Raw genomic sequence first — 72,089 nt, forward strand, 5'->3', positions numbered from 1 at the left:
TCACCTGTGTCTTGGATTATCTCAACTTAAATTTCACCATATAAAATTAATTCCTAAAGAAGAAACAACTAGAACCCGATGGATTATAATTTTTTATATCTTGGAATCCCTAATGACTAGTCTAGTACTCATACTTAGGAAAAACTCAATTTGTTAAATGAATAAATGAACCTAACTCCTTGTTTTCTCTACTTTTATTCCTGGAATGCTGGGAAAAACATCATATGTCTCTACTTACTGACTGAATATAAATTTATAATTTCTGTCTTCAACTGGGCCCTTAATTTGTAATTAGGCTTTTTTTCTTGTTCCTAGTTGGATAGTGTCTCTGCCTAGTTTTCCTAGAAACTAGCGATTGAGGCACGTATTAGGGGCTATGCTTCAGTATGAGTGCAGCTCAAGGAATGCAAAAGTGAGGGGAAAGGTGAGTCAGGCTGGGAAGGATGGACTAAAAATACAAGGGACTTGTTACGGAGCTGGTCGCAGCCATCTCACACAGAATATCATCCGAGAATCCACGAGAGGGTACTGCCCCTGCAAACAGTCCATCCAAAGAGTAGAAAGCACCAGAACTTACCTGCTAGTAACTGTCTTCCGTTGGTCAAATTTCACCCCATGGAGCATCCTCTCCCTCACGATGCTGGGTTCCAGGTAGACGGATGTTGAGAGCGTCCTGTGGCATCTCGCACTTTAGCGTCAACCAAACACCCTGACAAGGGAGAGAAGAGGTGCATGGCATAGGTATCAGGTGGGTGCCATCACGTGTAGTTCATGGTTGATGTGAGGCGTGTGGTGCAGCCACCACAGGGGGCGCCTGCATCTTGTGTTGGCAGCAGCAACAGGCTCTAGAATCAAGGCACCAGCACAATCTCTTGCCAGGGCTTCTCTGGACAGAATACAAGCCAAATGCATATGCCTGGGCTCGCACATAAATTAGTCACTTTTCTTCTCCGTGGACGTTTTCACAAGTTATTACTTTTATCAGGTAAGAGAGAAGTATAGTGCATGGTATGAGTGGCACATTCATAATGGTTTGATATTGAGATTTTTTATTATTTTCAAGGACAGAATATCTTATATTTATATTTTACATTGTACTTTTATGTGAATGTGAGCAAAACTCAATGAGTAGGTTTGGGTAGTGTTGTAACATTAATTTTAATAATGACAAAGAGACTCAGAAAAGCTGAAAGTCTTGTCCAAGGTCACAGAGCTACAGTATTTTGGTAAAAAGCACTTTGAACTGGGAATCAAAAGACTTGAATTTTAATTCTAGCTCCATATCTTACTTTTATCTTATCATCATTTTTTAACCATGGATCACCAATATCCAGACCAACCTGGAGAAATGGTCTCAGCAATCCTCTGATCTTGCAGTGGGCTCATATTAAACATCTCACTAACATTTTATGGAAGTCTGTATTTCTGCACAGATAAGATTAGGAGAGAAAGGGAATGAGAACTATGTGGATTACTTGGTTTATGACCTCTGTGCATTAGAATTAAGGGCAAGCCAGTTTTCTCTATTTATTTTGAAAATGTCTTTTGGTTGGAATTAAAGAGAAATCTGGTTCCCACTAAAACAAAACATAAAGAGAAAAGTTCATTTTCTCTCTCATTTTCTTTCTTTTGACAGTGAATAATATTGGTTTTTATGTTGTAATATTTCATAGTATTAAAGTTATTATTTTATAAACATAAATCATAGTGATCGCTTTGAGGTTGAAATGTGTAAATTAAGGTTAAGGATCAGGGTTTTTTCCTGCCAACAATATGGTCTTACATCAAATTTCACAACTAAATAGGCTTTCAGAAAATAACAACGAACTGTAATCAAAGGTAACAGAATCCACTAAACCTAGTCCGCCATCACAAACAATTCTGGTCTTAATGCTGTACAAGTAAAAAGAAATAAATGAATGGAACATCATGAAAATGTTGGCGTCTTTCTGCCACCAGGAAATGATGTAGTTTTATGTCTTAAAAAGGTATAGCTTACTTCTTCCTGGTGCAAATAGTCATTTAATAGCAGAGTTATCTCTGCATGTCCAAAGTGGATTGAATTAGTCCTCATTGCTCAAGTTGGATATTGTAAACCATCCATCCTGTTTGTCCTTTGGCTTCCTCACCATTTCTCTGCATTTACATCAGTATTATAGCGTAACTGGTGGTGACCTTCCACACTCAATTATATATATTAGTTATTTTACACATTTCTTAATAATAATTTTCCAGAATACTTTTATTTCCTAGTCAAAAAATGAAGTAGCACAAAATAGCTCAGGCTACTTGCCAGCATCAAATATTGGTGTAAATTAAACTGTGTCGTTGGAAGCTAATCCAATATTTTTTTCTTGATCAAGAAAAGATAATTAGCACATCTACAAAAAGCAAGTCATTTTTATTATCTGTGAAGACTTTGCCACAATGAATACATCATTACCTGTACAAATAAGAAAGTAGAATGCTACAGTTCATATTCTGAGCTGCTATGAGTGGGGAAGAAAAACAATTCAACCTTATCTTTTTCTTTATAATTAGTGTTGCTGAAACAACTCTAAAGGCAGAACCAAAGCTGATAAAAATGTAGACTGGTAACAAGTCAGGAAGAGTTTATTATAAAACAGAACTGTAATTATTTAAGGAATATACTAACTAGGAAGACCAGTGCTTTGAAAGTGTAGAACGTTGAGCAACAGAAACCTACTGATTCTTTAATAAGAAGAAAGAGAAGGAATATAAAGCAAGGAATTGGGCTCTTTTAGAAAAACTGAGCTGCCAGGGAAGGAATATATTAGCGGCTTGACAATGAAATATGCAAAACGTACCTTTAAATTGCTGATAAAGTTCATAAGGCCAAGCTCCATAAAGAGGAGGAATCAGGACCTTTGGGATATAATCTTTGATCTTGTGCTGTTGTTTATATTCATAAAGAATCTTGGTTTTGTCATATGTAAAATTATTATAAAGTCCATGGCATTCTCTAATTTGCCAGTGGGCTATGCTCCAGGACTGTTTGGATCCTAAAGCCTAATTAGAAGGAATTGTATAGAATTTCTCTGGTTGTGTTCTGACTTGGGGGGCCAGGAACACAGAAGCACCCCTTCCTAGGTATCCAATGACCCCCATGGCCAGGAACAGGAGCAGCTCAAGTGTTCCCCAGGTGAGTAGAGATGGAGACCCCTACCAGGTAGGGATTGAAGATCATGGGCAGATAGGATTTTCCTCTAATTAAAAACTCTCAGGGCTATTTCTCAGTCTTGTGTCAGCTCCCTGTTTTCATCCCACGCCTCCATTTTTTCTAATAAAATAGACATGGAACTAGTTTGCCTGCTCTTCTTTCTACCACTGCTACTGCAGCTTCCAGCAATGCACTCTTTACTCCTTGACCCACTGGAGGAAAGGATGCAGTGAGTCACCTGTCCTTCTGTTTCTGAAGAAGCCTAAGGCTCTTTTGAGATTTTATAGCATTTATTCTTTGAATGGACTTTTTTTTTTTTTTTGGCGGTACGCGGGCCTCTCACTGTTGCGGCCTCTCCCGTTGTGGAGCACAGGCTCCGGACGCGCAGGCTCTGTGGCTATGGCTCACGGGCCCAGCCGCTCCGCGGCATGTGGGATCTTCCTGGACCGGGGCACAAACCCGTGTCCCCTGCATCAGCAGACGGACTCTCAACCACTGCGCCACCAGGGAAGCCCTCATATTATCTTTTAAGACCTCATTCACAGGTCACCTTGTCAAGTCCTTGAGACACCCAAGTATTTTGTTTGGTGATAGGGATTTCTTCTACATTTTAAAAGAATAATCACTAGGTATCGCTCATATTTGTTGCAAGATAATTTATTTTAAAATATCTTAGGATTTTATATCTCTCCCGTGTGTGTGTGTGTGTGTGTGTGTGTGTGTGTGTGTGTGTTAAATTCATTCCATATTCTAGTGATTGTTAGTTTGTATTTGAAGGACTTTAGTAAGAATTTCACACTCTAGAGGTGTCGATGGCAAGTAGTTCAAGTATTGTCTAACTCCACAGCAGAGAGTTTGTTAATTAGCATAGAGAGTACTAGAAATAGGGTTTTTTTTCCTTGTTGAAATTAACAGTTCCCAAGATAAATAGTTAGCTAGAAAAAAATGTATGGACTTTGCTGCCACTGTGTAAATGAAGTACTGGAATCTGGCAAATACACCAGGGTCATACCTTTAGTGTTGAGTCCGAGTTTTCAGTGCCCATTTGGTCTTTTCACCCCAGTCCTGCCAGGACTGTTCTGTCTAATCTAACTCAAAGGTTAGCGGATCTTGCCATTAGAATGTAACTGTGTTCCTCTTAGAGAAACCTTTCACATCAAGTGCTTGTCAGAGTGGTTAGGACAGATTGCAGGGCATCACTGAGTATTTTTTTTAAGTGCATGACTATTTTGAAGCACCTTTGCTTTTATTATTTATTTGTTTATTTATTTATTTTTTGCAGAATGCTTAGAAATGATTTATCAGTGAAAGACTTTTTCTAAATACTTATTCCATCATTCTTTTTATTTCACATCTTTATTGGAATATAATTGCTTTACAATGTTGTGTTAGTTTCTGTTGCATAACAAAGTGAATCAGCTATATGTGTACATATATCCTCACATCCCCTCCCTCTTGCGTCTCCTTCCCACCCTCCCTATCCCTATCCCTAGGTGGTCACAAAGCACCGAGCTGATCTCCCTGTGCTATGTGGCTGCTTCCCACTAGCTAGCTATTTTACATTTGGTAGTGTATATATGTCAATGCCACTCTCTCGCTTTGTCCCAGCTTACCCTTCCCCCTCCCCGTGTCCTCAAGTCCATTCTCTATGTCTACATCTTTATTCCTGCCCTGCAACTAGTTTCATCAGTACCATTTTTTTTTTTTTAGATTTCATATATATATGTTAGCATACGGTATTTGTTTTTCTCTTTCTGACTTAATTCACTCTGTATGACAGACTCTAAGCACCTTTGCTTTTAAATGTTTGAATTTGCATCAGGATTGGTCTGCAACTTGCCTTTAATGTAATTTTTTACCTGGTTAAAAAAATAGTTCCTACCTGCCTCCTATTGCTGGAGAAAACAGATATTTTCAAAAGATAGGGCTTCCCTGGTGACGCAATGGTTGAGAGTCCGCCTGCCGATGCAGGGGACACAGGTTCGTGCCCCAGTCCGGGAAGATCCCACATGCCGCGGAGCGGCTGGGCCCGTGAGCCATGGCTGCTGAGCCTGCACGTCCGGAGCCTGTGCTCTGCAACGGGAGAGGCCACAATAGTGAGAAGCCCGCGTACGGCCAAAAAAAAAAAAAAAAAAAAAAAAAGATGTATAACCCCATAGATGTTAGTGAACAAATTTGCTAGGGTCAGTCTGAAGCGGTATTATAGTGAGTCAATTAAGTGTTGAGGTCAGGTCTTACCACTAGGCTTGTGAGCAGTTTGGATGTACCCATGGCGCCTGCCATATTTGTGAGCTGGCTCAGCAAATGCTTGTTGAGTGAATTAACACAGACATACCACAGAGGTATTTTGGGTTCAGTTCCAGACCACCACAATAAAGCAAATATCTCACAATGAAGCAAGTCACAGGAATTTTTTGGTTTCCCAGTGCATTTAAAAGTTATGTTTACACTATACTGTAGTCTATTAAGTGTGCAATAGCATTATGTCTAAAAAATAATGTACATACCTTAATTTAAAACTACTTTATTGCTAAAAATGTGCATCACCTGAACCTTTAGTGAGTTGTGATTTTTTGATGGTGAAGGATTTGAAATATTTCAAGAATTACCAAAATGTGACACAGAGAGACTAAGCAAATGCTCTTGGAAAAATGGCACCAATAGACTTGCTCAACGCAGAGTTGCCACAAACCTTCAATTTGTAAAAAACACAGTGTCTGCGAAGAGCAATAAAATGAAGTGCAATAAAAGGAGGTATGCCTGTAGATGAATTATTGGACCTTTAACATTAGAAACAGTGAAAGTCAACATAACTTAAAAGATTGAAAGATAACAGAATTGGTAGGGTCACAGGGAGAGCAACCAGCAGGGCTGCCTGGGAATCAGGGGTTTCCAGGATATGAGATATTTGTTGCTAAAACTGGGACAGTCCTGGGAAATACAGTGGGTTGTTCACCCTGATATGCCTTTTTTGTTTTTATTTAAATACTTATTCATATTAAAACATTAAAAAATATGCAAGGTAAAATTAAAGTGGCTAATGATTTCTTAGTGTATATAAATTCTATGTAAAAATCTTGGAATTAAATTAAAACAGCAATTTCTGGATGTTACAAAACATTGTTTAATTCAGGTAGCCACAAATGATTTCTCACATTCTCTTATATCCTCTTGAATTGGAAAGATGTTACAGATGGTTCTCATAATAAGACTACTTTTCTTTTGTAAAGATTTTTATAGTTTTAAAGCATTAAAAAAATGCAATTTCACCTTTACAATAAGCCTTTAAGGCAGGTAATGCAGTTAGTACATGGGAGTTACAGTGAGAATTCATCTAAGAATTTGGAAATACATGAAATGCAATTTCTCTGAAAGAGTTAAACTAATTAAGTCTCTAAGGTATAAAGAGACACAGTTTCTCCTAGGCCCAAGGCATCAGCTTCCTGTTAGATTAGCTATTGATAGAAATATATATTAGGAATGCTTTTACTAAAAACAAACAAAAACCAGAACTTCACCTAAAAGTGGCCTAAAATGGCAATAAAGCCATTTAACAATCTGTCACAACAAGATGTTTAGACTGGGGAATTCCCTGGTGGTCCAGTGGTTAAGACTGCATGCTTCCACTGCAGGGGGCATGGGTTCCATCCCTGGTTCAGGAAGATTCCACAAGCCATGTGTCGTGGCCTAAAAAAAAAAGATGTTTAGACTGACACTTCAGGGTTAGGAGTGCCTTGATGATGCTACTAAAACCCAGCTTTCTTCTAGATTTCTATTCTGCTATCTTAAGTGTTGATTTGACTCCTTGTTTCATAACTGAGTTTGTGATGGTGCAGCCCCAGGTCTCAAGTCTTCAATAAAGACAGGAAGAAGGGGAAAGGATGTCCCCTACTTTGCTTGCCCCTGGTATCAAGAATGCAAACATTGCCCTAGAAGAGCCCAGCAGTCTTCACCTTATCTGTATTGACCAGAAGTGCCAAAAAGCCATCCCTAGTTCCAAGAGAGGACTTGGAAGCAGGTATTTAGCTTCTTTACTAGGAGCAGGCTAGAGAGAATGGGTTGGGAATTAGGTATTGTCTTAGCCAGTCAGAAACCTAGGTTTTCTGTGTAATATTGAGCAAGCCTCAGCTTCGTGTGTGAAAAAGATCATTATAATTTTATAGGGGACATCTGGTCTATTGCCTGCCCAGCATCTCTTCTTTTCTTTTTACGGATTAAGCCTTTCTCATTTTCAGTCCCTGTGGGTTGGGAGGAGCTGACCTCCACTCTTGACCAAGAGGAATTCTACATGCCCCTGGCCACAGAGATGGGTTGAGGATGGATACATGTCCCTGGCCTGACCACACCTTGAACTCTTGCTGCAGCTCTCAAGGAAGAGGTGTTTTTTTCCACTTCCAAGATAGGTTTATTAAGTGGAGTGCTTGGTAGCCCGCAGTATTGGTGACCATGCTTGCTACCACACAGGGAGAACCTAACTGAGAATAAACACAGTGGAGAGAAAACAGAGTCAAGAGAGAGAGACAGAGAGATAGAGCAACTATATCCTGGTGCTATTATTTAGCCTCTGAAGGCCACCTCTGCCTGAAATTAGAAACTCCCTTTTTTTTTAGCATAATTACATAAATTTCCATTTATTTGAGCTGGATTTTCTTTCATTTGCAATCCAGTCATCTTAGGGCTATTGTTAAAACTGCTATCTACCACAGCATATAATCATGAATGTAAACTATCTTTATAAGCTCTAAAGTGCCATATAAAAGTGAGGGATCATTTCTCTAAAATAGAACATTCCTCCTGCATAAAACTGTAAATCCTACCCCAGATGCATGTGACCCAGTAGAATCACAGAGTGGTAAATCCTAGCCTCACATACAAATGAGTAATTTCTTCTCTCAGTTTTCCTGAAACACCACATAAGAAAACTCCTATTACAATGGCAAACGACAGGTTTCTGCAGTTGTAAAGTTACAATGACTATTTCCTACTTCACCTGCCCTTTGGCCCTAAGAACTGGCTTCACTTTATGGAGCAGCATAGTTTTCCTTGGCCTTAGTGGGCCACTGGGCAAATATCTTGTATTCTGAGATGGGCAGAAATGCCCAGATCTAATATTTTCAGGCTCCTCATATACAGGATTTTATTCCTTGCCTTGTTTCTCATGGCCAGCTTCTATTCTCAGATCATTCACTGGCCTGTGCTCTTTTGCTTGGGGTACCTGGATTCAGACTCCAGTTATTACCAATGTTTTTCCAGGTTTAATGCTAACCTGGGTTCTGAATACAAACTAGTCTGTATTACCTATTTCTGTCCCTTATCACTCACTGTTCACCATAATTACCATATAGAAATATGAACTAACATGAATTGGAAAACCCAGAGCCAGTTTGTATTATCTCAGTGTTTGTAACCCTCCTAGAAACCCAGGGATCTATGGGGAAGCCTTCTATGTTGTATGTTGAGCATACAAGGATGACCTGGAAAGCTCCAATAGGTTGAAGAAGGTCTGTCTTACAAACAGTTCCTCAGAATCTGTTCTCTGCTGCAACTTCTTGTCAGTAAATCTAGTTACCCACCACTTTATCTATCCGTCTATCTATCTATCTATCCATCTATCTATCCATCTATCTATCTATCTGTCTATCTATCTATCTATTCTCTCTATCTGTCTATCATCTATCTGAACTATCTATAACTATTGTCGTATCTGGATTTGGGAGAGTTATGATTTTAAAATCTTAACCTATAACTCAGAGTTCTTGCTGATGCTTTTGGACATGATGACACTTGATTATATTTTAGGGCAGCATATGGGACGTCATTACGGTTTCTTAGCTTCTTAGGCTGAGATGTTTTTATTTAGTCTCTTCCATCATTATTCACCATTTTAAAAAATTGTTAGAAAACTCCACTTCAAAATTGAAGCTTTCAAGCACCTATTTAACTTAGTATGCTTGAAGAGAACTTTTTAGATCAAAATTCAATCAGGAAATTTATCAAGTGTTTAAAAAATAAGGTACCTAAATTAGTTTTGAAAGGAATGAAATACATTGAGATATTTAGCTGTTGGACTATGTTCTTCTTGATGATTACATATTAGGCTTAAAATTTTTATTTTATTATATTTATATTGTAAAGTAAAACATAAAAGCCCTAGGTCTGGGCACCAAATATTATGCATTTAGCAATTGCTAAAGTAAAGCAATTACGTGATAGGCTCTGGCTCGCCTATGAAAAGAGGAACACATGTTTAAAAGTATCCACAAGTATAATTTACACTCCAGGTAGTAACAATGCTCCAGGAATTTAGAGTAAGTATGTCTATTCTAGGTTCTCGTTACCAGAAATAACTGTTTCTGAAACTGCTTAGATTTCCCAAAATAATATCAGGTAAAAAGTTAAAAAGCCAAAGGAAGATTAAACATTTTACTCACAGAAAGCAATAGAAGAAACCCATCCATTTTCAGATTTGAGTGCATAGAATCCTCAGATTGAATTCAGCAAAGGGAGTCCAGGCATGGTGGTTGGCTTCCAGCATTCCATCTCACTGGGATGCGTGTTTTGACTTGACTTCCAGCATTCTGGTGTTTACCTACTTATTCTTTACTGTCTGGTTCCGAGTTGTGTCCTAAAGACTGGAGCCATGGCTTTCATTGATGTCAAAAAAGGCCTTCTAGAATGTCACAGGGTTAATAAAATCTGATGGGGTATTTCTTATTCGAATGGCTATTTACTCTGGGCATATGGTATTTCTCACAACCTGGAAGAAAATCTTCCTTGAGGAAATGGGTTTGTAGTTAGCAGAGACAATCAGTTAATCTGGTTTTCTAATCCCAACACTTGCATTGGATTTCCATACAACTGCAGAAGTGGATTAAATTGTGAGTGCTCAGACTTTAAACATGGGCTAAGTTTAAGGAAATCATTTTTTTTCCCATGCACTTAATTAATGCCTGTCAAGAGGCTGGCGAAGGGTTTGCTACTGAGCATAAGGAATTATTTAGACATAAATCCATATTTTAATTTCTAACTCATTTACCCATGGATAAAAATATGGAAGCTAAGGCCCTGCCTCAAAGAAATGACAAGCCAAATGATCAACTTTATTACTGTAATTGTCATTAATAAACCAATTTATTTTTTAAGTTTGTGGGAGGGGTTTGATTTATATGTAATTATGATTTTAATAATATTTTTACTGATAAAATTATGTCTTTATTTTCAGAATAATAGCTAACATTTGTGTAATACCTCTTATTGCCAGGAGTTGTTCAAGATATATAGATATAGATACAGATATATGACATACATGAAATATACATACATATCTTAAAAACATATATATGTATATACTTATAGTTATACATATATGTATATGTATATCCCAAACCCTCTGAGGTTTATTATTATATTCATTTTACACATAAGAAAATTGAGCCACAGAAATATGTTGCCCAAGGTTACCCACTAAGTAAGTGGAAAGAAGAGTTGGGATTCAAGCCCAGTCAGTCTATTAACAATCTATAAAATCATAATTAAAATAGCCTTAGTTACTTAATAATAATAGAAAACATTAGAGAACAAATGTATGGACACCAAGGGGGGAAAGCAGTGGGGTGGGGCGGTGGTGGTGGGATGAACTGGGAGATGGGGATTGACATATATACACTAATATGTATAACATAGATAACTAATGAGAACCTGCTGTACAAAAAAATAAATAAAGTTCAAAATTTGGAATAAAAATAATAGAAAACACTTATTAAGGGTCACTGTAATAAACACTACACATCATACTTTTCTTTTATTAATTCATTTAGTCCTCAAAGCAAATCTGTAAGATAGGCTTTATTATTATTCCCATTTTATAGGTAAGGAAACTATGGCATGGAGAAAGTAATTTTCCCAAGGTTGCATAGTTAGCAAGTAGTAATCCAGGATTTGAACCCAGGCAGTCTGGGTGCAGAATCTATGATCTTAACTGACATTATACTGCCTTATTGTTAGTATCAATACTAAAGTAGAATTAGTACCATATTTATCAGAATGGTAGCAATTAAATATATTCATCAACTTTTATGTGCTAGGGTCCCAGTTCAGATTTTAGCAAACTTTAGTCCACTTAGTTATTTTTAGAACTTCCAAAGTAGGTGTTTGGAGCCCATTTTAGAGATGAAGAAGAAGAGATTAGAGAGATTAAATATTCCCAAGGTCTCACAGCTAGTAAAGGAAAAACTGGAACTCAATTCTGTTCTTTCGGATTCTAAGGCCTATATTATTTCTCTCCCACCCCACATTGTCTTTCAAGTTTCTGCTTGTAACATGCTCTATTACAGTGATAGCTGTTGTGGGCTTTGTACAAAAACAATGGATTGGGAATATGAAACACTCAGAAAAATGTAGGTCTACAAAGGAGCAAAACTAAATTAGCATTGCTTTTAAGAAGGGAAATTATAGAGCAGTAAAATTTGACATTAGTGAATGACATCAAGGAAAATTAAAATCAACTAGATAACCAAGTTATAAAAAAAGAAACTAAATAATTAACAATTATAAGTGGAACCACTGATTTTATTTTCATTAAGCTATTTTCAAAGTAGGCATGCATGTATGGTTTTGTATCTCATACAAATTTACATACATTTTTGATACACATTCAAAATTTGTCTTTGATAAATGGCTTCTCCAATTAATTTTCACATTAAATAATATTAACCAGAATCATATCTTGCCAGTTTGAAAGCTAACTAGTAAATTACAGGATTAATTATTTTCTGCTTTTTGATTTAATGGATTTTCTTTACTTAATAACACCCAAAGGACATTCTTTTTTTTTTTTTACATACGTTGTTAGTTGCTCACATGTGTACTTGTGACTCTGCATACATATGAGAAAGGTGGTAATGCCATTTATCTCAAGGGATAACATGATATTTACCAGTGACTTAAATGGACCTCACCACTTCATCAATCATCTTTTATTTTTCCAGCTGCCCCATCATGAAAGGTGCTGAATCATATATTCTCAAATGTTATTGTTTTGAACTTGGAGGTCTTTAAAAAAATAACTAAAGCAATTTGTGATATATAATGAATTGAAAACATATAATTTATGAGAACTTGTAGAAAATGAGATCCAAGTTGGGCATCATTTTTTAAAAATATGCATAGTCTCTAGATAAGGATTCAAAAAATAATGTAGATGGGACCATAGTAACTTTCACTATTTTATTTATTAATTCCCAGAGAGCTTGTATATTGTTTTTTTATTAGAACTTGCTGGTCTTTAGACTCCCAGGGTCAGAAGTGGTTAAATCCTCAGGGGGTTTTGTATATATTCTCAGGAATAAAGTATAATTGGCTTATGGGGATTCATAAATATAATCACTTTCAATATGTGGCCTTATATTTATTAATTATTGCCTTTATTTGAAAACATTCAATAAGCTTATATGAGTTACTTTAAATTTAATATGTTTACCTTTTATTTTTTTTTAAGATTTTTTTTTTTTGATGTGGACCATTTTTAAAGTCTTTATTGAATTTGTTACAATATTGCTTCTGTTTTATGTTTTTGGTTTTTGGCCACAAGGCATGTTGGGATCCTAGCTCCCCGACCAGGGATAGAACCCACACCCCGTGCATTGGAAGGTGAAGTCTTAACCACTGGACTGCCAGGGGAGTCCCTGTTTACCTTTTAAATATTTACTTGTTATGTCTATGAATAAATCATTAACTTTTTATTATTACTACTACTTTTGTTGCTGTCATTACTAACCCTTATCCGCCTAGTGTCTTTTATTTTTTTTACAATGACTTTTTTTCTTACTCCTCTTTTTCTTTTTTTCCAATTGAAATATAGTTGATTAACAATGTTGTATTAGTTTTAGGTATACAGCAAAGTGATTCAGTTATAATACATTTTTTTTCAGATTCTTTCCCTTTATAGGTTATTACAAAATATTGAGTATAGTTCCCTGTGCTATACAGTAGGTCCTTGTTGTTTATCTATTTTATATATAGTAGTGTGTATATGTTAATCCCAAACTGCTAATTAATCCCTCCCCACCTTTTCCCTTTGGTAAGTATAATTTTGTTTTCCCCACCCACTGTCTTGAAGGAAATAATAGACCATCCTGAGTACCTTATTTTGCAGTTTGAGCGCTTCTTAGGATGACATTTTCTAAAAGGAATTTCTCCTTTGAAGTCATTTAGTAACGTGATCATTACCATTTAAAAAATAATGATCAGGGCTTCCCTGGTGGCGCAGTGGTTGCGAGTCCGCCTGCCGATGCAGGGGACGCGGGTTCGTGCCCCAGTCTGGGAAGATCCCATATGCCGCGGAGCGCCTGGGCCCGTGAGCCATGGCCGCTGAGCCTGCGCGTCCAGAGCCTGTGCTCCGTAGCGGTAGAGGCCACAACGGTGAGAGGCCCGCGTACCGCCCAAAAAATAATAATAATAATGATCAAATGTACCTGGATAACAGAATGATTGTCATAGTCAAGTAACTGTCAAAACAAAACTTTATTTCCAAATTGCAAAGCATAGTAATCTTGGTTTGGAAAATATTTATGCTGTCCTTATATTTTCATGTTTATGCAAGAAAAAATGCAAGACAGAAAGGAGAACATTTCTCCCTGCAAGCAAAGATTTTATGAGATGACACAACACCCTAAGAAAATTAGATAACAAAGATGCATGGGGAAGCATGCAACTTGATGGCTGGCATGCACCATGGTTTAGTATATTTTACATGAATCAAAACTTTAGCTCTGTGATCCGGTAATAGTTAAGATTTTAGCCTGTTAATAGCTTGAGTTTCAATGACCACCATCCATTGTACTGCTTCTAAGAAGTAGTTTGACAACTCGAAGAGCACAACTTTGATTCTAAGACTTACCAGAAAATGTATGCTCTCTGAAGCATGTGCAGTGCTATAATGTCTGCTGTTATTTCTTCACACGCTGACTTTCAGGATAATTATATTTATATCTCAATGACACAGTGTTGATTATCCAGTCTGTGGATTATCTAGGCATTGCATCAGACTTGGTGCCCTTATTTTGTCTCTTTCACTTTATAGATCCTACGTTGGAAAGCACTGAGGTAGAGAGGCTCAGCAGAGATTGAAAAAGTTACTTTTTTTTGCAATAATTTGCAGTATTTTAAGATTATATATCAAAGGTTTAATTAGGTAGGAATAAAACATTATAATATGTTCTAGTTCTCAATTGCAAACCACCCCAAAACTTTGTGTACCAAAACTACAACAGTCATTTATAGTATTCATGGATTTGCAGTATGGGCAGGGCTGGTAGAGACAGTTTGTCTTTGTTCCAAGTATCATCTGTTGGAACATATTGACTGGGCACTGGGGTATTCATTTCCAGTATGGCACTCACATAGCTGGCAACTTTGGGCTGGCTGGTAGCTGGAAAGTCAGTTAGGGCTATGGGCTGGGGTCTCTATTTCTCTTCACATGTTTTGCCACAGGCCACTTGGACTTTCTCTTATTGCATGGTGGTTCTGAGAGTGAGTTTTCGCAGAAGTAGAAAGTGGAAGCTGTCTGGGTCATCATCAATTGTACACTATTCTGTTAATCAAGCATCGACCCACTTCTTGATAAGAGGTAGATAGGAGGTGTGTCAGAGAACTTAGAACTATGTTTCAATACTGCTATATAAACCAAACTAAAAAAAAAAAAAAACTAGTTTCAGATATCCAATTTATTCATATATCTGATGTCCCTAATTAATTATTAATTATTTCAAGATAACCATACCTGGTATTTTTAAAGTGTAATAAATAATTAGAAACAAAGCAGGTATCTTAGAGTACTGTTAAACATCTGGCATATCATATATATTTTAGTTGCCATATATCAAAAAAGCCCTATGGAAACTACAGTAGGTTAGGAAAGGCCAACAAAAATAATATAAGAAACAGAGTCATACTGTATAATGTAAACTTTAAGGAAAAAAACCTTCGAAATTGTTTTCAGTTTTGACATAATAATAATAATATCCAAAACTAATTGTTTGGTCCGTCTCACTTCTAAGAGCTTGTATGTGTGAACTTGTTTAATCCTTTTGACCACCCTGTGGAGCAGGTACTACTATAATTTCCATTTTACAGAATTAGTCACAAAGCCCCAGTGGGTAAATGACTGTCCATCCTGGTAAATGGCAGAACTGCAATTTGACCTTATCTCTTGGTTCCAGAGACTCCCTCTTAACCAGTGTACCACACAGTTCCCCTGGGCTGAGCTCTCCAATTCTTCCTTCTTCTTTTTCAGTTTTTTGTTGGCATGACTAGTGGGCTAGACAGGGAGAAAAAAGCGGTGAACACTTTCTGAATTGCTGGTTCCTAGTAAAGGTCATTGTACACATGGTAGAAACTTAATAATTTCTGCTAAATATGTGGCAGATAGAGCAGGATAGCACAAAGCATTTTGAGGAATCCAAAAGTGGGAAAATTAGTGGAGGAAGCCTAAACGGGCTTCTGGAAATACGCTTAACCTCTGAGCAGTGAGGTACTTGATGAGACTGGACCAGAGAGAGGGGTTGTGCTGTTGCTATTATGAGCACATCAGGGACCCTGGCAGGGGACAACATTATACAGGTTTTCCCCCGCTATCCGAAAGTAGAGCGTTCCTATGAAAACTTTCTTAAGCAGAAATGTGGTAAAGCAAAGAAGCAACTGCCTTAGGACACATCTTGCTAAGGAATGCGCAAAATAAATCGAGATAAAGCACCAATGCTCACAGACACTTCAAATGGCAGCTTGATGCTAAGATGCTGAGTGTAGTTTCTGGGGAAGGAGCTTGGCAGTGCCACTTTAGATACTGGAGTGCCCACTGCCTCTGAAACAACTTGCTGAAAAGCAAATGCTAAACAGTCTTTCCCTTTTCACAATTTTTTTTTGTAAAAGTGAAAATTCTCTTCAGATTTCTTTCGGTTAGTGAAAATAGGTACTAATGTAGGTCTTTCATAAAAGCAAAGTGGCATAGAGCAAACTTTTGAAAAGCAGGAGATAACTGCATACACCAGGAATTGAAAATTGTACTGAGAAAAGAGTGGGGCACTGATGGAAGTAACTTCTCATTGCTGCACCAAACCTAGATGAGAGCTTTCAGTACAGACACTAAAATTCTTGCTATGATTTTTTTCCTGTTTCGGTTTCCTCACTATTCCCTGAAGGCTACCAAATATTCAAACGATAATGAAAATGCAAAGTAGATTTAAACTTCCCCTTCTTCTGGAAGCTGCATCTGAATGAAATAAACAGGGGTCCATACTGATCTCTGACTAATGAGCCCTCAATTCCTCTTTGACATAAGCTAAGTCCAGAGAAGCAAAGAGCGCTTACCTACATGTACATTGGCAGTTGTCCATCTAGCATCCCTTACTACGTTCTCCTCCCTAAAATAGCTCTAATTTTGTTAAGTAATCCTCCTCTCTCCCACCACATACCTCATGTCTTTTCTCTGGAAGGTCACCCCATCCTCGATTCCAAACATGGATCCTAAAAAACTATTTAAAAAGATCATAAAGATGTTGGATCCCAGCTTTTCTTCTACAAAGGTGAATGTCACATACACATATATAGTTCCTTAAAAGAAATCACAGGGCTGGTGGTGAGAGAACTCAAATAAAGAATCCGTGAACAAGGATGCCTCTGGATAAAAGGCCTGTGATAAGCAATAAAGCCATGTAAATCTACGTAAGTATAGCAAATACAACTAGTGTGATTTCCTCCATAAATTCCACATTTGGCCTTCAGAGGCAGGATAATGAACTTTGTTTTTTGTTTTGTTTTGTTTTTTTGCGGTATGCGGGCCTTTCACTGTTGTGGCTTCTCCCGTTGTGGAACACAGGCTCCGGACGCGGAGGCTCAGCGGCCATGGCGGCTCAGCGGCCATGGCTCACGGGCGTAGCCGCTCCGCGGCATGTGGGATCTTCCCAGACCGGGGCACGAACCCACGTCCCCTGCATCGGCAGGCGGACTCTCAACCACTGTGCCACCAGGGAAGCCCAGGATAATGAACTTTGGAATCAGACTATTTGAATTTGGATCCTAGTTCTGTAGCTCTTTACTATTAGGAGACCTTAAGACAATTATAATTTCTCTGAGAATTGATTTCCTAATTTGTAAAATAGGGCTAATATTACCTAACTCATAGACTTGTAATGAAAATTAAATAATACATAAAAACATTTAGTATAATGACTAGTATATAAAGAGTGCTCAATAAATACCATCTCTAATAATAGTTATGTTTAAGTTAATAGACATTAAATGAAAATACTTGTTTAATTTATATCAGAGACAAGAACATGTATGTTGCCCAGATTACTACTGAAGAAGAGGAGTAGACATATACTCTACTTGGGTCTAATTTTGTAAAAGAGAAATTACATCTATGTTATATATTCATTCATTCAATAACTAATTATTGAGCACCAAATTTGGGCCTGGTACAGACTTAGCACTAAGGATATAGAAATGAATGAAAGAGTAAAAAGAAAGAAAGAAAGAAAGAAAGAAAGTTTTGCCCCTTATAATATGTCATAAAGTAATAAATGCTATGGTGATAAATACAGCAAGGAAGGGCAATAGGGAATGTTGGTGGGATGGATGTTGCAGTTTAAATACAGCAGGCAGGGAAGGCTTGATTTGAGAAGGTGGTATTTGTTGAAAGGTCTGAAGGAAGTGAGAGAGTGATGCGTGTGTAATACCTGAAAGAAAAGCATTCCAAACTGAGGTAACAGTAAGTGCTAGGTACCTGAGACGGGAGTGCCCAGAGGCCAAGAGGGCTGAACAGACTGAGCAAGGGGAAAATTAATTTAGAGAAGTAAGGGCATCCAAAATTATAGACCCTTTTTAGTTATTGTAATGACTTTGTGTTTTATCTAGCACAAAATAGAACCCACTGGACGGTTTTAGGCAGGGTAGAAGCATGCTTTAATATAAATTTTAACCAAGAAAGAAATGACATAATTTAGGTTCTAAATTAGAACTGCCAATTAAAATATGACCTGCCATTTGTTTTATGTCATGTGCAAATTTCAGAGAATTTTAAAATGTGAAAAATGGTATATCTTAGAGATGGAATGCAGTATTCAGGAGGTAGACTTGTTGATGAATGGGATGAGCAGGAAAACAAAATAGAGAAGTCAATGACAGCTACAAGATGACTTGGATTTTGCTTGAGCAACAGAAAAGATGGAATCACTTTTAATTTAGATGGAAACATTTGAGAAGGATCTTTGGGAGGTTATTACGATTAGACCTGGATCCAAGGGCTAAGCCCCAAGGACCTCCAAAGTTTGGAGATAACAACTGGGGCAGATCAGCAAAGGAGGCTGAGAAGTGGCCATTGAATTAGAGGGAAAACCAGGAGCATGTTGTGAACTGGAGGTCAAGGGAATACCTACCCTCCTTCAGAATAAGGGGAGGTGACTCAAGTTTTAGAGGTGTACTGGCTCGTTTAGTCCAATCACATGAGATTCAAATATCAGTGTTTACAGGGAGAAGGGAAGGAGAAAGATTCAGAAGCAACAATGAGGTTAAGGAAGACACATTTTTCAGTTCCAAGAAGGTTGCCTAGGAAGCAGTGTCTTCAGAGCAAAAAGTAAAGGAAGTTACTTCTATAACATATTAAGGATATAGAGAATGAATGAGAGACTGAATGAGTTTCTGGAGTCACAAATTTAAAGAGATGGGAAAGTATAAGTTAAGAATAAGTTAAGGGTATAAATTCCAGGCAGAGAGAGAAGATGTCCAGAAACAGATTAGCGGCTGGGGTACTAGAAGAAAAATAGGAAGGGCTGGGTTTCTTGTCTGTCTGAAATAAATAGGGGTACAGGGCACAATGAGAATTAGTCATGATGGAGCCGAGGCATGCAGTGGTAATGAGATCTTGCCAGGAGTTTGCACAGCTCTGAGTGTCCCATTTCACTTCTACTAATAAAGACCTGGAGGTCAGTGGAAGGATGGTCAATTTACTTTTGACTTGGTTACTCTTCGGCCCCTCTCCGTGGAAGTTGGCAGAAGGATGGTCTTATTCTAAGCATGTTCATATCTTCTTGACCCTGTGACTAGATAACTTATAAACATCATGGTGATGGTGGGGAGGGAACACTGGAGAGAATACACAAAGCATTCACAGAGATTCTCTGAGTAGTAAAATCATAGATGGTGTTTTCTTCTTAGACTTGTCTCTGTGAAAAGGAATCATGTTTATAAATCAACATGAAATGATTATGGTTGACATAAGTAAAATAAACATATTATAGAAGGTATGGATGGAGGGTTGAAAATTCTCCCCCCCCCCATTTTTTAAACCTAATTCTGGATTTCTTAATTGTTAGCTTCTGAAGGGCAAAGTAATTTTCTTTTCAGTTTTGTGTCTCAACCCCTAGCATAAAATAAACACCCAATAAACACTTTGTCAATGAATGAGGTGGGATGGATACCTTGAAGTGTGAGAAACCTTCAAACAGAAAAAGCAGTTTAGGGCTAAGTTAAAAAGATGTATTATTTTTGCATAGTCTAGTTCAGTTATGGAGCTCATTACTCAGGATAAAATATTAATTTATGTAGGAAGGCTATGATAACAGATATCATACCCATATGGAAGGTTGGGAGTGATTGAGGGTGTATCTCCAAACTTTTAAGAAATATATAATGTATGAGACAATTCCACTTATTAAATCACATCCCTTAGTGAAGTTTCTCAGACAGGATGCAGAATTTGAGTGACCACATCCCTGAAGGCATTGCTCTTCACTGAGACTAATCATGTTCTTCAGTTTGGAGGACACTTTATTGTTCATAGAGTATTATATATTATTTATTGTCATCATGGTTTTTACTCATGCATCTTTTCTCTAAGTGTTCAGGCTTTGAAATTCATAATCAGGTCCTCAATTGTCAAATTTGTTTAATATAATGAATTGCTTCTACTACACATTTACATGCTGGATATACGATTTAATTACTAAATTAGAATATTCTGGGACATCTCAAGAAAAAGGCACTAAATGTTAAAGTTTTCTGGACTTCTGAAATCTTTTATGAACTTTATTTCAGTGAAAATGACCATTTAAGCCTTGGACCCAGCACATTTGTATTCTTTGAAAATGTTCCCAAAGTCTATATCGATATATTATGTGTACATTTGAAATGAGGTTCCACACTTCATAAAGCTGTGTTCTGTATTAAACTTCATCTGGGGAAGTCTGTATCAGTTTTCTAGGGTGTAAAGTGATGGAAAAAACGAATCTCATTTGAATTGATGTTAGCTTGCTTATGAAATGGCCTCTTGGGGCATGAAGGAGAGTGGCTGGAAATTTGTGTCTGCAAAGTAGGCTGGAATCTGTAAAAAATTACCTCCAGATAAGAGGAATGAGCTGGGTAATGAAATGATTTCAATAGTATGAAACATTTGTTTTTAATGTAGAAGTCATTGGACATGAGAATTGTCTGCCTGTAGTTTTTTTCTCCCTGACAAGGGATTTCCTGCTCTTAAAATATCCTTTCTAAATTTCTATTGAATTGTTTGCCAATGCAATCCAGAAATCTTGTTAGTCTAAGGTGAGAAAATCAGTATTAACGTTTCTTGTGCTAACATTTCCACTGTTGACCTAGGATTAAAAAGCCAAAGGGGTCAATCCTGGAAAAACTTGAAAATGAGTGACACCTGCATCTAGATGAAGAGATATTTTAGTAAATTTCGAAAGATAAAAATCCAGCTAAATTATGAATACGTGATTTGATTTTTATTGTGAACGTCATAGTTTTGTTTCATATTCTGAATTTAAAACATGTAATATTGTCATTCTACACAAAATACTGGTAACAGTGGTAGCTCACTGTAAATATACTTTTCTTTCCAACTTATGAATTAAGGAAATCACTGATCCCTGAAAGAAACAGATTGATTTTAAGACCCTTAACTTTACCTTCTATGTCTTTCCTATATACTATTTCCTAATGCTTCTCTATAAGTTGGCCTCTATCATGTTTAGAATCTGGTTAAATAGAAAAAAACAATGCTTCTGTCACCAAGAGAATATTTAAAAAATATTTTCTAAGTTTAATTGGCAGCTTCATTTGCAATCAATTTGCATTTTTCTTTAATGAATTCAGAAGTTACATAATAAAAACAATGTTTCATCTTGAATGCTATTTGCATAAAATATTTCCTAACTGTTCATGGTGATTTTACATTGGAAATAAAGCCACTAGCAAAGGAAAAATAGGCAAACTTCCAATACTAGTGTTTGTAAATCCTCCTGTTCATCACGTCTGTTCCTTTCCAGAAGAATCTGAATGGCATGATCTGGAACTGTAGATGCACTGCTCTCACCTATAATCTCACCCAGAAAGAAACCCTTTTATTTGTGCTTTCTTAAGTTGGAGTGCTACAGTCACAAACCCAATTTCAAGCCCACCCTAAAGGATCTTGTCAGAATTGACAACTATCAGCCAATATCTTACCATTAACATGACCTTTCCACAACAATATGGACAATTCCAGTATGATTTTGTTTTCAAGCAAAGAAAGAAAGGGAGAAATAGAAGGAGGAGGAAGTGGAGAAGGAAAAGTAGAAAAGAGAAAGAGGAAGAGGAAGAAGGAGAAGGAGATGAGAAGAGGAAGGGCTGGGGGAAGAAGGAGAAGAAGACCACCACAGGAGAGAAGAAAAAAAGAAGAGAAGAGATGTGGGAAGAAGGGAGAAGGAAGGAAGGAAGAAAATCATATATCTGATTTGCAAAGGATGTAAGAACAACCAGTAATTTGATATAAAAAAAAAGTCCCAGGAGTAAAAGAAATTCTAGAAAAGCCCAAACAAAGGAACACATATTGCAGTTGTTCTTTAGATATCAAATTCTCCAAATCTGGCCTTGGAAATCTTTCCTTTGCCAGTGTGGATCTCTGGAACAGGGCAGATTTTTAAGCTGTTTCTTGCCAACTTTCTTGGCATTCTGAACCCTCAAAGCAAAATATGAAATAGGGTGTCACATTGGTCACTCAGCTTGTATTGCTCCTTAGTGTTCATTTAGGTATGAGGCCTCTAATTTTTAAACGATAGTTTTTTTTTTAAGGATCTATGCTTTTAAAATTTCCAAATGAGATGGAGTATTTGAGTGACTTTGAAGGTCTCGTGACCTTTTTTCTTCTTTGACTTCCAGTGTTCATAAAATGACATTGATGCCAAAGATGCATCAATATTTGATTAGTTGTGCCTTTTATTTCATAACCTGTTCAAACTCTTGTACTCTCAACTCCACCTTCTTCAATTAGTTCTAGTTTCTTTTCTTCATGTCTAGGGTGTGTACTGGGGTCAAAAATGGAAACTTGAGAGATGTTTTAACCATAAGGACCTAAAATGAATTGCAGTTTCTGTCTAATCCTTTCATAAAGCTACCATTCATTATACTTGAATTTTCTCCCCTCCCCTTTATTTTTGTTAGCACAGTACTATCATCTGCCAAATATATCTTTATATATTTTTTAAAATGGTCTCACTGATTTGGGTCCTATTGTTTCCCTCTCCCATGATAAAAATAATGAAATCCTCTTGATTATCCTCTTGTTTTTTGTGGGGTTTTTTTTGCTTAAGAAAGAGACTAATTTACGTTAAGGCACTCAAGGCCAGTGAAATTGTTTGCTGTACATTTCAAAATCACAAGGATGTTTTTGATGACTGTAAATGTTTGGACAATATACTATCATGTACCATTTAAAGCCCCAGCGTTTAGCTTGATTACTCTTTGGATGTCAGACATGCCAAACCTGTATAGCACTTTTTACAAGTAATTTTTTGAGTGGCTTTTACAACCTATCATCTCAGTGTGTGGTTATTTTGTTTAGCTAACTCACGTGAAAGTGTATAAAAGGAAATCCAAAGAAAACAATGAAAGGCATTACAAAAGAAATGTTAACAACACATTCTGAGCTGGAAAAACTTGTCTGGTTGTATCTGAGATTAAAAAGTATATAAGTGCGGAGGGACCTTCAAGATGATGGAGGAGTAAGACGTGGAGATCACCTTCCTCCCCACAGATACATCAGAAATACATCTACACGTGGAACAACTCCTACAGAACACCTACTGAACCCTGGCAGAAGACCTCAGACTTCCCAAAAGGCAAGAAACTCCCCACATACCCGGGTAGGGGAAAAGAAAGATGAAAAAACAGAGACAAAAGAATAGGGACGGGGCTTCCTTGGTGGCGCAGTGGTTGAGAGTCCACCTGCCGATGCAGGGGACACGGGTTCGTGCCCTGGTCTGGGAAGATCCCACATGCCGCGGAGTGGCTGGGCCCGTGAGCCATGGCCGCTGAGCCTGCACATCCGGAGCCTGTGCTCCGCAACGGGAGAGGCCACAACAGTGAGAGGCCCGGGTACCGCAAAAAAAAAAAAAAAAAAAAAGAATAGGGACAGGACCTGCACCAGTGGGAGGGAGCCGTGAAGGAGGAAGAGTTTCCACACACTAGGAAGCCCTTTCGTGGGCAGAGATGAGGGGTGGAAGGGGGAAGCTTCAGATCCATGGAGGAAATCGCAGCGACAGGGGTGCAGAGGGCAAAGCGGAGAGATTCCCACACAGAGGATCGGTGCCGACCAGCACTCGCCAGCCCGAGAGGCTTGTCTGCTTACCCGCTGGGGTGGGCAGGGGCTGGGAGCTGAGGCTCAGGCTTTGGAGGTCAGAGCCCAGGGAGAGGACTGGGGTTGGCTGCGTGAACACAGCGTGAAGGGGCTAGTGCACCACGGCTAGCCAGGAGGGAGTCCAGAAAAAGTCTGGAACTGCCTAAGAGGCAAGAGACCATTGTTTTGGGTTGCACCAGGAGAGGGGATTCAGAGCACCACCTAAACGAGCTCCAGAGTTGGGCGCGAGCCACAGCTATCAGCACGGACCCCAGAGACGGGCATGAAACACTAAGGCTGCTGCTGCTGCCACCAAGAAGCCTGCGTGCAAGCACAGATCACTATCCACATACACCCCCTGCCTCCCAGGAGCCTGTGCAGCCCGCCAATGCCAGGGTCCCGTGATCCAGGGACAACTCCCCCGGGAGAACGCACGGTGCCCCTCAGGCTGGTGCAACGCCACACCAGCCTCTTCCACCGCAGGCTCACCCCGCATTCTGTACCTCTCGCTCCCCCTGGCCTGAGTGAGCCAGAACCCCCTAAGCAGCAGCTACTTTAACCCCAACCTGTCTGGGTGGGGGAACAGACACCCTCAGGCGACCTACACACAGAGGCAGGGCCAGATCCAAAGCTGAATACTAGGAGCTGTGCGAACAAAGAAGAGAAAGAGAAATCTCTCCCAGCAGCCTCGGGAGCAGTGGATTAACTCTCCACAATTAACGTGATGTACCTTGAATCTGTGGAATACCTGAATAGACAACGAATCATCCCAAAATTGAGGCGGTGGACTTTGGGAGCAACTGTAGACTTGGGGTTTGCTTTCTGCATCTTATTTGTTTCTGGTTGTATGTTTATCTCTGTTCAGTATTTAGAGCTTATTATCATTGGTAGATTTGTTTATTGATTTGGTTTCTCTCTTCCTTTACTTATTTTTATATATATATATATTATTTTCCTTTTTCTCTTTGTGTGAGTGCATATACGTATGCTTCTTTGTGTAATTTTTTCTGTGTAGGTTTGCTTTTACCATTTGTCCTAGGGTTCTGTCTGTCCTTTTTTTTTTTTTTTTAGTATAGCTTTTAGCACTTGTTATCATTGGTGGATTTGTTTATTGGTTTGGTTGCTCTCTGCTTTCCTTTATTTTTTTTATTACCTTTTTATTTTTTTTAATTTAACAATATATTTTCTTTAATTTTATTTATTTATTTATTATTATTTTTGGCTGTGTTGGGTCTTCATTGCTGCATGTGGGCTTTCTCTACTTGCAGAGAGCAGGGGCTACTCTGCAGTGCGCTGGCTTCTCGTTGCGGTGGCTTCTCTTGTTCTGGAGCACAGACTCTAGTCACACAGGCTTCAGTAGTTGTAGCTCGCAGGCTCTAGAGCGCAGGCACAGTAGTTGTGGCACATGGGTTTAGCTGCTCCGTGGCATCTGGGATCATCCCAGACCAGGGTTTGAACCCGTGTCCCCTGCATTGGCAGGTGGATCCTTAACCACTGCGCCACCAGGGAAGCCCTTCTTTTCCTTTCTTTCTTTTTTTTTTTCACCTTTTCTTCTGAGCCATGTGACTGACTGGTTCTTGGTGTTCCGGCCAGCTGTCAGGCCTCAGACTCTGAGGTGGAAGAGGCAAGTTCAGGACATTTGTCCACCAGAGACCTCCTGGCCCCACATAATATCAATTGGCGAGAGCACTCCCAGAGACCTCCATCTCAATGCTAAGACCCAGCTCCACTCTACGACCAGCAAGCTACAGTGCTGGACACCCTATGCCAAACAGCTAGCAAGACAGGAACACAACCCCACCCATTAGCAGAGAGGCTGCCTAAAATCATAATAAGGTCACAGACACTCCAAAACACACCACCGGATGTGGTCCTGCCCACCAGAACACAAGATCCAGCCTCATCCACCAGAACACAGCACCAGTCCCCTCCACCAGGAAGCCTACACAACCCACTGAACCAACCTTACCCACTTGGGGCAGACACTGAAAACAATGGGAACTATGAACATGCAGCCTGTGAAAAGGAGACTCCAAACATAGTACGTTAAGCAAAATGAGAAGACAGAGAAATACACATCAGATGAAGGAGCAACGTAAAAACCTACCAGACAAAACAAATGAAGAGAAAATAGGCAGTTTACCTGAAAAAGAATTCAGAGTAAAGGTAGTAAAGGTGATCCAGAATCTTGGAAATGGAATGGACAAAATACAACAAAGGTTTAACAAGGACCTAGAAGAACTAAAGAGCAAACAAACAATGATGAACAACAAAATAAATGAAACTAAAAATTCTCTAGAAGGAATCAATAGCAGAATAACTGAGGCAGAAGAATAGATAAGTGACCAGGAATATAAAATAGTGGAAATAACTATCACAGAGCAGAATAAAGAAAAAAGAATGAAGAGAATTGAGGACAGTCTCAGAGACCTCTGGGACAACATTAAACGCACCAACATTTGAATTATAGGGGTCCCAGAAGAAAAAGAGAAAAAGAAAGGGGCTGAGAAAATATTTGAAGAGATTATAGTTGAAAACGTCACTAATATGGGAAAGGAAATAGTCAATCAAGTCCAGGAAGCACAGAGAGTACCATATAGGATAAATCCAAGGAGAACCACACCAAGACACATATTAATCAAACTATCAAAAATTAAATACAAAGAATATTAGAAGAAGAAAGGGAAAAGTAACAAATAACATACAAGGGAATCCCCATAAGGTAAACAGCTGATCTTTCAGCAGAAACTCTGCAAGCCAGAAGGGTGTGGCAGGACATATTTAAAGTGATGAAAGGGGAAAACCTACAACCAAGATTACTCTAACCAGCAAGGATCTCATTCAGATTTGACAGATAAATTGAAACTTTTACACACAAGCAAAAGCTAAGAGAATTCAGCACCAGCAAACCAGCTTTACAGCAAATGCTAATGGAAGTTCTCTAGGTGGGAAACACAGGAGAAGGAAGAGACCTACAATAACAAATCCAAAACAATTAAGAAAATGGTAATAGGAACATACATATTGATAACTACCTTAAATGTAAATGAATTAAATGCTCCAACCAAAAGACATAGACTGGTTGAATGGATACAAAAACAAGACCTGTATATATGCTGTCTACAAGAGACCCACCTCAGACCCAGGGACACATACAGACTGAAAGTGAGGGGATGGAAAAAGATATTCCATGCAAATGGAAATCAAAAGAAAGCTGGAGTAGCAATTCTCATATCAGACAAAATAGACTTTAAAATAAAGACTATTACAAGAGACAAAGAAGGACACTACATAATGATCAAGGGATCAATCCAAGAAGATATAACAATTGTAAATATTTATGCACCCAACATAGGAGCACCTCAACACATAAGGCAACTGCTAACAGCCATAAAAGGGGAAATTGACAGTAACACAATCATAGTAGGGGACTTTAACAACCACTTTCACCAATGGACAGATCATCCAAAATGAAAATAAAAAAGGAAACACAAGCTTTAAATGATACATTTAACAAGATGGACTTAATTGATATCTATAGGACATTCCATCCAAAAACAACAGAATACACTTTCAAGTGCTCATGGAACATTCTCCAGGATAGATCATATCTTGGGTCACAAATCAAGCCTTGGTAAATTTAAGAAAATTGAAATCGTGTCAAGTATCTTTGCTGATCACAACGCTATAAGACTGGATATCAATTAAAGGAAAAAAATCTGTGAAAAATAAAAACACATGGAGGCTAAACAATACACTACTAAATAACCAAGAGATCACTGAAGAAATCAAGGAGGAAATCAAAAAATACCTAGAAACAAATGACAATGAAAACACCACCACCCAAAACCTATGGGATGCAGCAAAAGCAGTTCTAAGAGGGAAGTTTATAGCAATAGAATCCTACCTCAAGAAACAAGAAACATCTCAAATAAACAACCTAACCTTATACCTAAAGCAATTAGAGAAAGAAAAACAAAAAAACCAAAAGTTAGCAGAAGGAAAGAAATCATAAAGATCAGATCAGAAATAAATGAAAAAGAAATGAAGGAAATGATAGCAAAGATCAATAAAACTAAAAGCTGGGTCTTTGAGAAGAGAAACAAAATTGATAAACCATTAGCCAGACTCATCAAGAAAAAAAGGGAGAGGACTCAAATCAATAGAATTAGAAATGAAAAAGGAGAAGTAACAACCGACACTGCAGAAATACAAAGGATCATGAGAGATTACTACAAGCAACTCTATGCCCATAAAATGGACAACCTGGAAGAAAGGGACAAATTCTTAGAACTAGCACAACCTTCCAAGACTGAACCAGGAAGAAATACAAAATGTAAACAGAGCAATCACAAGCACTGAAATTGAGACTGTGACTAAAAATCTTCCAACAAACAAAAGCCCAGGACCAAATGGCTTCACAGGTGAATTCTATCAAACATTTAGAGAAGAGCTAACACCTATACTTCTCAAACACTTCCAAAATATAGCAGAGGGAGGAACACTACCCAACTCATTCTATGAGGCGACCAACACCATGATACCAAAACTAGACAAGGATGTCACAAAGAAAGAAAACTACAGGCCAATATCACTGATGAACATAGATGCAAAAATCCTCAACAAAACACTAGCAAAGAGAATCCAACAACACATTAAAAGGATCATACATCATAATCAAGTGGAGTTTATTCCAGGAATGCAAGGATTCTTCAGTATACGCAAATCAATCATCGTGAGAAACCATATTAACAAATTGAAGGAGAAAAACCATATGATCATCTCAATAGATGCAGAAAAGCTTTCAACAAAATTCAACATCCATTTATGATAAAAACATTCCAGAAAGTAGACATAGAGGGAACTTACCTCAACATAATAAAGGCCATATATGACAAACCCACAGCCAACATCGTTCTCAATGTTGAAAAACTAAAACCATTTCCTCTAAGATCTGGAACAAGACAAGGTTGTCTATTCTCACCACCATTATTCAAAATAGTTTTGGAAGTCCTAGCTGTGGTAATCAGAGAAGAAAGAAATATAAGAAACACAAATTGGAAAAGAAGAAGTAATGCTGTCACTGTTTGCAGATGACATGATACTATACATAGAGAATCCTAAAGATGCTACCAGAAAACTACTAGAGCTAATCAAGGAATTTGGTAAAGTAGCAGGATACAAAATTAACACACAGAAATCTCTTGCATTCTTATACACTAATGTTGAAAAATCTGAAAGAGAAATTAAGGAAACACTCTCATTTACCACTGCAACACAAAAAATAAAATACCCAGGATTAAACCTACCTAAAGAGACAAAAGACCTGTATGCAGAGAACTATAAGACACTGATGAAAGAAATTACAGATGATACAAACAGATGGAAAGATATTCCATGTTCTTGGATTGGAAGAATCAACATTGTGAAAATGACTCTACTACCCAAAGCAATCTACAGATTCAGTGCAATCCCTATCAAACTACCAATGACATTTTTCACAGAACTAGAACAAAAAATTGCACATTTTGTATGGAAACACAAAAGACCTTGAATAGCCAAAGCAATCTTGACAAAGAAAAATGGAGCTGGAGGAATCAGGCTCCCGGACTTCAGACTATACTGCAGTAATCAAGATAGTATATGGTACTGGCACAAAAACAGCAATATAGATCAATTGAACAGGATAGAAAGCCTAGAGATAAACCCACGCACATATGGTCAACTAATCTATGACAAAAGAGGCAAGGATATACAATGGAGAAAAGATAGTCTCTTCAATAAGTGGTGCTGGGAAATCTGGACAGCTACATGTAAAAGAATAAAATTAGATCACTCTGTTAACACCATACAGAAAAATAAACTCAAAATGGGTTAAAGACCTAAATGTAAGGCCAGACACTATAAAACTCTTAGAGGAGAACATAGGCAGAGCACTCTATGACATAAATCACAGCAAGATCCTTCCTGACCCACCTCCTAGAGAAATGGAAATAAACACAAAAATAAACAAATGGGACCCAATGAAACTTAAAAGCTTTTGCACAGCAAAGGAAACCATAAACAGGACAAAAAGTCAACCCTCAGAACGGGAGAAAATATTTGCAAATGAAGCAACTGACAAAGGATTAATCTCCAAAATATACAAGCAGCTCATGCAGCTCAATATCAAAAAAACAAACAACCCAATCCCCAAATGGGCAGAAGACCTAAATCAACATTTCTCCAGAGAAGATATACAGATTGCCAACAAACACACGAAAGGATGCTCAACATCACTAATCATTAGAGAAATGCAAATCAAAATTACAATGAGGTATCACTTCACACCAGTCAGAATGGCCATCATAAAAAAATCTACAAACAATAAATGCTGGAGAGGGTGTGGAGAAAAGGGAACCCTCTTGCACTGTTGGTGGGAATGTAAATGGATACAGCCACTATGGAGAACAGTGTGAAGGTTCCTTAAAAAACTAAAAATAGAACTACCATACTACCCAGCAATCCCACTACTGAACATATACCCTGAGAAAACCATCATTCAAAAAGAGTCATGTACCATAATGTTCATTGCAGCTCTATTTACAATAGCCAGGACGTGGAAGCAACTTAAGTGTCCATCGACAGATGAATGGATAAAGAAGTTGTGGCACATATATACAATGGAATATTACTCAGCCATAAAAATAAAGGAAATTGAGTTATTTGTAGTGAGCTGGATGAACCTAGAGTCTGTCATACAGAGTGAAGTGAGTCAGAAAGAGAAAAACAAATACTGTATGCTAACACATATATATGGAATGTAAGGGAAAAAAAAAAAGTCATGAAGAACTTAGGGGTAAGATGGGAATAAAGACACAGACCTACTAGAGAATGGACTTGAGAATATGGGCAGGGGGAAGGGTAAACTGTGACAAAGTGAGAGAGTGGCATGGACATATATACACTACCAAACGTAAAATAGATAGCTAGTGGGAAGTAGCCACATAGCACAGGGAGATCAGCTGGGTGGTTTGTGACCACCTAGAGGTGTGGGATAGGGAGGGTGGGAGGGAGGGAGATGCAAGAGGGAAGAGATACGGGAACATACGTATATGTATAACTGATTCAGTTTGTTATAAAGCAGAAACTAACACACCATTGTAAAGCAATTATACTCCAATAAAGATGTTAAAATATATATATATATATGTGTGTGTGTGTGTGTGCCTTTTCATCAAACTCACAACTAATGAGTTGTGAGAAATAACAAACATTTTCCACCTTTTCTTTAAATTTTTTGCAAGAGAATTTTCTTCAAAAATATTGACATTTTCATGGATTAAATAGCACAGTTGCTGACTTCTAGGTGAGGAAATAACTTTGAAAAATGAAGGCAAGAGAAGTAATGTAAATGCAGTTTGAAACAAAGTGAAGGCCGAAAAAAAGGGAAATGGTTAAAGAAATGGTAGTATAACAAAAAAGTAGAAGTAAGGCCTCCATTAGAAATCCTGTTTTTAAAAACTATAATCGCAAAGGAAAATGTAAGTAAAAGGTCACAACATTTAACACATATAAACAAACAAATATATAACATATAACATATATAACATATATATAACATATATAACATATATAACAAATATACATACACATATACATATACATAAAAAGAGGAGAACAGGTACTGAAATGTTCATATTGATTATATCTGCATAGTGGCATTCCCAGTCATTTTTCTTTCTGTTGCACTATTTTCCTTATTTTTCTAGTATAGGTTTTTAATAACCAGAAAAATTATATTATTTAAAATAGCAAAAATAGCAAGAGAAGAAGCTTACTGTGTTCTTGGTGTTTCTGTTAATCCCCAAACTAAGATAAGACAAAGCAAAACAAAGCCAAATCCCTCAATTCTCATCAAGGATGAGAGAAAGAGGGTGGCTTGACTGAATGACTTTGGGCTTTGTCTTACGAAAACCTAGTTCTTCCAATCTTTAGTTGAATGGACTTGCATAAAAGGTGCTTAACATTTCTGGGCCTTGGTTTTTGTGAATATTAATGAGACCTCATAGAAAGAACCTAGGAAGGTAATTCTTTTTTTTTTTTTTTTTTTTTGCGGTACGCGGGCCTCTCACTGTTTTGGCCTCTCCCGTTGCGGAGCACAGGCTTCGGACGCAAAGGCTCAGCGGCCATGGCTCACGGGCCCAGCCGCTCCGCGGCATGTGGGATCTTCCCGGACCGGGGCACGAACCCGTGTTCCCTGCATCGGCAAGCGGACTCTCAACCACTGCGCCACCAGGGAAGCCCCATTTTGGGAATTCTTGATGCGACAACTTGTCTCCTCCTCGTCGTCACTCTTGCCTTTGTGGGCCCCTTCCTAATATTTGCTGAATACATCTCTGAAAGCTGCATTTGCTTAATAAAATTATGTGCTCATTTCTTGTTTTTCTCTACTGGTAAAATATTTTCCAGCATATTTTGCTATTTGCAACTTGAGAAGTAAAAAGCATACTCTTTTTATATATGCCTTATGGCTTTGAAAATCTCTATTAATAGAAATTTATTTGCTAATTTTCTAATCTGAGGCAGAATTTATTTCCCATATTATAATTTAATAAATACCCTTGTTTTAGTAACTTGTGACTTATAGAATTAATTCGATGGTACTTCTATTAGTAATATCTTAAACTATTTTTTTGACTGTAGAATCAAAGGCTTCGCCTTTACTACAAGTAATTGAAATATTTAACTTGCAGGTTGCAGAGATACAGGGGACAGGAAAAGAAAATGATTCAGAGTTCTTCAATGCCTGATATTACACCACTGTGGAGGCTATATATTGAACCTTATGTAAGGTGAGCGTATGACTATTTCTACAATTGACTCCAGGGAATATTTTAAAGGTGTCAGAGATTTTTCCTGTGGCTATAAGTATAGGTAATAGTGTCTGTGGACTCATTGTTGAAAAGCATTTGCCACAATATGAACTAACCTGTTGTATCATAAAAACATTGATGAGTGCCATTCTTAATTACTATTGAAATATTTTGACCAGGCATTATTTTCTAGTTAATAAATACATTAATTGATTTTACAAATATTTATCCAGTATCTATTCTGTTGTAGACACTATACTAGTTCTTTATATTTTAGTTAGGCCAAAGTAGAAAAAAAACCTGTTCCTTTCATTAATATTTTAATAGCTGGTAAACTTTCCCCATCACTACCCTTAATATTTACTACTTATATTTGGTGACAATTGACAGTTAAGAATATATACCAACATATATATTTGACTCTAACAAACCCTAAATAGATAGAGGGATACCAGATAAGATAAGGCATATGGAGTGCTATACACATGGAAGAGATTTCAGAAACTTTTACTGAGAGGGCAACCAAGGCCCAAAGATACTAAGTAGCTTCTCTTATATAACATGTTGCTTAACTATGATTAACAATCTATGATCTGATGTTAATGACATCAGCAGCCCTAGGCAAGGTCAAGTAGATCAGGCTTTGATACAATCCTTTTTTTTTTTTTTATGGCAATTCCAACTTGTAGCAATACTTTATTCTTAGACACTCTTCGACTTTCACATTTTCTCACGCACTGGAGGGGTTTGATGTGTGGTGTAAATGAACTTACTCTCCACAGATGTTTTAACCAATCAGTGGTTGGTATACTGCAATCTGTTGCCTGTCACTGCCATAGAGGAAATCCCTTGTGCAACCTCAGATTCCTGTAGCAGATAGCACTTGGCCTTCTGGGAGTCAAGTGTGACTTTATAGATAAAGTCAGATAATGAATGGTTGAGTAAAGTAGCTTTAAGAAAGAGAACTGTTAAGGGAAGGAAGGAAGGGAGGGAGGAAGGGACGGAGGGAGGGAGGAAAGAAGGGGGAAGAAAGAAAAGAAAGAAAGGAAGGAAGGAAGGAAAAAAGAAAGAAAGAAAGAGAAAGAAAGCGTGGGAGGGAGGGAGGAAGGAAGGAAGGAAGAAAGAAAGAAAGAATTAGAAAATATCATTTTTTGGTTTGCGAGAAGAAAGCATTCAGCCTTTAGATGCCAGTCTTTAATAATACAGGTGATTTACTATTCGTTTTTGATCCCAGAGTTTATTTTGTGAGTACAAGATACCTTAATCACTTTTAGAGGCATGGTTTGGGTCATAGAACCTAATTTATTCAATTCTCACTTTCTAGTGCATTTTTACCATGTTGACTTCCTTTGAACACAGCTTTGAATACAGATGAGAAATCAGTGTAAGAGTAATGGTGAGATTAATGCAGTTTTGTTTCCTTAATGAACACGTACCTATTTTCAAAGTGGCTATTTCCTGGAATACAGTTAACCACAATTTAAATACAGCAGGATTTAAATTAGGTTCATAAATAGAAATATACCTTCTATAAATCTTATAGGAATTGAATTATTTTGTGGCAGTGAGCTATTTCACATAGCATATTTCTTGAAAGAACTGGGTAACTGGTTGTAGCATAGACAGTAATACTATATAACTCTTTGAGATAACTAGCTGTACTTTTATATTAACCTTGCAGACATAATAAGAATAATAGTAACATAAATACCATTCTTCACTTTTTACATTATTTAGAGCTTATAAGTAGATCCACATAGAATTTTAAAATAATTCTCAAAAACTATATAACATATATTAATGCTTATTTTGGTAGTAAGGAAACTGAGGTCTAGGTGATTAAGAATTATGCCTATGACCACACAGTTTGTAAGACACAGCTAAGAATTAGATCTGGCTTGTCAGCCTTTCCATCCTGCATTAGTCCCATTACACTATGCATTCTTGAATTAATGCTGACCAAGTTGGGTGGGTTGTCTAGAGAAAGGCAGCCCAGTGGGATCACTTGTGTATAGTGATCAAGCCTAGTGCTTTGCTTGCTGAAGCATTGGGGAAGTCTTGATGTTCTTCAGTTTGGTACCCTGTGCACTGCCTGGAAGGATGGCAGATTGGTTAATATAAATACAGAGAGGTCAAGGGTTGCTATTCATATTGCAAGTTACAGTGATAACTTATCTGCTAGGATAAGTTATCGGGCAAGGTGTAATCTAGTGAGAAAGACTTGCAAAAAAAAAATGTTCCCACGGAGAGTTATCAATTAGCCTTGGTTTAATATATTAACAAGGAATTGATACTTTCAAACCCTTTGATTAAATCCTAATATATAGGGAAAGAAGGAGTAAAGGAAAGCCCAGAACGCACTAACATGACTAATATCTGCTATACTACTGGCCATCTGTATGTCTGAAAACTAATTTGAAAGCCTCTTTCATTTAGAAAATGATTTAACCCATGGTTCATTTAAACAGAATTCTCATTGGGATAATTGGAAATATGTTTTGATTTTCACAAAACTATTCAGTAACAGATCAGGTGGGGATAAACAATGTATGTATGTAAACATAGGTAAGAATAGGTTAGTTGCCCAGAAACAATCATCTGGCATTCTCAGGAGAACATAGTGGAAATACAGATGTGTTCTTTTTATTTCTGTATTCAAGGTTAGAAATTCTTGCGCCTAGGCCTTATTTCACTCTAGTTCTGGAAGATATTTATTTGTACTTCAAGTGCTCTCATCGGTCTGAGAATGAACTAGGCAGATTGACTACTTGTAAGTGAAACATGGATGATTCCTGCACATTTTTCTTGGTATGAGGACCATTAACTAACAAGTATACTTAGATTTGCTGGAAACAAGGAATAGGTAAAGGCACTCTGATAACAAAACATATTATCCTGGATATCAGTATTTAATTCCAATCATAAAAGTTCTTACAACCATAAAATAATAAAAAGTAAATCGAAATTTGCTTTAATGAAGTTTAGTGTATACATATCATGGGGGGATGATGGTACATGTCTGGAGCTTTTCTGGGTTGGAGAGGGATGCAGGAGGTTTGCTCTTGTCTCTGATTCCATTGAGGTTCACATTTCAAAAGAACAAAATTATATGCAAGTTTTCTCAAATAAGATAGCATGTAAGGATTTTTTTTAACTTATATAGTGTTAATATTGTATCTTTTTACTATCTCTTTTCAAAAAGAATGGTAAGAAAGAGATAAAAGAGAACATCTGTCAACCTAGAATTCTATACCTGGCAAAATATTTTTCAAAAGTGGGAACAAAATAAATATAGTTCTAGAGAAGCAAAAACAAAGGGACTTTGTCATTAGTAGACTGGCATTACAAGGAAGTTCTTCAGACAAAGAAGAAATTTCCCCAACAGAAAAACAAAAATGAAGGGAGGGAAGGGAGCAAGAAAAATTGTAAATATGTGTTTACATATAAGTGAATGCATATTGACTGTATTAAACGATGCTAATTATGCCTTGTGAAAATATATTCCAATATTGTAAAGTATTTGTAGCATCAAATTGAATGACAAAATCACCCAAAGTGGGAGAATGCAGTGAACTGCATTAAAGAACCTAAACTTGTCTGAAAAGTGGTAGAAGCACTAATTAATAGTTGATTCTAACAAGGTAAGGATGTCTGTTGTAAACTCTACAGTAACCACTGAAAGAATAGTAAAAGAATTTATAATTCACAGCCTAATATATTTGGAAATGAGATAATAAAGGAATAAAACTAATTAAGAAAACCAAAGGAGGTCATCTAGGTAGGCTAAAACAAAGGATAACAACAGAAACCAAGTTGTATGATTGTAGATACAAGTTCAAATAGAGCCATAATAACATGAGTATTAATGGATTAAATATCAAAATTAAAAAATAAAATTGTCCGTCTGAATAAAAAGTAATGTACACCTTACAAGAGACATCTGAAATGTAAGGATCACGTTTAGGTGTAACAACAGATAACTATGAATAACAGATAATATGAATATTTAGTGCCTTATAAAAGTTGGAGGTTTTATTTTTTTCAAGTACCAGATATCTTGGGAGGATGGTTGCTAGTATTATTTCAGAGGATAGAGGATGTCAGTGGGGTAGTGTCTGTGATTTTTTGGCTTTTCCCTTATGGTTAGAAGATGGCAATTGCAGCTCCAGCTCCAGCCAAATGTCAGATTGCAGGCAGTGAGGAGGAAAGAGTGATACCTGTGTCAGGAGCAGAGACATGCCAAGGTAGGGGGGTAAAGGAAGTGGTCTGCCCAGGTGCAGTGAGGGGTATATTGTCTGCATAATTTTAAAAATAGTAAATATAACTAAGAGTCCATGGGCTTTTCATTATCACCACAAGCTGGCAATTTTAAAAAACGTTGGTGATAAAATATTCCTACTGGCGTGGACCTCTCCCCACACACCCTGTTGCCCACTTTCACCCCCCTGCCATTTATCAGAAAAGCAAATTCTTTCACAGAAATATCTGGGTGTTTGCATAAATCTCATTGGTAAGAAATGTGTCACATAGTCAATAAAGAAAGTCTGGGGAGGGTGCATTTTCAGCTTTCCAGTCTTGATAGTTGAAAAAGACAAGGGTACAATGGATTTAGATGGGTGCCGCATTAACTCTCCTACAATATTTACCATAAATAGAGGAACAAGACAGGAATTCAGTCCCAGTGATACCAAGGTGACTGGGTCACCTGACCAAATAGAGACGGGAGCTAGGGTTGAGTAGGGACAAATAAGGAAGACTCTGAATGTCCATAATAGATTATTTTGTTTTTCTGCCTCGTTTAGTCATCTAGGAAACTAGAAGAAATACCTTTTTAAGGATTTGATGAGATGATACATATATAAAAGTTTTAAAAAATATCCCAAATCTCAGACTTCTGAATTCTCTGATAGCAGGAGGAGGTATTCCGAGATGTTAGGTATAGAAGAGCTATCACAGGGCAAATTTATGAGACAAAAATGAAAATGCTTGTTGTTCACGTTCAGTATTAGCCTAGACTAATATTTTGAAAAAACAAAACCAAAATGGAACAAACAGAACAATTCTTTTCCTAATCAGAGTAGGGTTGAAACGATCTACAAAGATCCTTTCCAATGCAGTTTGTTACTCAATCTTATTCCTTTTGCTTGGTGACAAATGAATGACTAGTCTCATCTCCTTTTCCTTTTCACCTCTTGTATGTGTATATATGCACCTTTTCGCTGTGGTTTCTTCTCTGGGAACCTGTCCTCTACCCCATTTATTCTCCGTTGACCATTGTGTTTCCCATCTTTGGGTCCCTTTATAGGTAGTGAGCGCCAATGCTCAGCTAGCACCTGCAGGGATTGGTTTGGAGCTGAGTGTGGACAGAATGAGCCTCTTCAACAAATATGTGCTCTGTATTCTGTCAGTGTGGTTGTAGGCTGTATGTATAAATCATCTGCCTCTGTAGTCCCTGCTTCCATTTCAAGAGGCTCATTAAGACTAAAAATGTTACATTTTTACGAGGATCTGGAACCTGATCTGAATGTGTCACAGAGACAAGACAAACAGCAAAGTGCCTGAGAGATAGTCCTCTGTATTTGAAAGTTTCTTTACACAGTGACAACCCAGGAGCTACAATTAAACAAACAAATAGAAAACAATGTCTCCTCGCAGCCCTGTAAGAGAAAAATGCTCATATTTCAAGGTCAATCAGAACTTGCTTGAAATTATTTAATAGGTTTAATAGAAGCAATGGGATATTCTCTCCACTGAAGTAGCCTATTTCTTCTCTACTAGAGAATCACTACTTCTGGTTAGAAACAGTGCTATGCTGTAAGTAATAAACATGGATGGACCTGGGCTGTACATCTTGAGTTTGCACACAAACAGATCTGAGCTTCCTCAGTGGTGTGCCACTGATTCCTTAGCTCTTGAAGGCTCCTAATCCAGGGTTTTCATGTGATGCTTCTCAGAGGAAAGTCTGTTTTCTTCCATATCAAATACACAAATCCATTTATTGAGGATTTCATATTAGTTATGGTATTTTTCAATTCTAGAATTTATATTGTGTTCTTTATTAGTGACTCCCACAATCTGAAGAAATTCATCTTTTAATTTACTTCCATCATCTTTTCCTCTATTTTCTACACATAATAATTACAGTTATTTTAGATTTTTCATTGTCTAAGCCCAATATCTCATTTAGATGTAGGTCTATTTCTTTGTTTTTGTTTTAATGACATCTTTATTTACATCCACTCTAACTGCAAAGCTAGCCTTTCCTTCCATTATGAATGTAGACAGCAAACTACAGTGGTTTTTAGCAGAATCTGTGACTGTGATCAATCAAATCATGGATCTTTTCATATCACATTACAGTTGTTGCTGATATCCCCGAATATTATTTATGCCCATCACTCACTACTTGGAAATTATGGTAGTTTTATGGATTTTAGCTATAAAATCCTGTTTCTTGTCTTTCCTAGTATTTTTTTAATTGATGCCACTTATTGTGCATAAAATAATTGTAGCATCTCCATATGATGTTCGTCCAGATACTCTTGTAACGTACATCTATGTTACTCTTTCCTCCTTTAGGTGAAATATGCTACTGTAGTGGCAAGAAAAACAGATGGATTCAAGATACTTTCTTTCTTGTTATAGAATCAGCAGAATTTGCTATTGGGTGAATGATGGGTTAGGTGTCCAGGTGCAAAAGAATGTGAGGAAGTGAAGTTGATTGCCAGAATGGTAGCTCAGGCAGCTTGGTAGTTTGTGGTGCTACTGCTTGGGCTGGGGAACACTGAGGAAGGAACTTGTGTGAAAGGTGGTGTGAACAAGAGTTCACTTTTGTACATGTGAATTTATGGTGTCTCTGCTATTCCAAGTCTTATGGAATTTTCTGTATGAGTGTGTTTCAGCTTTGCATTGAGTTGTGTTTGGCTTTCCAGAGTCACTCGCTCTTTCAATCTTGCTTCTTAGAAAGGGTAGATAGAGTAACAATTAAAAGTTACTATGTTTTGGCAAGTATGTTCTTCTTCAATTAGTGCAATCTGGCTCCATGCTTTCATTTTAACGATTATGGAAGAAATCTGTTAACTACTACCATCTGTGCCTTCACAGAAAGGCATGATAACTGTTGTTTGATTAAAAATGGGGGACTTATTGTCCACATCTATTTTCGTAGTTTGCAATTCTTAAATTTACTTTACCTGATGTTGAAAACAGTGCCTGTGAGCAGCAAGCCTGGTATAGCTCTCCAGAGCTCTCACTCTGGGCCACAGGCTGTCTTTGATGGACAAGCTTGGGTTCTAATCATGTATTACAGCCCTCCCACAGCCTCTGAGTAACTTGAGGATTTTCTCTTTGACATTTTTCTCTGCAGGAATGACAGTTAAATCACTCCCTGGATTTCAGCTAACTTAACATTTTAAAGTATAAATAACAACTGTACCTCATGCTGACTCCTGTCTGTTGATAGACTATTACTTATTGTTTTAGAAATTTTGATTGAAGAAAAATAGCTCTCAACTCATGAAAATCAGTATTCTTAATCCTGAATATGTTTCAAATACTAAATTTCTCAGTGTTCTGCCTGATCCTGAATTATTCTCTTTATGGGTAGTGTTTTGATTAAGGTTCTTTATTTCTTATAAAATATAGAATAGGCATTTTTGTTTATCTGAAAGGGCTACCATTTCTATTTCTTTTTTCTTTTTCTGCACTTTCCCTTTTTTAGCTATTTTTTTTTAAGGAAAAGAGCATGAGGGAAGAAATCCTGCATGCTTCCCATTTGCAAGCTAACTTCCTTCTTCTTCCTCTCCTTCTTTCTTCTTCTTCCTTTTCTCCTTCCTCTTCCTCTTCTTCCTCTTCCTCCTCTTCCTCTTCCTCTTCTCCTTCTCCTTCTCCTTCTCCTTCTTCTCCTTCTTCTTTATCTGTAAGCCCAGACTTTGTCAGAATGTTTTAAAAGCTTAACTATCAGGTCCATAAAACCCACCTCTTCAAGGCAAAATGCATTAGAAAGCTAAGCCTCCTTTCTATTTACTACTGTATTCTCAGCCCCAGTAGCAGTGCCTAGCACATAGTAGGCATTCGATTTTTGAATAAATGAGTAAAGGATAAATGGATCTAGTGGCCTCTGATTGCTCATTAATGAGGGAAAACTGTGTACTCAGACACACCTCCGAGATCTGGACCAACCAGCTCCACAACTCAAGCTTAGTCTATTTTTTCTAGAATCATTTGCAAAAGATAGGAGATGAGTCTTTCTTCAAGTTTAGAGTGAAGAGGTCATATAGCATAAAGATAGTGACCTAAGCTACAGGCTAATTCAGGATAGCATTACTCTGTTTATTTTTTGTTGCCCATATAACCTACTCAAGGAAAAGAAACATGTTTGAGCCACTTTCTGTATGGAAACTATGTTTTTGAGTTGCATTCTTGGCAGGCTACAGGCTTTCCTGGGATCAACCGTAATCTCAGGGGTAGGGAATCCTTTTTGGGCAGCTGGGGTGGACATTTCTCTGTCAAGATCATTTAATATGTATTAAATGCTCAGTGAACTGTCAGCTGGGAAGTATTGCTTGGGATCAAAGGTGTGTGATTAAAAAAATCTCTAAAATGTGGCCCAGTGCCCTTGACTGGGTTAATGACCCAGACTCTCTATTCCTTGTCAGGGAATGTGCTCACAGGGATTAGTGGAAACTGCAATAGCAAACCTGACAAGGAATGAAGGCCATGAAGTATACACAGAAATGCTCAGGAGAGAAATTACATTGCTGTCGAGCCAAGAACGCCATGATCTGGGAAAGGCCAGAAAACATGTACGTTGAAAAACAGGGTCTTTTGATTTATGCATCTCGTTGTGGTTTGTAAATGATGCCTCCTATATCACAGTATTAAAGGGAATAATGGTAAAAACCAAAAGAGTGTTCTCAGATGATCAAGATCCCACTGGACATGTTGACTGACACTCTTAAACACCAAAGTGTCAGCAAGTTAGTGTACTTACTATTTCATATTATATGCAACTGGATGGAGTCTGTGCCATATCAACCAAAGCTGAATATAAACAGAATGACTTTTTTTCTCTTTTGTTCCTTCTCTAGCTGAGCAAGAGGTATGGTAAATCAGATACTAATATCAACAATATTATTAATGCTATATTTACTGAGGACTTAATATGTGCCAGGCACTGTTCTTAGGTCATTACCTTCATGAACTGACCCTCACAGTAAGCCATGAAATAGGTACCATTATTTTGACCATTTTACGGGTGAAAACACTGAGACAGAGAGTCAGTAATTTGTCTAAGGACCTAGAGCTGTGCAAGTTAGACATTCCCATCCAACCTGTCTGATTGTGGAGCCCAAACCCTCAATGAGCAAGTTATGTGTCTTATCCTACTTGTTACCTTTCTTCGGGGTGTTATTTAGCCTAAAACAACTATTGTGAGTCATCAGTATATACAAATAAATTTGAAAAACTTCAAATCATCAATCAAAAGGCATGCAGCTACCTTCATTGTAAATGGCCCCATAGCTGACATAATATCAGCGAACGGGGATAGAGAGCCTTACAATACTCAAATTTCTGCTTGTTTCTGGAATACACACCTGTCACATCTAAAGTCCATTATTAACTAAAGTGTATAAAATATTCATTAACTTTGCCTGTGTTGATACTTTACGGCTCAGCCTAAGGGATTTTATTCAACTGCTGGCTATTTATTATGGGGTCATTAATTGACAATTTTATATTTTATTCTGTATTTATTTGTTTGTTCCTGAAGCTAATTATAATTGTTAGCTATCTTAAATTCTTTTCTGAGGGATACAAATTTACATTTTAAATAAATAGTTTCTTTAAAAATATGTATCCTTATATAACACTAGAGCATCCTAGACTGTTAACAACTCTTCTTGCAAGATAAATTTGTAAGCTTAACTCCTGTAGAGGCTTTTCTTCCCATCCAGCAAATTATACAAAGCTTTGCAGTCACCCTTTTTATGGGACTGAAAATTGGAAAATTCTGGATTGTGAATGATTGAGGCTTTTCCCCCCACAGTGGTCACATCCCCTAGTTTATGATTTCAGGGTTTGGTCCTGACCCAATTCTACCTTTTCTCCAGAGTCCAAGGACCACCTGTGCTTCATTACTTGCTTTTTGCATGACAATTCCATCTCTGCAATAAGATACTTTGTTCCCAGTAGACTGGGATGGCATCAGTGAAGCTTGATGAGCAGTGTTGTGTCAGCTCAGAAGGAATGATGCAATGGTGCTCAAAGTTTTAGTCATGCATGACGGTGCTAGGAGAAAGATAATTCTAGAAACCATGTGACTTCAGTAGTAGAAGGTTCTACTATTACAGTAATACATTGTAACAAAATTCAAATATAATCTTTCCTCAGACAATAAATATTTATTACTAATTAGATACTTCTTTCGCTAATAGATAAGTAAACATATATGACTGGTAGATATTTTCCAAACTACTGTATTTTCCAGGCTCCCTTTGCCCCTACATTTGAACATTTTTAGATTGAAATATGTCTTAAACTAAAGTGGGTCTTTAATTTGGTACTTTATTTTTCCTTGTAAAGTTGTTATTAAATTCACTGTATTATAATCCGTATATCTCCAAATTCTAAACCATTTAAAATGTGAGGGAGAAGGAAAAGAATGAGAAATTATATAGATGGAGATCAAAATATCTCTATATGCTGATTAATCTGGACTGGTAACTACATTTAAGAAGACATATCTGGCCTGGGGGCCATGCCTACTTTTACTATACCGCAGCAGGGCCAGAGAAATCTACCACTGCTTGGTAGTTTGTGGTGCTATTGCCTGAGCTGGGGAACACAGAGGAAGGAGCTTGTCTGAAAGGTGGTGTGAACAAGAGTTCACTTTTACACCTGTGAATTTAAGGTGTCTCTGCTATCCGAGCAGAGGCAATGTCATATGCAGTTTTCTGTATGAGTCTGTGTCAGCTTTGCATTGAGTTGTGTTTAGCTTTACAAAATCACTCAGCTCTTTCAATCTTACTTCTGAGAAAGGGTAGATAGAATAACAAAAGTTACTATGTTTTAGCAAGTATGTTTTTCTTCAATTAGTGAGACTTCCTCCTTTGAGCAAGATGATTTGAGAAAAAAAAAAAAAAAAAGAGCAAACTCAAGAGTTTCTTTTCCAGGGCCCTAGTTATTAGTCATTCTTGCTTCCTTGGGGTAAAGTAGTAAGTTTGAGAAAGACAAGCAATGTTCCTCCTACACTTTTCTCAGCTGGGAGTGGGGTAGAAGTTTTTTCATCCTTCTTGGGAAACCTCTGGAAGTGGGACATCATCTCTATCATTAGAATTGAGGAAAAGTCATGGAATATACAAAATATTGCCTCTGAATAGTTAAATCAAGATAAATAGAAAGAAAGAAAGAAAAAAAAACCCACGATATTGTTATTCTAAAACATCTTCAAACCAAAATGTAGAATTTAGAAACATTGAAGGAGCAAAAGAGGTTTTCTCCTACAGGTTAGAGAAAATCATCTAAACATTTTCTTTCTTTGCCAAATCAGGATGGCAGCCAGTTAAATGCATTCATGCATCAAATAATTAACATTTAAAGACTTTTACTAAAGCTTGATTAGAGTTCACTTTGGAAGTAGGATAAAACCAAGACAGATATTTAAAGCACATTGTATACTTAATTAATGAAACTTTCTATTTAAGCTTTATCTAAAAGTCACATTCCAAGGTGTCTGTCATGGTTTACAGAGATTATTCTTGAAGAGGTGTGGCTATTCAGCAGAAGGTATAATCTGGCAATTAGAAGCTGCAGTCTTGGTAACTTTTAGGTATGCAGATCTCCCAGAGGCTCTTCAAAGTTGGCTGAAGATTTCATTGTTATATTTTTATTCTAAGAATTGACTTCTTAAAGTTAAGTACTAGTAATACAGAGGTTTCAGAAGGAAAGGAGGGCTGAAATCTTATACCCAGGGTAGAAATGGTAGTTCATCACTAATGCAAGTATTGCAAATAGAACCAAATATCTTAGATTTAATATGCTAGCTCCATAGCTGCTGTTCACGAATTTATTTTTTCTATTCAATATTTTCTATATTTGTGTGAAATATTCTCTTGATATTGCAAATCTTTGTGACTGGAAGCAGGTTGACTTTTTTGTTATTACATGACTATGAAAATCTAGTTAGGCTGTTTAGGAAGTGTCTATAAACATTTTCACAGAGAAAACACAAGAATTTAGAATTTTCTGTAGGGATTAGTTTTGAGAATGAACTGGAATCCTGTTATACTGAATCTTTTTTATTTTTTTTTTGACTTTTTTTTTAACTAGATGTCCTTCACCAAAATTCAATATGGGCAACACATATTCCCATGAAGACTGGTCACTTTCAAAGTACTGGATTAAGTGGTGTTTAAAAAAGTTGAATAACCACATATTAGAACCCCTAGGTATAGTATGTGTCTTCAAGGAACTAAACTAATTAGAGAAGTAAATTATGCATATGAAGTTGTATGACCTTGTTAAAAATGCCTTCAACTTTCTCATCTTCAGATCCCTCCTATGAGAAATGAGAGGGTTGGACCAAATAATTGCCAAGGTTTGCTTCAGCTCTATAATTCAGGGTTGAGAGTAATTTCAGATCGATATGGTTACGAAAATCATAAGGCAAATTGTATATTTATATGCTAACGACTATGAAGAAGTGTGTTGCTCTGAGTCTTGCAGAATGCAGGAGATGTGGGTTGGCAGATAAGGAAGAAAGGCTGTGATACCTTCTGTTGAGACAGCTAGGGTAACCTTCCAAATTGTGCTATTACCTGTTGAATCCATTTTATCTGTTGTTTCTCTGAGTGTATACTTTCTCCAACCCAAAGAGGTCAGTGGCTCTCCATTACCTACAGACTGGGTTTCAACTTTACAGAATGGTTATCCCTCCACCCCACCAGGATCCCTGTGCTTCTTCAGCTCTGGCACCTACTTACACATCATTTCCCATCTACCCTTTCTCAACTGTTTTCTGTTTTTCTGTCCCTGTTCCTCTTCCATGCTATACCCTCTGCCTCTTGCATATCAACATTTATAAAAACAATTGGTGCTTCTAGGTACTTAACGTTTTCCTGGGGAGACTTCTGTGATCCCAGCTGAAAGCCACCTTTGTTGTGTGTGTGTGTTAGAGGTGGCATGGAGGATGCTTCTCCTCCTCTCCCTACTTTCCTCCTAAGGTCACAGAGAAAGGACTTTCTGCCATTACCTTTAGTCCATAGTGGAAGTGTTGAGAAGCTGTTTCTATTACCTTTCTACCATTTCTTATTGGAGGAGCATTGAGCTTGACAATTCTTCATTGTATAGAACTGTGACTCTCATTTCAGGACAGTGTAGCTTCCCTGCGATTGTTGATTGTGTGAACCCAAAACACTCCCTTTATTTAAACCCTTTCTTTCCCCCAATGGTGCTATCTGACCCCCTTGAGAACCACTGAGTCTCCTTACTTGCTCCTCTTCTTGGAAGATGGACTGATCACCTGGTGAGGCTGATGACAGCCCAGCATTCATTAGCCACGGTTCTCTAATGGGCAGTGTTGAGATGGTAAAATTCACTTTTTCCCCCCACCCCATCTTAATGAGGTATAATTGACAAATAAAAACTATATATATATATATATATTTAGAGTATACAATGTGATGATTTAATATACATGTACATTACAAAATAATTACCACAATTATGTTAATTAACATCCATCACCTCACGCAGTTACCATTGTGTGTGGGTAATGAGAACACTTAAGATTTACTCTTAGCAAATTTCAAGTATACAATATTATTAACTATAGTTATTATACTGTACATTACACCTTTTAACCAACTTCTGTCTACTGCCAACCCCCCCACCCCCCCAACCCCAGTCCCTGGCAACCACTGTTCTACTTACTCTCTGGTCCTATGAGCTTGACTTTTTTAGATTAGACATATAAGTGAGATCATACAGTGTTTGTCTTTCTCTGTCTGATTTATTTTACTATTTCACTTAGCATAATGTTCTCCAGGTTCATTCATGTTGTTGCAAGTGGCAAGATTTCCTTTTTTTTTTTAAAGGCTGAATAATATTCCATTGTATATATAAAAACACTTTTTCTTAAATCATTTATCCTTTTTTTTCATTTTTTAAAAAATTAAGACTTTATTGTTGAGTGTGATTGATGAAATGTATGGTAAGAGTACATTCAGTTTTGTAAGAAAGCACCAAACTGTCTTCCAAAGAGACTGCACCACTTTGCATTCTCACCAGCTAAAACACACTTTTCAGGGAGGACCTATTTGTTTGTTCTTTTTTCTTGCTCTATGCTTTGGTACAGTGGGCCAGCAACGTCTCTGCCTGGGCTTATACAGGTCCTGTTGATAGGCTTGTGCAGGGAGGGCAGAGGGCTCCCATTCTATGTTCTAGAGTATCAGAGAGTCCACAGCCTAGGAGCAATTGAGCTCTTACGTGTCATTGTTAATGAAATGGACCCTGGAATTACATTTAGCATCTTGCATCTGTTCTCTTTTAGCTTGGTCCAAGTAAATTGGTGAATGTTTTGGGTATCTTGAGCCTCATAAGACTTAGAAACTCTTCTTTAGCTATATAAGTGCTTATAAGTTAAGCACTCACATGGATCCTTATCTAGGGATGTTGGAAATTTAGTGTGGGTTAGGAGTTTGTATTACCAATTCTCATTACTGCCTAAAACTCTTAGTGCCTTGTTCATTGTCTTAAAACTCTTAGTCCCTTGTTCATTGTAGGTACTTGGTTTATTGAACTGAATAATAGTAGGCTATACTTAGTGCTGACTATGTGCCAGGCTCTTTTGTAAAGGCTCCATATGGATTAACTCATTAAAAAAAAAGAAAAAACTCTAAGAAGGTAATTACACTTATACCACTTTATCCATGAGGACATACAGGCTCAGAGAAGTTAAATAACTTCTCCAAGGTCATCCAGTTAGTAAATGTCACAGTTAAGTTTTGGAATCAGACAGTCTGACTCCAGAGTATGGACCATGGGATTGTGTGTTTAGAGAGAAAATTAAAATTGGCAATAACAAATGACACTTGAAAAGTACTGTCCATTTAATCTTAAAATTGGCAATAACAAATGACACTTAAAAGTACTGTCCATCCACATGATTTTTTTTAGCCCTAGCAGCACTTTAGGAAAAAACCATTTAACCAATGGCTGGAAGACATCTTGAGAGACCATTTAGTAGGGTTATTTTCTAAATAACCACCCTAAATTGGGTGGGCCCCTTGGATCTCCTCAGGGACCACACTCACTCTGTGTGTGTGTGTGTGTGTGTGTGTGTGTGTGTGTGTGTGGTCCATTACAAGTCCTGGAGAAGAGTGGGGTAGGCCTTGACCTTATTTTAATCAGTTCTACAAACTAAAGCCCTGTGTGTGATTTCAGTTGAAGAAGAGGCTCAGCTGCTAAAAGACTTGTTTAAAAACTAGACAGAACACAACCCAAATTGCCTAGGGTGATTGGAGTTCTATTGGTTTACATACTTTTTTTAAGATGAATATTTTAATCATTCACTCTTAAGTAAACCAGAGAATAAAAACACTTTGTTACTTCTTTAACGGTTATTTTACTAAAAAAAACCAACTGGGTTAGATCCTTTTCCTATGAGGTTAATAGATACTCCACTCAATTGTCAATTAGCATAGAAATACAAAAAATCTGAAGTACAGAAAGTGCTTTCCAAGTAAGGTAGTTAAGATGCCAGATATTAGCAGCAAAGGTATGTTTTGTGGTAGCTACAAATCACAGTTCTGCTTTATCTTCCATACCTTAAATGCTCAAGCTATAAAATCAGGTTTATGTCCTTGCTAGTTCCTTCAGCTTCCATAGATCAGAACTTACATTCACATATTTTCTTTGCACCTATGACCACTTTAAAGTTCTTTTCCCTTCCTGTGCTTTACCTGATGTTGTCTGGGCCCATTCAGTAGAAAGCTGTATTATATTTACCACTGTTTTATATTTTGCTGTATTATATTTACCACTTCTGTTTCTGTAATTTGGTTCAATGTAATGTAGGGGTAATGACCATCTTTCTAGATCTTGAATTCATAGGCTCATAACAAATAAAAGTTGTCAAAACTTCAAGGTCAGATGAATAATTACCTAGATGCCTTGAGAGAATTAAAAGGCAAAGTGTACACAAGAGGCACTGTTTAATAGCTGGGTAGCTTTAATTTTAGAACAAATAAGTTTTTGAAACAGATTTTCCGTTTTATTTCAACAGGCGGAAAAAAAGATGAAAAAGATAGAGAGTAAAGTATTTAAAGATTAGAAACGAGGAAAATCAGCAAACATACGAATAACACAAGTCTCAGTCATAGCTGAACCTCAAAGTTCTGTAGTATTCATTTAATTTGTTAATTGCAAATCATCATAAAATAGGTTTGACAGCTTTATTTCACCTTTAAATTTTCAGTTCAAGTCCACTTGCATTTGGGAAAACAGATTAAACATAGATTGTTGCTTCTGCCCTGAGATTTAAAGAAATGACTTAAGTAAGCACCTGACCAATTAATTAAAGAGAATTATTCTTGGAAGAATGAACTCTGAGAGATACTTGAAGTATGTTTTTTCATTTCATATTCCAACTCTACAGTAATTTTATAGCTGTTTAATTTGACACGCATATATATGTGTTCATACTAAATTCTAGCAAATTATAATAAGCAGTGCATTCATAGTTTCAGGCTGTAAGGACCATTCTTTCTCCATCCCAGTAGTTGACTGCTTAATAAATAAATAACTGAGCCTCATTGGGAGTAGAGGTTAGGGTTGACACATTAAAACCAGGAAGAATAAAATAATAATTATGAACACAATTTTTCAATGCTCTGGAAGATTGAATCCAAATTAACCTTTTGGTTGGAAGCAAAAGGTAAACACAGGTAGAATTAGTTAAAATGATACTTTAAAAAACTGGCCATTTCTTTTCTTTCTAGAAAACCTTTGTCTCATATACAGGAGTATCAGTGTAGGTTTTACTTTTCTGGCAATATGTAATTTGTCTGGAAATTGAGTTATGACTAAAGGTAGATGCAACCATTTCGCTACATTCAAACTAGCCAGAATCAAATGATGATTAGTAATTGAGCAAGAAAGGTCATTCCTATTTCTATCTCACTTTGTGATGCAATAATTTCCAAGCCATCTGTTCTTTGGAATATTTATGCGGAGGAAATGAAGAATTCCGAGATTTATGCAGAAACTTTAGAATCCATCCAGAGCTCACCCATAAGCCTTCAGAGCTCGTCAGACAGACATTAGATACCCCAGGACAAAGGCAAACCAGAAACACCCCAGAAGGAAGTGCTCCAGACGGTATATCTCCCCTGAATACCTGGCTGTGTTCCTATGTATCTAATCTTTGACTATTTTCTTCAGTAGGGAGTTCTTAACCATCATAAATTAACTTGCAGAATCACACTATTAATGATAATGCAACTAGAATTCTAATCCTACCTGAAAACCAAACCAATTTAGAGACTATAGACCCCCCTAAAATACTAAAACATGATGAAAGATGAAGAATTCCTATTTTTCCCAGGGGACAAAAAACAGGAAAAGACAAATTCAGACAATTGGAGCTTCTCTTCTGGAGCTAATTCTTGTTTATTATCTCATGTTTTATGGTCAGCAATTCAGACTGGGGGTTAACAAACACCACTTACCCAAAAGCAGTCGGCTGTGTCAGCTGAAGCAGAGGTTGCTTGAGAGATTTCTGATTCGGTTATGCTTTGAATCAACATTGGGCCAATGTTGAAATGCAAAGAGGGAGTGCAGCTGTGAGTGAGACGAGTTTTGCTGGTGCGTCCGGCAGATTCATAAGCTGTGTTTTTATGGCAGGGCCTGGATTTAATTTTCTTAGTTTGACAAAATCTGACTGTCTCTGGCAGAGCAATCTGTCCATTTGACACATTTTGGCCTCAGTAGAATATGAAGAGCAGGTCATACAGCGAGGGACTCGACAGTTTTAGCAAGCTTCAGTAAGAAGAGGTCTTACATCAAAATGTGCAGCATTCTGGGGAAAAGGATTTGAAGGTCTTTTTATGCTTCTCAGAGAACAAACTTGGTGTTCAAGGTGAGTTCTCAGTTCCCACTGCATCACATGTTGGTGGGAAAGGGGCTCATTGGTTCTATGGAAATATGAATTGGGGTTCTTCACAAACACAGTGCCCCAAATCTGGAAATTCTCTGTTAATATCCATCATTTCTTCCCTCTGCAAATCTGAGAAATCAAATGGCCTCAGGAAAGAGTTTTGCCAGCCTTTGCACAGGGATCATTACTTATGAATTTATTTTACAGTAGTCCCTCCTTATCCACAGTTTCAGCTACCCATAGTCAACCACAGTACAAAAATTTTTAAATAGAATATTCCATTAATGAGTAATTCATACCTTTTAAACTGCACCACCTGGGTAGCATGATAAAATCTCGTGTGATGAAATCTCGCGTGATCCCGCCCGGACTTGCGTGAATCATCCCTTTGTCCGGGGAATCCGGACCTTTAGTCATTTAGCAGCCATCTTGGTTAGCAGGTTGGCCGTCACGGTATCGCAGCGCTTGTGTTAAGTGACCCTTATTTACTTAATAACAGCGCCAAAACGCTAGAATAGTGATTCTGGTAATTCGGATATGCCAAAGAGAAGTCGTAAAGTGCTTCCTTTAAGTGAAAAGGTGGCTTGGTAAGGAAAAAGAAATCGTCTGACGAGGCTGCTAAGACCTACGGTAAGAACAAATCTATTCTTGAAATTGTGAAGTAAAAGAAATTTGTGCTAGTTTTGTTGTCACACCTCAGACTGCAAAAGTTATGTGACAAGTGCTTAAGTGCTTAGTTAAGATGAAAAAAGCATTAAATTTGTACCGTAAGATATTTTGAGAGAGATCAAATGTTGCGGAAACTCGGCCTCTGTTCACTGGTGCCAAATAGAAACGCAGAGACAGAGTTTTGGGTGAAGTGTTAGAAAAGAATAGCTTGATTGCTTTGCCAGGCAAAGGGGGCCACAGCGGGCTTTATGCCCTCAAGACTGTGTGTCCTGCCCTGGAGGGGGTAGTGAGGAATCTTACGGTGTTCAAGGAGCAGGGCGTGATCAGCTCGTGGACGTTCTTCTGATTAGTTGGTGGTGAGGTAATCAGGAGTCAACACCATCAACCTGGTGCCAATCAGTCTGGCGTCTGCGTGCTTGTGGGCGGCAGTTTATTTCTCCCACCTGGCGGGGGTTTTAGTATCTACCAAACAGCTCACAGGACGCGGCTCAGAACAGTATCTATAGTCCTTGAGGAGGAACTAAAGGTCCTTGACTTTGTTTAATGGCTAAAGTATTATTATTTTGTCTTGCTTGACTGTTTTCTTTCTGTATTTTCTCATTTCCCTGATTGCATTTATTCTTTGACTAAAGTGTTTCTACAGACAAAAGGCAGGCTGAGGACAGGGGTGAGGATCTATTCTGGGAAGGCCTCCCAGCGTCCTGCTAGGTTACACACATTCAAATAACTTTTATTACAGGATATTGTTGTAATCTATATTATTATTACTTATTCTTGTTAATCTCTTATGGTACCTGATTTATAAATTAAACTTTATCATAGATGTGTATGTGTAGGAGAAAACAGTGTATATATGGTTTGATACTGTTCACAGTTTCAGGCGTCCGCTGGAGGTCTTGAAATGTATCGCCCAAGGATAAGGGGGGACTACGGTACAAAGTAGTTTGCCAGAAAGTATACAGATGTATAGAATATAAATTGTGGGTAGATGATTTTTAATTTGGGAAATGAATTTGATAATTTGGCATTTCTACTTGTTCTGATTAATTTTCTCATAGTGCCTAGACTCTTGGGTTATGAAACGAGGCTTATCAACATCTCACAATGAGCCTGAGAATAAATGCATCATTTAAACAAGTTACGTAGACTGTAGGTGTTTATTAGCTTTGAACTAGCATGACTGTGCTCATGCAGAGATGACTAAAGGGAATAGTGTTTATTGGAACCTCAAGATTTGGAATCTGTGAAAGAAATGAAACTGAAACTAAAACAAAAGAACTCTGTTCTCACTTTCTATCACCCCTAATACAATTTTCTAATTATTGTTGTATACCTGATATCGAGATGTAAATTACTCATGGCTAATGCCCCTTCCCATATGATCTACTGCTTTACTTCTTTCAAAACTCCACATGTCTCAGGTGAGTTGGTTTTTCTGAAAGCCATAAAATGAAGTAATAAAAATAGCCAGTTGGTCCAACTGCAGAGAGCCCAGTATGTCAGTGTAGTATATGCACTTCGGTGAAATATCAAGGCAGCACTTACTGTGATGAGGATTGTAGTGAGAAAGAAAGGAAAATTGCATGGTGACACTTTCTCATACCAGCCATGGACACAGTCTGAGAGGTTACCAGAATTTCTTCCCCTCTCATTAGATTCATTTCAGCTTAAGCTTCTGGTATTTCAGTCAGGGGGATTTGAACACACAATATAATTTAAAGATCATTCTTGTTGTTAAAAAGTTCCAGGAGTAGGCTAATCACTAGAAGATTTCAAACACAATTTATAATCTCCCTCATTCTTTCTCCTTCCTCCAGTTTTTTGTTTGTTTGATTTTGTTTGTTTTTAAATCATTCCCTGGGTATACTAAGAGGCCCAGTGCCGTGAGCTGGGGTCTTGAACAAAGATGTTTCAGAAAAGATACTTTATCCTTTATTTGTCCTTTGTAACCAACAATTTCCAAGTACTCAGTAACATATCAATAGGATAGCCTCATGAAACTCATAGGTAAGAGCAGATTAAAAACTGTTTTCTCAGAAAAGAACAAAAGTGCTGCCAAACACAAGAGGTTTCATAAGAATCGTGGGGATTGAGAGCTGCAGTGGTCCTTGGCAATGATCCTTGTGTTGGAATGATAAACCAGAAGTCTGTAGAGATGAAATGAATTGGTTAAGATCAAACAGATACATTGTGGGAGTGATCTTTTCATCCAAGCCCAGCACTCTTAACAAGTTTCAAGGTGGGAGGTGTGGGGAGTAGTGGAGCAAGAGTGAAGTCCACCAGCAAAAGCAGCAGGAAAAAAATTAAATGTAATGTCAGAGGCTCTCTCTTTAACCTGTGCCTCTGTACTGTGTCATTTGCAAATTCGACAAGCTGTTTGGTGTGTGTGTGTTCGTGTTCATATTAAAAAATGTTTCTCCTGGAAGGTACTTAGAAATTTCCTTTTAGGATGCTATCAATCAATTAACTACTTTTCCGTTTTGAACTTGTTTCACATTTCTTAATCCTGTGCAAGTTACAGTATGGGAAACTCTCGAATGTCATTCTGAGATCAGTCATACCATTCTGAGAAACCTAGTTCGTAATAAAACTGTATAGTCTTCAGTGATTATTACTGTTTTCCATTAAAGACTCAAAAATCATCCTTTTATCAGTCTTCTTTGAAATTTGGCAAAGGAACATTAGACTCACAGGTCTGGTCTGGGATTCTTTGGTCCCTTTTTCAGCTATAGAATATTTTCAGGTTTTCTTCAATTTTTCCTTGAAGAACTGCTTGAAGTGCCCTGACAGCAGCTCAGAGGTCTTACCAACAGGGACCTGGGCACATGGGTGGGGTGGATTCTGTGGATTGGCCCACCTGGGCTCTGCCAGGCAGCTACCCCCATGGGAGACTTGGAAGAATGAAAGGAGGTAACCGAGGCAGTGACCACGTGGAGGGAAGGCTGGCTCTGGAAAACGTGCTGGAGATACTTGGTTTCTCTGGGATGTTCTGAAGGAGGTTTAAGTGGCAGATCCTTGAGTGGCAACCACAGTTGGTTTCCTTGCCCTGTCAGAGATTCTGTAAGGAATCTGGTACGCTTTAATAAAGCAGTTTCGTTTTGTATTAATCTGCTCAGGTTGCCATAACAAAACGCTACAAACTAGGTGGCTTAAACAGCAGAAATTTATTTTCTGGAGGCTGGGAAGTTCCAGAGCAGGAACAAATCGTTTTGTAGACATAAGTTTTCGTTTCTCTTATATAAATACTCAGCTGTGGAGTGGGTCGTAACGTAAGTTTATGTTTAATTTTATTAGAAACTGACAAATGTTTTTCCGAAGTGGTTGTACCATTTTACATTCCCACCAAAAATGTATAAGAGGTCCAGTTGCTCCATAGTTTACCAGTGCTTGCTGACAACAGTCTTATTCTTCTAGCCATTCTAGTGGGCATGTAGTAATATCTTATTGTGCTTTTAATTTGCATTTCCTTAGTGGCTACTGGTATTGAATATCTTAAGCTCTGTATGCTAATGCATGATCTTAAACTCTGTTTATTTCATATGTTTCTGATTGCTTCAGATATGTATAATCTAAAATCCTTCTCTCTTTACTTTTTAGTTTTTATATTTTTCCTTTTCTCTGGCTTTAGCATATCTTAAGTGATACTCATACCTTTTCTTCCATATGTGTCCTTAGTCATGTGCAAATCTTTCATTTATTGTTCATAACTTTTTTTGTTGTTTTTTCATAAGTTTTTGAATTAGAACTTATTAGAAAGATTCTTGTTATGCCACCTTGATTTCTAAAAGTACCGATTCATTTTCTTCCTCATACTTCGTGTTACAGTAAGAACCAGAATTTCCTTTGGATGATCTCCTTGCCTTTTTTTTTTTTTTTTTTTTGCAGTACACGGGCCTCTCACTGTTGCGGCCTCTCCCGTTGCGGAGCACAGGCTCCGGACGCGCAGGCTCAGCGGCCACGGCTCACGGGCCCAGCCGCTCTGTGGCATGTGGGATCTTCCCGGACCAGGGGACGAACCCATGTCCCCTGCATCGGCAGGCGGACTCTCAACCACTGCGCCACCAGGGAAGCCCCTTATTCTTAATTGATCTAAAAGATAACATTTTTAAAAGTAATAATAATAACACTATGATTATAGCATATATATAGTTAAGTGAAATAGATGATAGTGTATTAGTCTGCTCAGACTGGGTGGCTTAAACAACAGACATTTATTTCTCATGTTCTAGAGGCTGGTAAGTTTAAGACAAATGTGCAGTTCAGTTTAGTTTCTAGTTGAGGACCCTTTTCCTGGCTTGCAGACAGTTCCCTTCTTGCTGTGTCCTCACATGGTTGAGAAAGAGAGAGAGCTCTGGTCTTTTACCAGCTTCCTTCTTTTCCCCATCATGAGGGCCATACCCTCATGACTTCTAAATCTATCACCCAAAGGCCCTGTCTCCAAATACTATCACATTGATGGTTAGGGCTTCAATATACGAATTTTAAGGAGATACAACTCAGTGCTTTGCAATAGCAATGTCATAAGGGATAAAAGGGAACGATTGGGAATACTCTGTTATAAGGTACTTGAATGGTATTTATTTATTTTTATTTATTTATTTTTGTGCGGTACGCGGGCCTCTCACTATTGCGGCCCCTTCTGCTGCGGAGCACAGGCTCCGGATGCGCAGGCTCAGTAGCCATGGCCCACGGGCCCAGCCACTCCGTGGCATGTGGGATCCTCCCGGACCGGGGCACGAACCTGCGTCCCCCGCATCGGCAGGCGGACTCCCAACCACTGAGCCACAAGGGAAGCCCTTGAATGGTATTTAAAATGTGAACTTAGCTTAATTAAAAAATATATTGCTCTAAGGAAACCACTAAAATTTTTAAAAAGAGGTATAATTGATATGCTAGTGGAGGAGGTAAGTTTGAATCCTATAAAATGCCCAATTAAAATGAGAGAAGGCAGAAAAAGAGGGGAAACAAAAATAGACAAAGAACAAATGCAAGGAGTAGGACAGTTTCAAACATGGTAGATACTTATCCAATTAATACTCACTTTAAATTTGAATGGCCTAAATACACTAATGAAAAGACATTATCAGAATGGATAAAAATATAAGACCCAACTATGTTGTCTACTTGAATCCTGTTTTAAATATAAAGGCTCAAATAGGTGAGAAGTAAAAAGAAGCAGGAAGATGTACCATGACAACCCTTATGCTTCATCTATGGCAGAAGTGAAAGAAGTGAAGTCAGATTTATATGCTGTTGCTTTTACCCTCTGAAACTCCAAAGAGAATCAAGCATTCACCCACACTTTGATGAGAAAAGGAAATGGAATAATTGTCAGTTTTAGCGTTAATTAACAGTTTTGGGGATGGTAATTTCCTAATTGCACTTAAAACCCAAACATCAAAATATGTTTGATTAATTCTTCCGAGAGTTACCTACAGTTGATATTCAGTGATATTTTAGATCACAGTTGTCTTGAAGAGAAGATAAAAGAAGACCAGTGACAAGCAGAGGAAAAAAATCCTAAGTAAGCGGACTGCTTAATTTCCTCCTTCCTTTACTCTTTTAAAGCTGACTCCATTCGTGAAGCCCTACCGTTTAGAATTAACAACTTCATTTGTTTATCAAAAGTAAAATCACTCTATAGCATAAATAATCATGAAGACATTTCTTCTGATTCTCAAAGAAGTATAGTTGGCGAACATTCTGACAGCTGACATGATGTTCTTTCTTATGACAATCCTCTGAATATTATTTCAGAGTGCCACCCACAGACTCCAGTTCTCTTTGTCTTGTCAAGAAATGATGTTGAAAGTATGAAAGGTTGCTAAGTGCTTTTGTAGAAATAACAAGGCAAAATACACTATTTTTAAAATGTTCCATGCCAAAAAACAAAAGAGCACATGTCATAATCTCTTCATTTAAAATCTTACAATGCACATTTTCTAAAATATGTATTATTGAAATAACTTCTTGTTTTAAAGGAAGAAACAGTGTATTTTCCCACCTTGACACTAATACACACATAATTTCCTTGAAATGATGTTTTAAGGATTTATGCCAGACTAAACTTTAGAAAACTGTCTGGTTAATTAGGTTGTAAGTACATTGGGTCACATAAATGCAACTTGTGTTTAGAGGAAATGTTGACTGCTTAGTAACTGTTTTTATATTTCTCATTGGGATTAACTTCATATGTTCCATAAGGACATTAAAGAGCATTTTAGATATATAGCACATTTTGTGATTTTCTGTGCATATATCGTTAATACAAAATGATTCAGAAGACATTCCTGAATCCTCATGTTCTGAAGTAAATAACTATGATTGCACCAAGAAATTCAGCCTGTCTTCCTGCAGGCTTTATCATTCCCAGAGTGGAGATAATATATTGGATAGTTTCCTTGCCCATCTGGCAGAGCTATTTGGTGATGAAATATATGTGTGTGTGTGTGTGTGTGTGTGTTTTGAAAATAGTAAAATATCATATGTTATTGAAGTTATCCTTATTGCTATATAGTACCTTAATTGTGGCCTGTTTTATTGTGCAGTTGACCAAGCAGTGTTAGGTAAGTATAGCCTGCCTCCCAGAAAGTCCAACAATAATCAGGGAGATATTTCTTCCCTTTCCTCTTCTAGGGAGAGTATAAACAAATACACAGTTGAAATCCTGTCTAGTGCTGTTTATTCCAAGTGTGTACTCATAAGCTTCCACAGGCAGTGCTGTTTCACTTCATTTCTGGGGTACATGACCTACACCTACTTTGTAAAATTTTCTGGGTTCTCCAGGGCCAAAACGCTTATATGAAAACAATGTATTATTCAGTTGGTGATTTCATGAGAGAACACCATTGCTCCATTTACAAACACTGAGGAAAGTTGAAAGTAAGGAGGGAGTGCCAAGTCTCCAGCCAAGTGAGGTTTGCACCACGAGGGAATTGACAGTCTCAGCTGAGGTTGTGCTGGAGTCATAGTTCCTCACTCTGTTATTAGAAGTCAGTGTTTCATCCCTGTCTTCTGCTTGAGGCATGAACATTTAGTTGTAAGAAAAGCAGTTACTTATCTCACATAACTCTTTAACTTGGCTGTTTGTTTAATCATCACTTTATGAAACTGTGCCACTGTTTTTACTTACTCAATTCCAAGAGGTATTAAAAGGCGAGTGCCCTTCCTCATTCCAGATAAGCAACTAAACTCTTGAGTATTTAATATTTTATTTGACTTTAAAAAGTAAACCACAAATACAGGATAAGCCTGGGATAACTTGTAGTACCAGAAAGTAAAGAAGTGTTCAATAAAACCTAAAGGATTGGGGCCTGTCAAAGGGACACAGGAGCCAACCTGAAAGAACTTCCAATGGCCACAGCTGGAACAATTTAAGTGACAAAATAGGTAACATAATATTGGATTATAACCCAAAGTATAAAATAAATGTATATACATCTATACTAATATGAATAAATGACTAAAAATAAATAAATGGGGGAGAAGTTACAGAAGAATTCCAAATAATATATGTAGTTATTTCACTTTATAAAGGTGAGGCTTAATCCCTGTCCCCCTGACCACCATGGGCTAGACTTAGTGACTTGATTCCCTAGAATAGAATAGGGGAAGAAAAAAAACATAGTAATGCTAGAGTGAGAAAACCTGCAAAAACTACCTTAAACAAGTGATGAAAGTTAACATCTTCAATGATGTCTTGTAGATATTATGTACCTCTGATATTATGTGACAAGAAAAGCATTTCATCTCTGTGGTGTTCTTCCCCCCAAGCCTATAAACCCAGTCTACTCATGAGAAAGACATCAGATAAACCGTGATTGGTGAGGGGGGCAGTTTATTGGATAGCTGGTCAGTACACCTCCAGACTCCCCAGGTCATGAAAAACAAGGAAAGTCCAGGGAACTGTCACAGACAAGAGGAGATGAGGGAGATACGACAACTAAATGCATTGTGGTGCTCTGGATTGGATCCTGGAACAGGAACATGACATTGTTGGAACAATTTTTTTGGAGTTTAGTTAATAATATATAATGTAGTGGGTTGAATGTTGGCCCCTTCAAAAGATATGTCCCTGTCCTAATCCCCAGAGCCTGTGAATGTGACCTCATTTGGAAGAAGTATCTTTGCAAATGTAATTAATCTTAAGATAAGATCACTCCGAATTATCTGGGAAGTTCTAAATCCATTGACAAGTGACCTTATAAGAGAAACACAGAGAGACAGAAGAAGAGGAGGCAGTGTGATCATGGAACAGGGATTGATGATTGGAGCCATAAATCCAAGAAATCTCAGCAACTACCAGAAACCAGAAGAAGCAAAGAGCAAAATTTCCCTTAAAGCCTTTAGAGGAAGAATGGCCCTGGGGATGTCTTGATTTTGGACTTCTGGCCTCCAGAACTGTGAGAGAATAAACGTGTTTTAAGCTACCAAGGTTGTAGCAACTTGCTACAGCAACCTTAGGAAACTGATAAATATACCAATGTCAGCCTCTTGTTTTGAATAAAGTGCCACGACAACGTAAAATGTTAATTATTGGGGCACTAGATGCAGGGTATACAGGAACTCTCCGTACTATATTTGCAAACTTTCTGTAAGTCTAAAAATTATTCCAAAATAAAAAGTTTATTAAAGTAACACAGTTCAACTCAAAGAAAGGTATAGATTTTACTTCTACTTTGTTATGAGTCAGACTTAATATTTCTTTGAATAATACGACTACTATGCCATTAAATATCTCACAAATGGAAACAAGCATTTCTGGAAAAGAAATCTTTCAAATGGGGAACATTGATATGGCAAATGTCACATTTGAAACAATAAGTTCACATACTTGCGTTTTCATTGTGTTTCAGAGCTCCAGTAGTTTCCCTCTGGTTTGTAGTTGATTAAGGTGGGTGGTCTTAACCAGTGCTGTCAGTGACACTTAGAGTATTCCTTGACCTTCAATTGAATATAAATTTACACTGTTTTGCTTCCCTATCTCTTAAGGTTACATCAATGATAACCAGGCAAGATTGTTAAAAAAAAAAAAAAAAAAGATCCAAATAAAATAGTTTTTTCTTATGTCTTCTTTAACTAAAAGTACGTGACTCAAAGTTTATAAGGAAAGCAGTGCACTTTATGCAACTTTATTTTAATTTAAAAAATATGGAAATGCTAACCACGATCATCTCACACTGCTCAGCCCAAAGAAGAACCACTTAGGCATGACTAACCAGCCTGAGTAATGTTCTATGAAATTAGGATTTGTCTTTAAGTATACGAATGACTCAGGGAAGAATGTGAGGATTATTGCAGTAAATATTTAGTAGGAAGTGATAGCTTAAGGTATGGCCAGCAGTCGGTCCTTAAAGAAAGTGAACAATTTCTCTGTGAGTGAAACTTACGGAATGCAGAACTAAGGGGTCAAATATCTAGAAACAAGTGCTTAATACTCAGGGAAAAAAAGAATCTATTTTTTGACAGCATATTTGTAACTATAAAGCACCACAGATAGCCTTGCAGCTATTTTTGATATATCACTGGTACTTCATTGATTACTTTGTGAAGCCTCAGCATCCTCTCAGCTCTGCTTACTACATCCATCAGGATGAATTATGAAAGACTATATAGAGAATGCAGCACAACATATTTTTTTTTCCTAGTGGAAGGACTTTGATTACATAAAGTAATCAATTTGTATCTACTAAAAATGACCAGAAAGAGCTATTCAATTTTTGTATAGGGGAAATTAAGATATTCAAGCTATAAATTTTTAGAATAATAGATACACTTCTTTTTTAAGTCATTATAAAGCAGTGCTGTTATGGGAGAAAACCAAATAAATAGCACCAACTCATGCTTTGTACTAATTTTTTTTTAAGTTTTTTTTTTAGTTCAGAAAACTAAATCCCAAGTCCTTTTAAAGAGGAATCTTCTTGGTTTGTAAGACTAGTAATTCTTAAATTTATAAAATGTCTGGTTTTTATATAGGTATTGTTATTGTTTTTGTTGTTTTATATATATTTGGCCAAAGTATTCTTTTTCCAAATATAAACCCCCTAATTTAGCTTTAAGGCAATAGTAGATTCTAAGACTGATTAAAACAATGACGAAAAACCACACTATAAAGTGGCATAGGCTAAAAGGTTGAAAATAAGCTAAGTCTGTTATTTGAACAGTCAGCTTTTAAAATGAATATGTTAAACCCATGGCCAAGAAAAAAATTTTCCCATGGAATATTATGAAACCAAATAAAACTTATACTGGCGTTAGTTCTCTTATTTTCCCAGTCATGGAGTCCACTTACTGTCAATCAGTGACATTTCTTGATTACCCACTATTCTGTGAGCACTTCTGTTGAGACCTTTGTGGCAGTAACTTGAAAAGGGAATGTACCAACAGTTTTGTCTTCAAGGTGTCTAAATTCTATTTTTTCTGTTACGGGCTTTGCTGTTTATGTCATGACCATTCTAATATTCTCTTCACCTTTCCAGACCAGACTTTCTCAGTGTCAGTACTATTGACATTCTGGGCCAGTTAAGTCTTTGTTGCAGGTAACTGTCTTGTGCATTGTTGGATGAGGCCATATGATGGCTAATTTTATGTGTCACCTTGGCTGGGCCATGGAGCCCAGATATTTGGTCAAATATTATTTGGATGTTTCTGTAAATGTATTTTTTGGATGAGATTAACATTTAACTCAGTGGACTTTGAGTAAAGCACATTGTCCTTCATAATGTGGGTGGGCCTTATCCAGCCAGTTGAAGGTCTTAACAGAACAAAGACCAACCTCATGAGTACAAGAAGGATTTTGCCAGCAGATAGCCTTCGGACTTGAACCGCAACCGAGTCTCCAGTCTGAAAAGAATTATCTTATGGACCTGAAATATTTTGGACTTGCCAAGCTTCCACAATTCTGTGAGCCATTCCCTAAATCTCTCTTTCTCTATGTACGTATACACATCCTGTTGGTTCTGTTTCTCTGGAGAATGCTGACATATATAAAATTTGGTACCAAGAAGTGGAGTGCTGTTGTAACATACACCTAAAAGTGGAAGTTGCTTTGGAGCTGGGTGATGGGTAGAGGTTGGAAGAGTTTTGAGGTACATGTTAGAAAAAGTATAGATTGTATTCAAGAGATTGTTATTAGAAATATTAATGGTAAGGGTGTTTCTGGTGAGGCCTCAGATGGAAATGAGGAACATGTTATTAGACGTTGGAGGAAAAGTGATCCTTGTTATAAAGTGGCAGAGAACGTTGTTTAATTGTGCTCTAATGTTTTGTAGAAGGTAAAATTTGTGAATGTTGAACTTGGATATTTAGTTGAGGAGATATAGAAGTAAAGCACTGAAATGTCAATCTGGTTTCCCGTTGCTGCTTACAGTAAAATTTGAGAGGAGAGAGTTAAATTGAAGGAATTGTTCAGCCAAAGGGAACCAGAACTTAAGTATTCGGAAAATTCTTAGCCTATCCATATTGCAAAAAATGAAAAAGCATATTCCGGAAAGAACTTCATAAGGAGACTACAAATGTGACCCATGGATCCAATCAGCCATCTCTGCAGGAGCCAGAAATACAGATGGGACTATGCCCGCAGAGACACTGCCAGCTTGGACTAAAGGGAATAGAGGTGGGACAAAATGAAAGGCTGTTGAACTCCAGGGTGGACCAATAGAGCTATCTGACTGAAAACAGGAGTTATTTTTCAAGAAAAGGAATAATGACCCCGAAGGCAATTGCGAGGTTGGCCGGACTGTCACTCCCAACACAGACCTCCTCCATTTTAGCAGGCCATGCTACTGCCCTGGGCTTCAGGGGTCAGCACTGCCCTCCAGTGGGCCTGGAAGGTGGGGCTGTCACCTTGGTGCATCCAGAGGACAGAGCATCAAGCCAAAGAAAATAATTCTTGAGCCTTAAAATTGAATGGAATTCTCCCTGCTAGGTTTTACACTTGATTGGGACCTCTGACTTCTTTCTTCTTTCAGATGTCTCCCTTTTGGACTGGGAAAGCCTATCCTATGCCTGCCACTTCATTACATTTTGGAAGCATATTACGTCTCTGGTTTCACAGAATCAGAGCTGGAGAGGAATTTCTGCCTCAGGATACATCATATCTTGAGTCTCATCCAGACTTTATTTAGATGATATTTAGTTGAAATTTGGGATTTAGAGTTGATGCTGGGATGGATTAAGACCTGGGCTTTTGGTATAGGAGTGAATATATTTAGCTTGTAAGAAGGTCATGGATTTGAGGGGACCAAAGAGTGTTATGAACTAAATTGTGTCCCTTCCAAATTCATATGTTTAACCCTAACCCCCAGTACCGCAGATTGTGACTAGATTTGCAGATGGTCTTTAAAAATAATTATGTTAGGGCTTCACTGGTGGCGCAGTGGTTGGGAGTCCGCCTGCCGATGCAGGGGACACGGGTTCGTGCCCCGGTCCGGGAAGAGCCCACATGCTGCGGAGCGGCTGGGCCCGTGAGTCATGGCCGCTGAGCCTGTGCGTCCGGAGCCTGTGCTCCGCAACGGGAGAGGCCACAACGGTGAGAGGCCCGCGTACCGCAAAAAAAAAAAAAAAAAAATTATGTTAAACTGAGGTCATTCGGGTGGTCCCTAATCCAATTTGACTAGTATTCTTATAAAAAGAGATTAAGACACACAGAAAGATGCTGGGGCAGTGCATACACAGAGAAAAGGCCATGTGAGAACACAGCAAGAGGGTAGCCATCTGTAGGCCAAGGAGAGAGGCCGTAGGGAAAACTACACTCTCGCAGCACCTCGATCTTGGACTTCCAGCCTCCAGAACTGTGAGAAAATAAATTTCTGTTCTTCAGGCCACCCAGACTGTGCTATTTGGTTATGGCAGTCATAGCAAAGTGATAGAAAGAGCAGCTCTTGCATTTACCCACTAGATTCCAGTAGCATCCCCTGCCCTCCATCCCCACTCTCCCAGTTGTGACAAACAAAAAATGTCTTCAGACATTGCCAAATGTTTTCCTGGGGACAGAATCATCCCAGGCTGAGAAGCACTGCTCTAACCATAGACAACAACAACAAAATGACAAATGGATTACTTTTCTTTGAGACTCTCTGTTATTTGGCCTTGGTGACACTGTCCTTTCCAAGTCTCTTTCTAATCCTCTGGCTGCTCCTTCAACTGGTTAAGTGCAGGCATTCACAAAGTTTCTGCTGCCTTCTTGATTCTTTATAGATAGATAGGTAGGTAGGTAGATAGATATTCTCATCCATATTTAAAGTGTTACCTGTAAATAAATAACTGGAGTTCATGTATAATATGTCTTGTCCTGGCCTCTTTCCTGATCCTCAGATGTGAATTGCCACCTGCCAGTTTTCCGAAGTTCTTGAAATCTCCATTTGAATATTCTACCATTGCTGCAAACTCAGTATATCTAAAAGTGAACACATGACTTCCTCCAGACTGTCCCTTCTGTATTCCCTATTCTGTTATATAATTCACTTCAGTTCAATTCAAAAACTGTTTTTGAGTACTTCAGGATTTTGTGGCTTGGTATAGAAGAAAGTCACTCAGACAGATTTAATGTAATGTGATAAGCACAGTGATGAAAAAATATGCAGAGACCTCTATAGGAGTTCAGAGGAGGAACCTCTTATCCAGCCTGGGATGTCAGGAAAAGGTTCTAGAGTAGGTGAAGCATGAGCTGACTCAGAAAGGAGAAGCCCAAGTTAGGAGAGGAGAAGATGTTTTGGCAGGTAAAGTAGTACATAGAGTGGCAATATGTGGACGGGACTAACAGATAATATTCAATTTGTTTTTTGCCACTTTAAGTCAGGCAAATACGAACACGACCTGGATATAAATTCTTGTGTGCATCCATATCTTTTTCCTTTGAGAAATTTCTAACTTTCAATTTATTGAAATTTTATGGAGTTTTTAGGCTAAATTGCCTTCCACAAAAATTTTCCTTCTTTATATTTGATGAACAAGACTGCCAACATGGGATATTATTAAGTTCTTCAATATGGTCTTAAAATTATTTTTTTTAAGTTTAAAAAGATACTGATATTATTTTTAATGAAATTGCTCTGATCAGGTTCTCAAAAAACTCCCATGTTGGTAAATCCAGAGATAAATTCTCTAAGCTGGGCACAAGTTGTGGCTATGCCCTGAAAAACTGTTGTCTATACTATGTCCTATGTTGTCTACACCATGGAGAGGCCCCAGTGGTCTAAATTCCTGCTGGCTGTGCTGTTGTGGATACCCGACCCACTGAGTACATCTGCTTGCAATTTTGGCTGCTCTTCATAATTAGCAAGGTTTCTGAGTGGTGTGATTTCTGAATGCACTAGGGGTAACAGGACTTCTAACTCCTCTCACTGCCGGTGGTAGGTGTGGTTTCAGGTGTACAGGAGGTTCAATATGGAGTTCCCAGAATGCTGTGCTTTCTCATGAGGGCAGGAAGAATATCTTTTTCTAACTTGTTCTATTTTTAATGTTTGCACTATATCTAGCAGGAATTTTTTTATATTTCTGGTACATAGCTGGCATTTCTTCTGGTTTCCCAGCACAGATTCCCATTTTATCCAGTTTTTATATTTACTTTGTCATTTCATTGGGCTCCTAGGAGCCACATTGAATGCTTTTTCTTATGTTTCCATCTAACCAAAAAATCATTTGGTACTTTTTAATGCTGACCTTCTGTAGTGTTTAAATATCCAAACATGTCTCTTATCTGCCTTAAATCTGGTTCTGGCTCCAGGTCTTCCATTCTTCTCAGATTCCAGAAAGGTACAATATCTAACTTCAATCTATCCTAAGCCTTGCACTGATCTTCTCTCTACAAATTTTGCAAATACATTCTTAAAAATGAAAACTATGTTTCCATTTAGTGTCTAGAAGTTTGCTAAGACCTTATGTTCATTCTCTCTAATTCTCACAGAAAGTCTACTGAGTAGGTATTATTTCTATACTTTGCCAATGAAGAAATATACTTGAATATTTCAAGATACTTGAATATACTCAAGATACTTGAATAACTTATGCAAATTACAGTAAATACATACTAAACCTGAATTTTAGGTCAGTCAAACCAGTGTTTCCTCTTCCTGATAGTTCAAGCCTCCTTTAGGTAATGTGCCTTCAAGTCACTTAAGGCTTGGAAAATAAAATTTAAAAAATACTTCATTACTGTGTACACTTGTACTCTTACTTAGTGGAATACTATGCTTTTGACAGTTGATTTGTCTGCATGAGGCAATTTAGAAAAATATTAAGATCTCTGTGGCTTTGCCTAGGTTTTTATTGCTCTCATGTTCATGCCAAGAAGGAAAGAGAGAAATAAATTTGTTCAGTTATTTAATAATTGAAGACAGTAGATGCCAGGAACTGGAATGTCTACCTCAGAAAAACCTCAGAACTCCCATACCAGAAAAAGTAATCTGATAAATTAGAAAGAGAAGACGATGATCACAGCTAAAGCCGTGAATCTCGGTGTAGCTTTCCTTGTTCCCTAAAGTCTGTGATGGGGCACACGGCCAGTGTCAGTATTTGCACATGATAGAGGCTTGCCCAACTCAGAAGGCTTGGTTCATGCTCTGGCTCTGCCCTTACATTCCCAGGTCTTACATCATTAGTTTGGAACAATATTCACTATAATATTTGGACATAAGGAAATTTTATAAGCATCAAACTTTACTTGGACCTGAGTTTATTTCAACCATACTCAGGTCCAAGAAGACTCAATCTTCATGTTAGGGTAGAAAACAGGGTCCTTCCAGTGTGCCAGCATTTTAGAAGGGTCATTTTCCTACAGCTCTTAAGGGAGCTTTAAGGTTTTGTTTTTGTTTTTTAATTTAATAACTTAGGTATCACCTTAGAAACCGGGAGGCAAAGAGCCCATTTCTTTCCTCTGTAGGAAAAAAGAGAGCTAAAGATTAAATTTGCTGCTGGGGTGTGTATAAGATGGGGCTAGAGTTGGACACCTCATGAATTTTTGTTTCACTATTTAAGTGCTGGTGTTAATTTGATATTTCTTCATAGGTGTAGGAAGTACAGCAATTCATGTTAGTAAGAAAAAATAATCCAATGCAAGCATTTTCATAAATGCCATCTTCAATAATTTTTATTAATGTGCATTTCAATTGTTTAAGAGAAAAAAATATGGCTCATAAAGGAAAGTACAAAGAGAAGAGGGTCAATTCTCAAGTCATGAATATGACAAGTGTAATTATATGGAGAAAGGAAATCAATCCCGCCAAATGAAAAAGGGCAAAGGAGGAGGTGAAGTAAATGAATCAATACCCACAAGAATCCAGTTTCTCCACATTTGTGAGGTAATGAAAGATTATCAACAGATTTCTAACCAACTTCAGAGACAATGTCTGATGCTGCTCAGGGTATGTGCCTTGCTTTGCTGACAGGGAGGATTTGAAAGGTTCCAAGGGAGAATTTCTCTTTGTAATTTTATTTTTTTCTCTCATTTATGGTCATGGAACTCTGAAATGGGGTAGAGTTCAGATGGGTTTGTAAATTTTATTTGGATGTATCAAACATCAAACTGTGCATAGTAGCAGCACAATTCCGATTTGAATTAACATAGTGCATTTGAGTCTGAGGATCACCTCTGATGAGCTGTATTGCCTAGAAGACATATTCACCTTTTTGGTGCCCCTTTTCTTTTCCAAACACAGAAGCTGTGGATCAGCTTCTCTTTTAAGTTCATTCCAACTAAAATTCTATGAGTCAGGAAATGATACTGTTAATACTCTATTGACCAGGAGGATATTCACTTTTCCTTAAAAAATGTAATATCTAAATATTAAACTATTACCTATTAGAAATTGAAGGGGGTATTACAGAAAGAGGAGGATCCAGAAACTTCAGCAAAACTGACTACCAAGTAAAATTTACCCCATCTTTTGAAAATCTAAATAGAAGTAAAAGATTTGTGTTTTGTAATATAACTTACTCTATCCCTCTGTATTGATCAGGGTTCTCCAGAGAAACAGAACCAATAGGATGTGTGTGTATTTTATATATATATATATATATAATATATATATATGACAAATCCCACAATCTCCTGGGTGAGTCAGTGAGCTGGAGACCCAGGAGAGCCAATGGTGTAGCTGCAGTCTGAAGGTTGACAGGTGGGAGATCCAGGAAGACCTGATGTCTTAGTTACAGCCAGGAATCAGGAAAAGATGGTGTCCTAGTTTGAAGGCCATTAGGCAGGAGAATTCTGTCTTACTCAGGTGAGGGTCAACCTTTTGATCTATTCAGGCCTTCAACTGATTGGATGAGGCCCACCCCCATTATGGAGGGCAATCTGCTGTACTCAGTCTACCTATTCAAGTATTAATCTCATCCAAAAAATCCCCACAGAAACAAACAGAATAATGTTTGGCCAAATATAAATATCTGGACACTCCATGGCCCAGTTAAATTGATACAAAATTAGCCATCATACTAACTAAAATGTCATAGCCGTTGTATTCTGTGTTCTTATTTTATAGTGTATGTGGTTTAAATTTGGCAGAGAGGCTAATGTGCTATTTCTTAGATTCTTCTGGGATCCAGAATTGGCACCTTGCCATTTGAAATGCCTAATGCCATTATGCATATGTGTTCTCAGTTAAGTTAGTTAATGAGATCCCATTTGCTTGGAAGAGTTTATTCCTTGGAGGAATAAAGTATGCTCTCTGACAAATTATTTGCTTGCCCTGGAATGGAACTCATTATTATAATCTTGATAAAAAAGAATCTGTAAAAATTGAATAGTAGGGTCATATCTGAACAACATCAAATATTTCAGCTAGGCATAAGATGGCACATTGCCCCAGGGATGGGCAGCCCTTCATTACAGATCTTTAAGTGACTATTTAAATTCAGAATGAAAGTAAGGGGGGGATCAGTCTAGTGAAAATGAAGAAGATATGAAAGAAAGGAGATAGGGAAGAAGAGACCAAAAAAATAGCGTCTATTTGTGTAAAACGTTTGTGACATTTCTCTTTAGAGCAGGATTTTATTGCTCTGCCCTGAGGAGCTGTTTCACACATGGCACTCTGATCACCTGCAGCCTGACTCCTAAGTGTTAAAGGTGATTTTTCTGAATGACCTTTTGTCGTCTTTATTCTGCCCCCTTTAAGACTCTCATCTTCCTATGCACTCTATCTTTGCATATTCCATTCAAGGGTTAGGCCAGCTTTTAAAAACTAGATTATACTGCTCAGAGGGGAGAGTAAGACTGTTTCTAAATGAAGAAATTGAATGTTCCCTTACCCCAATAAGGATAAAGGGTTATATTCTGGTGAAAAGGGTACTTTTTAAAAAACCTAATGTTATTTTTACTGGAAAATACAGGAAAGCATCATTTCTGAATCTCAATAAATTCCACAATCTGCATTGGGATTCTTCAACTGCCTGGTTAACAGACATTCCTTGCTAATATAAGAAAATATACCTTATGTTTAAGGGATTTATGTACAAATAAAGCAGTGTTTATTTATACATAAATTTATACTTTCTCATGAAACACAAAGAGTCATATTTTCATGAGAGCTTTTTTTCCCTTGTTTGTGCTCCCACTTCTTCTGGTTCTGACACAAGACCCAGATTCACTGTCAATACAACTGGGAGAGTACTGGGAAAGGAGGAGAGGGAAAGTGAGAGATTTAGTACTTGTTAGTTAGTGATACTCTGTAGGTAATGGTGATTCTGCCTGGCTGTCCCCAGCCAGCCCCTCCCGAGCTCTGGTTGCAAGGCCTTTCAGAGGTAACCTCCTCCTAAAATTCTAATACACTTAGGAGCAGACACCTTAAAATAATCCTGATTATCTCTTAGTGAGGATTAGGATGATCCAGAACAAGGACTCGAGGATCTGAAGAAAGATTGGATGGGCACTGAAGTAAATTCCACTGCCTTCTTGATTTTGTCTATATGTATTCAAGTATTTATTGATAGTCTATTATGTTTCAGGCACAGTTCTACCTAGTGAATAAGAAATTAGGTTCTGCTTTCAAAGACCTAAAATTTGTTACTGGTGGTAGTGTGGTAGTTAAAATTTTTAAAAAAAGAAGAAGAGAGAGAGATTATCAAGTAGTGATATAAACAGAGTGGTAAGTACGAGTATAGATTGGATAGTCAGGGAGGAGCTCACTAAGTGCACTTGGGCCTGATGCCTGGATGATCAAAACCGGCAGGCTGAGCTAAGAGACCAGAACTGTGGCTCACTTCATCCAGTCTGCATTTATCTGTTTTATATAGTGGAGTTTAAGTCTTAGAAACTATTAGATTAGATAAAATGGAAAGATCCTTAAGGCTTGTAAAACTCTTAAGATGCAGGCAGCCTTTGCTCTTTTATGGGTGGTAGGGGTGGAAATACTAAAAACGCTTTTATTTTTACTGAAGGCTAATCATAAGCTTATTGAACACTCACTATATCACAGTTACTGTCCACTCTTTCATTTAATGCTTGAAACAATCCAGTGGGTTAATGCCTATTGGTGATATTATTATTCTGCCACCTAAGTTTTGACACACAGTGTTTCTAAAGTAGAAAATGCCTTTACATGTCCTCCATTCTGTCAGTGTGCATCTATCTGTGTATATCTATGTATCTATCTACCTACGTACCTCTTATCTACCTGTCTGCCTATCTGTCTACCTAACCTGTCATCTGTCTTCTGAAATAAAAGTTTTTTGAAACTGTTTACCCTTCTGCAGTGCATTCTGATAGTTTCTATTTGATTCTACTCTATTTCATGTTTTTAAATAAATGCTGGTCTTTAGTAACTAAATTGATTTACAACTCATTTCCCCACCAGCTTTATTAAGGTATAATTGACAAAGTTGTAAGATATTTAAAGTGTACAACATGATGATTTGATATGTGTGTATACATTGTTAGAGGATTCCCCTCATGTAGTTAATTAATGCACCCATGACCTCACATGTTTACTTTTTTTTCTTTTTTGGTGAGATCCTTTAAGTTCTACTCTCATAGCAAATTTCAGTTATACACTACAGTGTTATCAACTATAGTCATCATGTTATTCATTAGATCCTTAGACCTTGTTCATCATCTTAAAACTGAAAGTTTGTACCCTTTAACCAACCTCTCTTTATTTCCCCCACGCTACGGCACCTAGCAACCACTTTTCTACTCTCTGTTTCTGTGAGTTTGATGTGTTTTATTTATTTATTTATTTATTTTTACGATTCCACATATAAGCAATACCATGTAGTATTTTTCTTTGGCTGTCTTATTTCACTTAGCATAATGCCATCCACCTTCATCTTTGTTGTCACAAATAACACGTTTTTCTTCTTAGTTAAGGCTGAATAATATTCCATTATATGTGACTTTTCTTTATCCATTCATCTGTTGATGGACATTAACTTGTTTCCATAACTTGGCTATTGTGAATAATGCTCTTATGAACTTAGAAGAACAGATATCTCTTCAGGATAATGATTTCATTTCCGTGGGATATATACCCGGAAGTGGAATTGCTGGATCATTTGGTAGTTCTATTATTAATATCCTGAGGAACCTCCATACTTCTTCCATAGTGGATATACCAGTTTACATTTTCACCAACAGTGTACAAG

At 37.6% G+C, this 72,089-nt stretch overlaps 1 long non-coding RNA gene across 1 annotated transcript; it reads right to left on the minus strand.

Moving 5' to 3' along the window:
* Window positions 1-15,381: 15,381 nt before the first annotated feature.
* On the minus strand, window positions 15,382-50,545 carry LOC137215882 (uncharacterized). The gene is made up of 3 exons (XR_010939470.1): window positions 50,416-50,545; window positions 16,651-16,702; window positions 15,382-15,497 (listed from the first exon to the last, which is right to left on the minus strand). It is a non-coding gene; the product is annotated as an uncharacterized lncRNA (long non-coding RNA).
* Window positions 50,546-72,089: the final 21,544 nt, after the last annotated feature.

Source organism: Pseudorca crassidens, chromosome 21, assembly GCF_039906515.1.
Source record: "Pseudorca crassidens isolate mPseCra1 chromosome 21, mPseCra1.hap1, whole genome shotgun sequence".
Lineage (NCBI taxonomy): Eukaryota > Metazoa > Chordata > Mammalia > Artiodactyla > Delphinidae > Pseudorca > Pseudorca crassidens.